Source organism: Melanotaenia boesemani, chromosome 24 (genome assembly GCF_017639745.1).
Source record: "Melanotaenia boesemani isolate fMelBoe1 chromosome 24, fMelBoe1.pri, whole genome shotgun sequence".
NCBI lineage: Eukaryota > Metazoa > Chordata > Actinopteri > Atheriniformes > Melanotaeniidae > Melanotaenia > Melanotaenia boesemani.
In genome coordinates, this window is record NC_055705.1 from 13141783 (window position 1) to 13213871 (window position 72089).

Genomic DNA, 72089 nt, shown 5'->3' on the forward strand with positions numbered 1-72089 from the left:
TTTATACTGTCAGATGCTAATATTCTGAGACATACTACACTGTGGTCTTTCTTCATTATCCACCACTGACCATTCCCATTGCTTGATCATTACCCGGTCATGCCCAGGGCAAGATTTGCCTTATCATATTTTGTTGTTTTTTTTTGGTAGTTGAAATCTCTGTTGTTGATTCATCATTGTTTGCCCATTAGTACTTTCACAAATTTGTCCATGTTTCGCTAGCAGTGCAAAAACTATAAGTTTTATTTAGTCCTTGAGCCATACTTTTGATGTACAGTGTTATGAAATTAGGACAAAATAGGATATAGGTGCCAAGGATTAATTGGAGTTGTGCAAAACGAGAAATAATGCATTTACCTTCATTTAAACTCTGATGCCTGAAAGTGTCAAGTTTGCAGTGGCATAGATTTATACTTACCTAAAATAAAGATAAAGATTAAGACATTATCCATTTACAATTCACAAAAAAAACAAAAAAAACAATTCACTTACGAAGGATTTTCAGTCCGTCTTGGCAGAAATTATTTATCTTGTGTTGAATAATTTGGAAGAAAGCAAAAAAAAAAAAGTTATTTATTCCTCTGTTAAATTATTTTAAAATTTTTTTTGCATTATTTGCTTTGACTAGTCTCCCTCAGAGCTCGTTAAATGCATTATTACCGAGCCGCAGCTTAACAGAATTACCAACTTGCTTATTGTGCTGTTATTACTGCTGGCGTTCTGGCAGTATTTTGGTTGTTTGTGTGAGCAGAGAAAGGAGAGACACATTGAGTGCTGGCACTTTATTTCATGCTGGTGATTGTTGTTGGCGTAGTGAGATGCCAGTTGGTGTTTGGCGCCAACTCACAGAGGGCACAATGTGTGTTTGTGTGTGTTGGAGAGGTAAGTGATGTTAGAGGAGGATAGATAAAATTATATCCGTGAGACGGGAAGCAAAGAGGAGGCAGGAGAGGTAAGAAGGGGGAGGAGAGAGTAATATCGGTGATGGAGAGGATGAGGAGAGGAGGGATAGAGGAGAAGGATGGTAGGGCAATGAGGGCAGGCAGGCCTTGTCTTTGTGTGTATGAGTGTGAACCTGTACCTATGTTTTTGTGTGTGTGTGTCTGTCCCTGTGTCTTTGTACTAGCTAATCTAGGCGTCAGCAGCTTTTTGAGGCTTTGTGCTGACAATAATCACACAGCGCTCCTCTTTTCAATTCATCAGCAACAACAACAAGGGATCACATGTCCCCTATACAGAATCCAGAGAGGGAGAGGGCCTGGATGGTGTTAAAGTGGCCATCATGTTGCCTGGTTACAGCTTGGGTTGATGGTGAGTTGGTGTGTGTGGACAGACACACCAGAGGAAAGTAGGCTCACATACCTAGAAATAACCCAACCTTCTTTTTTTCATCAAAGAATAATTTATTTCATGTTGCAGTGTGATGGGTAAACAATGAGTAAACCACTGGTCAAATCTGTAGCAAGCATGAATAATAATCATTATCAGAATAACATTAATAGGAATAATTATTTCTGTTATAAATAACAATATCAGAGTGATCCGAGTACTTATTACATCTATACAAGCTACAAATATCAGCATTTTGTTGTTTTGTCATCTTTTTTTTCTTTTTAACTGTTAAAACTTCACACATGACCTGGTTGGTGCAGCTGCCCCTCCAGCCAATCAGAGCACAGACAAATATTTAGAAAAAAAAAAACACATTTCTGAACAGTTCAGGTTTCATTTTAGGACCACTCCAAGGATGAAAAGGGCATCAAAATCTTGAGTGTGTGTATAAGGCCATTCAATACTTCTGGCTGAGCGTGTGCATTAAGAATAAAACACTGCTGTGAAGCAATCTAATCTCAAGTCTGTGCAGTCTTTATTCATGTATAAATAACAAACACACAATGTTTCCAAAATTACTCCAGCCTTATTCATGGCGTTCGCTGACAAACCAGTACTAGTTTAGTTTAATGTTCTCTGTGACTGTGAGGACAAAGCTTTGAGGAACAGCATGATCTTTTCATTGGCCTGGTCCCGTTCATTGCAACATCATGTAGTTTCTGACGCACAACAGCTACTTTGTGCAAACCATTGTTGTCATTGTTTGAATGGGCAAAAATTGCTGCAAAGTCTCCAAACACCTGGAATGCTTTTAACATTACAGTGATTATAGACTCGTACTATTACCATCATGCTAAACCTGAATGCAAGGTAATATTTTGTTATTGATTGCAGGCTAAATACAGAGCAAATGGTCCCCTGCTGTGTTATGAGTTTCATCTAAACCAATTGGTTCTTTAAAAAAAAAAATCTTTGCAACTTTGCTTATAAAACTATTAGAATATCCATGTTTTTTTACTCACATGTTTATAATTCCAGTCATCATGTGTTAATAAAAATGGGGGCTGATTTTGACAACATAAGAAGAGGCTGTTCCCAGATTTAAAGACTTGCTTTAGAAACAAAAATCCAGCAGTAGTTTAAAATGAGATGACTCTGTGATCTACTAATATATGACTGAAGTCAATAAATAATATTAAAACAAACATTTCACTGATGGACTTTTCAAAATTGAAAAATGAGACAGATATTTTCAGTTGATATGAGAGAAGTTAAAACAATGAATTAGCAAAGATTTGTCTCCGATGCTCTGGATGCACGAGCTTGGAGGGGCAGCCAGGGAGGGATGGGGCAGGAGGAGCCACATAGTCAAAACAAACACTCAATACAGTAAAAGGACAGTGAAGTAAAAAGTGAGGGAAAATGAATGGGATTCATCAACAAGTCTCTCTTTTGCCCAGCTTCTCTGGCTTCTGTTAAGGATGAGGGAATGCTACTGTGCTTTCCTATTTAAGCATATGTGTGTGTTTGTGCACATGTGTGAGTGTGTGTGTATTTGGGGGTTCACAGAAGAGAGGATGTAAGCTTATACAAAGGAGAAAAAAAATACAGAAACATCACTTCTTTTTTTTTTTTTTTCAAAAAACGTCCATGTAACTTAAAAACATCCACGATAAAAAGACTTTTTTTTATATATTATCTTCTGTTTTGTTAGTTCACTCCCGACTTCAAGTCAAAAGCTGAAGAATCCTCCTCATCACCGCTTTTTTTCCTCTTAAGAAAGATGAAAAAGTCTGGATTCTTTAGGAGAAAGAGACGACAGGGTTTTCAGCACGGAGGAACTTTTCAGTAAGTGCAAAGAGGTTTAATTTCTCAGTTTTGCTTTTCATTTATAAAAGTCTCAACATAATGAATGAACTTGAGCGTATCAGACTGAGTCTGAGCCCTTTGTTTCATTCAAGAGGAATATCTTTTCATTATAAAACATCTTGGGGGCAGTGTTGACTTTAAAAGATGAAAACCTCTCCAGCATCCTCCAAATAGAACCACTTCAAAACTCTGCATCATGTTATCAAGGTCAAACGCCTTCAAAAGCATTTCATCTCGATCTAGTCTATATCTGCACCTTTGGAGGCATTTTCTCACAGTCTTCTCATGGTCCTTGGAGGTTTATCATGTTTGCTTTGTTTCCTCACATGTCCTAGTCAGTCATGAAGGAGCTCTTGGAGACAGTTGGGGGATTTGAACACCTCAGGGACCTCGCTGTCCAGTTTGCAAATCACTTTGTAGATGGCCTTCTTCCAGGATGGGTCAGCATCCTTTCCAGCCACAATGGCATTGAAGAACTCTCGAAGAGTCACCTGGGCCACCTCAAGAAATCGTTCAGGAACCTGAAAGAGAAAAGGGGAAGATGTAAAAAGAGGAACTTTATTTATTCATTGCATGTTTTTAGATAAGTTAAAAAATACACCCCTTCTGTTTAAGAAAACATTTTTACATTAGAAAACCTTATTTACTGCAGCTCAAAACGCCAAACATTGCAGCCGTTTCTGACTGTAATATCTAATTGCAAAAGCACGGACTGTTATATCAGCGTTCACTGTGCTGGGGAGGCTTTCCAACAGTGATGCTGGGAACGATGTAAGAGGCTTTTCACCTGTCAGTATCTAACACACTAAAACTGTGTAAACAATTTTTTCATAGTCCTAATTGTAAGATGGCACAGCTGCACATGAATAGAATTGGGACTTGCCCAAACAAAGTGCACATAGGTCTGTGCTGTGGTGGCATGAGGGCTTTTCCTATCCCAAACTAAAGAAAAGTTTCTGTCCAAACAATGACTGCGCAAATTAAGACCCGTCTTTGGAAAATTACATCCAGATACTGAAACATGAAATGAAACTTTACTATATATATGTATAAATAACGTTTTTTTCTTTTTCATTTCTTGGTATTTTATGAATAAATGTCTTCCACAGAAAATAAGTGCAGCCTAAGGCAGCAACTGATGGTAAATGGGAATAAAAACGAGACAGTTTTTTTTTCTTAATCAGTAGGAGCTGGCTTGGATTTTCCTTCAGTTTGGTGGCTAAACGCAGTACTGTGTCAGAAAGGTCCCAACAGGACAGGAAAAGCAGAACAAAAGCATCATTTAAATGTAAAAACCCAGTAATGAGATCAAATGTTTTTGGAAAACTGTGTGACTGAAAGTGATTGGGAATTAGCTGTGGGTGTGTTTCAGGTGTCCTTAGACTACTATTCCTGTAACCAAGTTCTTCTTCAGAACTTCCCTATAGGTACTTCCCCTTTCTTAAGAGGCTCTGGCTGATTGTGTGTGTTTGGTGTGACAGTTTCCGATGCACGCACACACACACATACACATTTCACATTAAGACAGTCAGTGGCAGGTGAACAGCTGTCTGTGATCTGTCAGACTTTGCATGAATATGAGCAAGAAAGGAGGGATTGCAGAGATCACATTGCCCTTACTGAAACAGGCATAACTATAGAGGCATCACAAGGATTTGTGTGTTTATAAGTGTGTGTGGGTTTTAATGATGTATGTGTGTGTTTGACAGCAGTACAATGGCACACACATACATGCACACATTTTTTTTCTGCCCTTTCTCCCGGGGGCAAGATCATCCAAAGACACCAAACAACCTGACTATGATTCCCCCTCTTCCTCCCTGTCGTTTTTTTTTTTTTTTCTTTTTTCTTATTTGGCTCTTTTTCTTGCATGCAGATGTGCAGACACACACTGCTGACTCCTCCCGTCTAAATACATCCGCCTTTACACCCAAACAAACTCACACACATGTAGAGGACAGCGAGGGCCGTCTGGGTGTAACCCCTTCATGCGTGGCAGGACGTGGCAAGGTTAGCTGCCACCAGAACAAATGAATCGCTCCACGCACACATATACACATGCAGTCACACGCAGACTTGCACACACAACTTAAATGATTCCCTGGACTCTCATATACTCTGTCTATCCTTTCTCTCTTTTTAGCAGGCCTCTGGAGAGCACTGTTATTTCAATGAGGCCCTCTGTCATTGTCTTAGTGTCGACACTGTACAAACACACAACACACATGCTCTCTCGCAGACATAGGATTCAACTTTCCAGGTGTTGTCTACAAGTCTACACAGCTACCCTTCAAGAAGTTCTGTTACAGAAGGTTTTTACAGTCTTGGCATTTTCTGTGGCCGCTTGTCCACTTCTTCTCTTACCTATAAATAGGAGCAGACAGCTGCTGCTGCATTCAGACACTACATACATACAGTGGTGCTTAACAGTTATTTTATCCACAGTTTTTATTGTTACGCACCAAATCTGCTGCTTTTGGCATTCAGCAAAGTAATCAACATCTCTTTTCACAGCACTGACCTAAAACTTGCGATGGACTGCTGACCTGTCCAGGGTGTGCCCTGCCTCTGGCGTGTTAAATGCTGGGATAGGTTCCCGCTTACCCACGACCCGTGTTGGACAAAGAGGTCCAGATAATGAATGAATGACCTAAAATTTTTTGTTAGAAATCTCTGTGTGTATATCCACCTAGACAAGAACGGACTGCAGCTGTAACTATATAATAATCCTATCCACAGAATGTAATTAAATGTCTGTTGGTAAACAGCTGTTTAAACAGCCACGTTGGACCCATTGTAGCTCCTATGTGAATATTCAACAAAGCTCAGCTTAATACAAGGTTGTTTACTGTTAGACTGAACAATTGAAGTCTTAAATATAGTTCTTGTACTTATATTATTTATGAATTACTTGTAAACTCTCAAACCCGGTGATTAGGAAAGAATTGCTCTGATTTGACTTCCTTGGGGTGCTAATGAGAGCTGGTTTGTCATGGGGTTTGATAACTTCTGCAACTGCACTGATAGAAACTGCACTGAAAATCCTTGTGAGAGAGGAGGTGGGAGGTAGTTTTGCACACAACTGTATATGTGTACATACTTTTATAGTTTGTCCTGACCTATAAGGAGCACCACAGCCAGCATTAAAGTAGCTTAAATTAATTAAAGATCAAAATATTTTCAACCGCATATTTCTGAGGTTAAACAATCTCCTAGAAAATGTGCAATTTCTTCAATTACAATCAGACATTATAATAAAAATAAATAAATAAATTAAATAAATAAATACTGTAGTTTAGCATCTGTCACCTGCAGTTCTTGCACATGTTTGGCTAACCTGACACCTAAACCATTGCATCATCTGATTTGTTCTTGCCACATTTACCTTCTTTTATCAATATTTCTATAATGTTTTATCTTTAGGGGATGGGAGGAATGGTCACAGTAGTAATGAGGAGAGTTGTTACCTTTTAACAAAAATGGAGGAAAAAAAAAGATTTAATCGTTAGACCTCAGCCGGTGCCTAAGACATATTCCTGTAATCTTTAAAAGGCTGCAGCACACAGAGAAAGCCCCAAAGTCAAGATCCTGGTTAATGGTTGCTGTGAAACTGCCCACTGGGACAAATAAAAGTTGAAACCCGAGCTTGATCTTGAAGATGAATGTGCCTTTGAGACATCCTCTCCCTCCTGGCATAAACCCCTCATCTTTTTGTTGTTCAAATCTTAAAACAAGATAAAACCTTTCCTTTTTATAATTTCTAAAGCTCCTATTTAAGAATATGTTCTCACAGACTTTAATATTCTTTAGATGTTTGACCTATTCCCTGTGAGACCTGTGTCGCATTGTTAAATCTCGTTTAACACAGATATTCTTACACATATTCATTTAGTTTTCATCAGTCTCATATTTGTGATTCTGAATCTGCACAGAGCTGTGAAATAAAAGCTGGACAAAAAGAGACTGAAAGACCTTGACCTAGAATCGTCCTGGTTGGTGTCTTTGTGTCACTGCCTTGTTCAGTATGATGATTAGTGTGTTTTTAACATGTTTCAGGGTGACGCGTGTCATCACTGCAGCAATGAGACGACTCAAAGTGCTGAAGCAAGACCGCAAAGAGGACACCGCTGACTCGCACAGAGGTAGGGAAAACACAAGCCGAAAGGATGAAGTAAAGCGGAGAGGATATTGTGTGTCCGGTTGGGGTGTTATTTCAACTAGACAGACACACACTTACGTCCAGATGCCCAGATTTGTCTGGCCATTGTAAATCAGTCCAATAAAGAGATCTAAATTAGGCCATCATCAATACAGATGGGCCTGTTTTCTGGGCGAGTGTGATTAACTCCTGGCCAGGATCTCGATCTAGATGGATCTAGTTGCCAGGAGAGAGACAGAAAGAGGGAGGAATGGGAAAAGTGGGAAAGAAAAAGAAAGATAAAAGGTCGCAAAGACACTTTGTTTCCAGTAAACATAATTCGCATGATTGCTCGGTTTGGTGGGTAAATATTGGATGAAGGGAAGCTCAATTACTCCCTCTTCACACACACACACACATACGCATACAAAGGACAAGAGACTGTAAATCTCTAAATCGCTGCCCAACAAAGAGGCCTACTGGGATGCCCTCCCTCCTGTTTTTCCTCCTCCTGCTCTCATCCACTCAGTCCCTTCATCATCATGATCTCTTCTTAGAAATTTTGCCTTATGAGAAACTATAAGACTATTTTCCCTACGTCACAAAGTCATCCCACTCACTTAAAGATATTTAAAGTGCAAAGTTTTTAGTGTACTAATGGAAATTGTTTTCCGGAAATGTCACCTGCATTAAGGCCCTTTTAACCACTTTTGCTATAGCTGATACATTTACTGTTTGTCCTCAGTCATATTTCACTGTGACAAGCTCTTTTCATTTACTTCACTAACTGTATCACTTTTTCTTGCTTTTGTCATCTGCATCTCTGTCTTACTAAAATGAGCCTTTCTCTCTAAACACAAAGCAACATTAACATGTTGTACAATGATGATGGATTTTAATGCATTTACATGGTTTAGAATTTTAGTTTTTTATTTATTTTTTAATAATACTGTGCAAAAGTCTTGAACCACCCTTTTAATTCTTTATATGCCACCAGGAAACAAGAAATGTGTGCAGAAGTTGTACATTAATAATGAGCTTAAAAGTCAACATTTACTTTGAACTTCTATTGTTCAATACATCTTGAACACTCTTTGTCAAGGGGTCTTGTAATTTCTGTAAGTAGTCTTCAGGAATAGTTCTCCAGGCTTCTCAAAGGACTTTTCCTTCATCACTCCATAAAACCTGTTGCCCCTTATTTTCAGTCCAGTTCTTACGTTATTTGGCATACCTCAGCCTTTTTTACCCATTTCCCTCCCTTAAGTCTCATCAGAAATGGAATCTGTGGAAGAGAAGCTGCCAATAAGCTTTTCTTTGGTGAACAGCATGGATCAGCTGAAGGTCCAGATGCAACTATCAGGTCCTATGTCAGATATTTGCTGGATTTTTTTCTACTTTTCTTAAGCACATCGGTTTCAAATACTGTTCACTGTTAAAAGCAGTCAAATAGAGAAAAAAAAAGCCAGTGTCAAGGAAAAACTTAGAAAGAAGTTGGAAGAGCTTCCCTAGGACCACTTTTAAAGATTACAGGAAACCCTGGCTTCTTGGAAGCTACATGTAAAGAGGTTTACACACTAATTTACTTTAAACAACTGATTTTACTACTCAATCTTCTACATTTACATAATGCTTTGTTAGCATGAGTGCTGATGGTGGCAGCAGTCAAAAAGGAAACACCTGCATAGATGCAAACCTGAAACTGCAGAAACAGTGTCACACTTAGCAACAGTGACGTCTGGTTCACTAATTTAGTTTTTTTTTTTTTTTTTTCTTAACAAAACAGGCCACACGCACAAAAGGGCAGGGTTGCACTAAAAATAATTTTAGGATAAAGAAGAGCCCCTCAAAAGTAGGTTACTTCTTTATGAATATACTGTCCAGTTTTTACACATTCAAAGTAACAAAGAAGCCTCAAAGTACTTACTGTAATACTGACAGCATCTTAGTTAAGTGTCTTTCTTTATATACATTCATTTTTTTTTTTTTGGTTATCATGGAGATTTTTTTTTCTGAGACAGTTGCATACAAAAGAAACCCTCAACAAGCAGAGAAATGAGTCTGAATCCAAACACTTTGTTTACCGTCTTATTCAGTTCTTGTTCTCTGGAGAGAAATGAAGGTCTTTGCCTACAGATATTCCACTTTTAAGACCTTTCTCTTCACTGTACACTTATTTAATTCAAATCACTCAAGCGTTAGAGGCTTGATAATATCTAATACTGCCTTTCCCTTTAAATTCGAACTGTAATGGGATACTGATAATTATTGTCCACTATCCTCCTTGGTTTGCACCTAAACCTTACTATGTCAACCTCTTCTTTTCTGCGATTCTCCTTTCTTCTGAATTATAGTCACTCTTCTTTCTCTCTAAAGAGTTACTGTTTTTTTCTTTTAGAACTGTCACCTAGAGGCTGATGGACATCTCAACTTTGTGTCTTTCCATGCAAGTTTTTATCTGCATACCTGAAGCTTTTCCTTTGAATCTTCAATATGCTAACATTATGTTTAATTCTCAAACTGTACAAAACACTGAGATTGTTAGCAGTTCTCTCTGTTTTACATAAGTTCTGCTGATGCTCAAGCTGTTAACTCAGATTTGGCTTTGGGAGTTATTTTTAGTGTTTTAATGGATGTATGTTTCATTTTCCATTTGATCTTTGTTGCTCCTCTTAATTTCACATAAAATACAACAGAAACTTTTTTTTTTTCTATTTTTTCCACTCATTTGCTCTGTGACCTTGAGGGCTGCTCTGCTGCTGGTCAGTAGAGGGTTTCTCAGCCACTGAGACACAACACTAGACTGTTTCTTGTGCTGCTCCTTTTGTGGATCGTGCAAATGCTATATGTGAGTGAGTGAGGGAGTAAACACTCAAGCATCTGCTTCCTTTTTCCTTCTTTTCTCTATCACTCTCTGGCTTTCGCTGCTATCAGACCTGGTTTAGTCAAACAACCCTAGCAGGAAAATACACTCACACCACACACAATAACAACTTTTTAAAAATTTTTTTGTCATAGTGATGATGGTGTCTAAGCGTTTATACTATATTAAGTTCCCCAACTATCCCTAAATCCTCTAAATTTACCCTAAATGTGCTAAATATGCTCACATACCACAGTGCTAGCTTTTAGTTTCTTACTTTATTTCAATTTTATGAAGAAAAAAGAATAACACTTACTACTGATTGCTATTTTAGTGCCATTTATTTGTTTATGTTCTCTATTTTTTCCGCTGTAACCTGTTTCTGAAAACACTAAGAATGTACACCTCTCCTGCCAGCACAGTCTCATGAGAAAATATATACAGTTGTAGATACCAACAGTAAAGGTTATAAAATGTGAGCTAGGTACATCTCCCTATACTGTTGCTTAATGCAGGGCAGCATCAACATGACACACCATGACCCATGAGGACGAACTGTGTGTTTTTAACTCCTACTCCTAACATTCCTTGAAAGCGTTCTGTGGGATTGTACTAGTGGTTGCTTGCAGCTTTCCTCCCACCTTCCTCATAAGTAGTGAGATTTTGGGCTTTATTATCACTACATGAAGAGAAATATTGAAATACTTAATCTAGACATTGTGACTACTGGAGTTGTAAACTACTTCTTTAAACATAATAGTAAAAAAAAAAAAAAAAAAAAAAAATACACTTTTTAATCCTAAATGCTAAACGGAGAACAACTAAACTTCTTGGTTCTTTAAGGTTTTCAGGTCAAACTCATTTATGGGAAGTTTTAGGTTTATAAGCTGTTATAGAGACACTTGTATGTGTCTGATCAACTTTTCCATTCTGTAGGTGGACAAAAAAAGCAGTTCAGTTCTGTTTAAGTACTTGAAGTTAGTGTCCTAGATGACTAAAAGTCTGAACCATCAAATTTTAGCCTTTGTCAAACTGCAGCATGTAGATCTGATTGCTTGTGCACATGAAGGTGTGCTCTTTTCCCCTGTCAACACCTGCCATGCTTGCTCTCATGTTGCCGACAGTCCATAGCTGTCCTCAGCTTGTTTAATATTAGCAGGACAACCGTTTCGACTGTTAATCATTTGAACCACAAGCTACTTTACTGTATGTCATTCCTCTGGACAGCCAGGGAATTCAGTTCTGCACCATACGTACTGCACATAAATAACACAAACAATAACCTTCTGGTAGGCTGCTCTTTGACACAGTCACCCATATTTGCAGCAAGCAGATAGCAGCCATTCCAACATGAAGCAGGATATGCAGCACTGGAAAGATCAACCACTTTGACAGTTGTCTTTGGCAGCACAAATACAGTGTGATAAATAATCAGCTGTTTGAGGGAGATGAATGCTTTTCATGCCTGTCTTAATATTATCTATGAATTTAGTGTGAAATGAAAGGTAGAAGTGGAGACTGGAGGTTCCTCCAGGACATCAGCAATATGTTTCCTTTTCAGCTGCTCTTTTGTCAATCAGTCACTGATCTCACTGTCACCAGGACACTGACAATAAAGTTTCTCTTTGTTCACACTGCATGTGACTAAGAGGAAGGGTCTGCGTCCTGAGATTGCGCCTGTGTGTTTGTCTGTTCTCACTATGTCATCAGTGTGGGTATTTTCACTTTGTGTGTCTCCGTATCTCAGCCTGCTGTACTTTGTGCATCCCTGCTCACACACGTGCTGCGCTTCCTTGGATTTGTGTGTGCGCTCAGTGCTTCCTTCTGTATGTGCTTATGTGTGTCACCCATAGAGGACAATAGCCTGGGTCATCTGACTGAGAGGCTCCAGACCACTAGTATCACATGATAGAGGCTGAAGGCCACGTCTTTGTTACCAGGCCTATTGTTAAAGCTAAGGAGACAGCTGGGGCAGGGGAAGGGAATCATTGCATGCACAACACACTCACACTTACAGCAAGGCCATACACAGGCACACATGAACACACACATTCATACGCCGCCCCCTCGTGACTCCAATCAGGCTCGGTGACAAAGATGATGCCTTCGTCTTCTCAACTGGAATACTAAGACACACACACACACACACTGCAAGCAGATAGCTATAATTATAGTGACAGAAACTGGCAGGTGGCATTGTCTGAAGCATACCGCTCTCTGTCAACCAGAAGCAAGCGAGAAAAGACAGAGAAGAAAACTTGATTACTTAGTGCTCATTGTTAAGGTCACAGAGTGAAAGCAGCTTCAATAGTGTGTGTTCACATAGATTATAGGCTGGTGAGTGTATTTAACTTTGCTAAAAATAATAAATAAACTCACTAAATATGTCTGCACAAAAGGAATTGGTGTGTTTTTAGGCCATTCAGTGGTCAGACTAAGGATTTGAGACTTGGTCTTCTTCAAATGTTAGAAATGAAACTTTTTCAGGTCTTTTCTTTATCTTCACTCTGTGTATCAATAGTGGACAGCTAACAATATGTTGCATGCCAGTGTCAGGTGTCAGAGTCTTAAGCTATGTGCTGCCTATCCGCCCACCCCCACTGACTCAAAGATTTAGCAAAGTTTGCAACAAACTCTTTTATATCTGATACAATAGATGAAGTAGTCTGCTTTAACTGCCACTGAGGGCTTTTATACTAACTAAAAAGTCCTTGATGTTTACTGTAAGACATTTTATTATTACTTTCCTTTTAAAGGAGAGATTTTTGGTGTCACATGATGCTGTAAAATTATGTTTGGATGTTTTCTCAATATATTTCAGGAGGACAGATTTAATTCTAGGAAACACTTGGAGTATTAAAAACTCATGTTTTTAATTAGCAGTGGTTTTCTAGGGTTTCTGAAGGTCTTTAAAAGTTTTTCACTCATTTTCAGTCCAATCCTGGTACCTGACCATTTGTTTGTTAAAACGCTTAACATGGACCTTTGAGTCATTCAGTTAAAAGGTATACGTATAACTCAAGATTAATCAGTTTAGTACCTACACATAACTAAGAACTTTGCAAATACACTTTAAGGATCTTTAGGAACTTTTGGAACAGCCCACACACATACTTTTCTTTAGTTGCATTTAATACATATAAAATTGTTGCACCAACAAAATAAGCTGTTATCAGAAAGCTTGGCATATTTCTCCAAAGTGTGGAATGATTGCTGTATTTTCCTGCCTTCCTTTTGGTATAGAAAGAATGAGGGGTGGTTCATGGCTTTTGCACAATATTATAATTACTGTGACTTTAAAGATGCATAAATTGCCCAAGCTCATAATTCAGAATGAGCGAGATGATCGAGCTGGAGAAAGAGGGATGTAGAGGAAAAGAAAAGCAGGACAGCTGCAGTCTTTGAAGTTCACCTCCTTTCAAAAGGCTGATCCATTACTCCAAGTGAGCACACATGTGTGAGTATATGTGTGTGTGTGCCTTCTGGGTAGGTTATGACTAGAGGAGGCGAGGACAACAGAGAAACTGAGTAGTGATAACTAACAATAGAAGAAGAAGAAACAAACAATGTGAATGTACCAAAACAGACCGATCTTTTATACTTTGACACACACATGCATCTTAAAGGCACTTCTTCTTTTATTCTCTATGAGAAGAGAGAATCTGAAAGAAATCCCACTTTCAGAGATGATTCCTGGGAGTCGAGTTCAACCCCCGTTTGAGTGGGTTCGCATAAAGAGGAAGCGGAAAAGATGAGTCAATAGATGAATAAGGAGAGTGAAAGGATGACAAAGAATCTAAAATGGCGGAGAAAGACATGAGAAGTTCAGCCTTTCATGAAGAACACAGCTTATGAAACCAGATAGCCCTGAAATGTGAGTGTGTGACCACTCCATGCCCTCCAGGTGTGTAAATGTGTGTGTGTGTGTGTGTTTCTCAAAGTCAAAGGGCAGATTTTGGAAGCAGCCACACCTACCCTTCAAGAGAGGGGATCTCTGCACTTTCAAATGAACACAAATGAGTATCTGTGTGTATGTGTGTGTCAACATATATGTGTGTGAATGCGTGAGGCACAGCTGTGCCGTCATTTGGTGCTGACAGAGCCAGCGAGGATCCTTGAACTGGAAAGATGAGAACATCCTCTAGAAGGCTTTATAAAAATGTCTCATTGTCCCTCCTCACCCGTACACACACTCTCACACACATGCAACAAAATATGACAGCTTTGTCCCTCTCCCCACTTCAGGCCTCTATTCTTCCTCTTCACATTTACATTAATGTGTGTTTAAGGTGTGGAAGAATGTACATGTGCTTCGGCATACTCAAGCCTCTAAGTTGTAGGTAGACTTACAGCAAAAACCTCAATCAGTGTGACAAAAACACTCAGGCACGTCAATGCTGCTGGCATGTTTAAGCAACAACACATCAATCTGTTCATTGTATAAAAAAATAAATGAAAAAGAAAGAGGAAACGTTCCTCTCCCTCTTGGCAGAAGCTAGAGCCTGACACCTTTCCCTGGCTGTCCTGGCAAAGAAATTGTCTCTCAGTCCCTTTTTGTTTTCCCACTTTTTTTTGAAGATGAGACTATTCCCGATTTTCTTTCCCTTTCTCCAGCCTCCTCCCTTTCTTTTCCCTCCTCATTAATTAGTGGGCAGCGCTGCAATTAGCACAAAATAGTTTCAGAGATGACTGAGAGGAGGAGAGAGGAGACTGTAAGGAGGGAGAGATGGAGAGACAGAGGTAAACAAGAAAGAAGAGTTGAAAGAATGTGGCTGAAGAGGAAGGAGGAGGAGGTAATTAATGAGGCTGCTATAATTATTGGGGCCTGTTTACGCCAACTTTGGAAGACAACACACACACAAACTCCCGACGAATTATTCTCACCTTTCTACAGCGATAACTGATTAAATGCTGGCCATGTATGTTCACTAATGACAAGCTTTTCTTTCTCTCAACCGTCGGAAGCTGAGGAGACTTCATTGGTTTAACCAGGAATACAAAACCAGACAAACTCAGATTAAAATGTAAATATTTTAAATGTGTTTGGGTATAAATCTACAATTTATTCTTTAAAAAACATTGAAGCAAGATTGCTAGAAAAGTAAACCAGAGCCCCCATCTTCCCGACAAAAGACAAACAAGCCTGATGCATTTTGGAAACAAGTCCTGTGGAGTAGTGACATAAAAGTAAAACTTCTGTGGCTGGAATTGGCAAAAAATATGTTAGATAGTTCATGGAAAGAAGATCTCTCCAACTGGTAAGGATGGAAGTTGAACAGTTATGCTCTGGGCTTGTGTTGTGACCAGTGGCAATGAGCATGTGACTGGTAAAAGGACAAATGGGTTCAAAATTTCTAGAAGCAAACATCACACTGTCTTTGGAGGGAGGGATAAAAAAATTAAATGAAAAGAAGAAGGCGTCTTTAAGATGAAAACTATCCTAAAGAAATGTCAAACAACCCCAAAACAACCTTTGGATTCAAAAGAGAAGTGCCCATAAACAAAGAACGAGAGGCCTTTTGCAGATAGAATGAATATAAGTGTTTACAAGCTGTGATACTCATCAAAGTGCAAGGTTCCCAAACCTTTTCTCTGACCTTTTACAGTTTCAATCTGGCTGGTACAGAAGAAGAAAGTAATGAAGGTGTGCAATAGCAGAAGGACAGCTGAGGGTTGTAAAAGATGAAGCTAATAAGAGAAAAGAGAGAACAAAGGCAAATGGAAGAAAGCAGTGACAAAGAGTTAGTATCAATAGAGGACACATTCAGCAGGAAGAGGGGAAGCAAGGATAGGGAACAAGGAAAGAGCAAAATAAGGAGGAAGGAGAGGAGAGGTGTGATGGGGGACAAACCAAGGTGGAACTCTGATGATGCTAAATTTGGCAAAAGGAGAAGACTTAGATGTGTGTGTATGCTAGGAGACTTGCTGAATCGGCCGTGGTTCCAGTTTCATGCTTCTGAGTTTGTTGGAGGGGGAGAAAGATGGAGAGAGGATGGGAAGGAGAAGGAGAGAGGGTCCCTAGCCAGTAATGTTCCCTCAGGGCGGACAGATGAAAGGAAGGAGGGAGGTGAAGGGAGAGGAGGAGGCACGAGGAAAGGGGAACAAAGTCGAGAAGGAAAGGTGTATATACCTTTAATTTATCAAACACACACAACCTTTCAGATGTCCTTATCAGCATCTACTGATTACAATTATATGTTGTAGCAGTGCAAATTAGACCTTTAGCTCCGAGTATTTGTATCGATTTCTACCTTTCAGTCAGCCATTAGTTCACATTCATTACAGGTTTTCTTAAGACATTGAATGATTTCAGTTGAGGTTGCCTTCAACTTTGGAGAAATCAAGCCTGTATATAAAACATTTACTACAAACTGATGTTGAAAATGAGCAGCTATGAAGTCTCAGACATTAAAGGCTCATCAAAAGGTGCATTTTGACCAGCAACAACCAGAACTCATTCACTTCAGGGCCTGTTTCAAGGATCTAAAGCAATAATACAGCCCTGGTTCTTGGTGTATTTCCAATCAGGTCTAAAGTACATAGAAAATTCACCAAATGAAGCAAATGGAAGAATGACATGTATCCTGAGAGGAGTGTCAGGTCTGCTGCGGTTCAGAGTGGTCAAACCAGGAAGCGCACTTCAACTATATTTCCTCAATTTCATAACGTTACACATTTCTGTTGTGTTCTGTATTTGTGTTTTAGGACATAACTGCTGAGAAAAAGTCTTCATAAAGGATGAAAGCTGCAAAAATATCTGAATCCACATTTTCAGAGATAAGGTGGCGACCAGGACAGAATGGCAGAAATAAAATGCTAGGAATACTCAGCCAATCAGGAAAGTTCCCACCCTGAAGGTTACTTTTCATCTTTAAAGTAGTACTAGTAGTAATTTCCCCCCCCCCAAACCTTTTCATCCCTGGTCCCTTAGGTAGAAATCCAGAATATGACCTAAAATACCTCAGTACCTGGAAAAGGCTCTTGCTGTCCAAATGCAGCTGAATGCACAACCAAGTAACAGATGATAAAAGGTGAAAATTAATTACCCAACCTCAGAGAAATAAAGTTGAACAAAAGTGTGAGCATTCATGGTTTAAAGGCTATCGAGTGTACGAGACTTTCATGGCTCTTATTTTCCCAATTCTGTTTGCACCCCTAAAAATAACCCTCCTGATCACTGACCAAAGTAAACACACATCAATTATTTGCATGTGTGTGTGCCCGTTTCCTGTACATGCTTTTTACATACACACCTGTGAAAAGCTACCTGACTCTTAATATGCAAACTATGCAAAGCATTTGCTATTCATTCCTCCATGAAGGATACCAGGATCCTCAGTGTGGGTTTGTGTCTACGCGCGACTGTGTGGGTGTGTGGTGTCGGTAGATCTTACTCTTTATGCATTTAAGCATCTCTCTAAGCAAAAACGACAAGACTGCGTGTCAGCGAGAGGGTGTGTGCTAATGGCTATCTAAATGCTGCTGATGTTACGTTGTGTAGTTTAGGGGCCCTCAGGTCCCCTCAGACCAATACAGAGAGGGAAAGAGTGAAGGAGGAAATGTGACTTCTGCAAATCGCTTTGACAAGGACACCCATGCCTTCAGCAGCGTCCTCTTTCGCCTCATCGAACACACACACACACACACACACGTACTGCGACATCCACACCTCAGCAGAATCATGAGGTGATTGTTGCGCTGCGAACAGCTGACTTAATAGAGGACATTTATGTTAGTGTTGGGCACTGAAGCTAACTGACTAACCGTTAGGGGAATATAGGCATCCTAATTTAAATCTAAATATCTAGAATAATTAAGAAGTTAAAGCAAACTTATTAAAATGAAAATTGCGTACTGATTGATCCGTAGTCAAAGTAAAAGACAAACATGTAAGTCTTGAGTCAAACAAATCTATTGCTTTGAGAAGGTTTTGCAAACAGTCTTACACAGAGATAATTTACATCCCATACCCCAACCGTAAGCCCCCTCTCTGGCACAGCTTACCTCAAAGTCGTTGGCCTTGTTGTAGTGCATGTTGAGGGCTCTGAAAAGTTCTGCGTCTCTGCTCACTGTCAGCTCCTCAGTAGCGGTCACCCCTTCATTGATGGCTTGCCGTGCGAACTTCTCCATCTGAATGTAGTAGAACTCCCTGAAGTTGCTGAACCATTTTATCAGCTGGGAGGTGATGCACCGGTTGAACTGTAGAAGAACATCATAAATACATACACTTAAAACTGAGTTTTACTTAAGTAATGCATGTACCAATTAGGTTTTGCAGGCTGTGTTACGTGCAGCTGTTGACAACTTGATAGATTTGTGCTTGAAGACTTTCCCACAGAGGAAAAACTTCTCAATTCCCACTAAAAACATACAACTTCATACAGCTAATACATGTCTGTGACCTGGTATTGTTGACTGTGAGATTATTGAGGATATCTTAAAACCAGTGAGTGATGAGAGACGCTCAATGTTTCATCTTAAATTGATGGATATTACATAACTGGATTTTTTTTTTCAGGATTATTAAAAAACATCTCTTAGGAATAAATTTTAATGTCAGAGTAAGCCTGCTGAATGTTTGCTGCTGTATCATGTATCATGTCACAACCTGATGTTTGCTTTGGGGTTTATTTGCATGACAGCATGTCATCCGATTTGCCTTGAACTGGGCCTCTGTATGACTGTTTATGGCACAGCATCCATAAAGGAATTTGCTTTTTGTTTTGCAGCATGGATTTTACATGCAAATCATGTTCTTGTTTCCTTATGGGAGAACAAAAATCAACTCTGCTCTGCGACAAAATAATATGAAATATTGTTGCACACAGACATGTTTTATACATTTTAATGTAAAACAGAATAATGCTGAATGAAAGGCAAATACCCATTACCCAGCGGTAAAAGTAAATTGTGTTAATTGCTGTAGATTGATTTATAAGTGTTTATTTCTGGCAAAAAAATCTAAACATTTTCTTGTGCTTCTTGGTTTGCACATAATGCACGTGGGTTAATACATTTAGAGTACAATGAACCACAGAAATCAATCCCACAGTTTAACTAATGCACACATGGTAAAAAAAAATACAAACAAATCCATTTATCTACCTCATTACCCACTAAACACAGTCTCCACCTCGATGGTCTAATTGGAAAAGGGAAAAGGAAAAGAGGGGGGAGAAGAACCCTCTTAATCAAACAAGTGTCCAATCAAGGTGTCCTAAATATTTTAAAAGGCCTTATCTTTTTTCTAAATACTATATTTTAAAAATAAGAACTTCTTTTGAAATTTGAAGATTTCAACACTCAACTCCAGAAATGCTGTTATATTTTGTAATGTGCGAAAAACAAATGGAAGTTCTTGCTTGAAAGTGAGTATTTGGTATGATCTTAATTCCTTAACACAGCCTGAAACGTCTTAGTCAAGTTTTCTTTTATTTTTTTTAAGTAGTCTTCAGGAATAGTTCCCCAAGCTTTTCAAAGGAGACTTCAAAGCTCTGTGGATGTTGGCTGCCTTTTGTTCTGTTCTATCAAGATGATCCTACTCTGCTTTAATAATGTTGAGGTCTAGGTTCATCTCTCCATCAGACCTGTTCCCACTGATTTTTAGTCCAGCTCTTGAGCCATGTGTCATACCACAGCCCCCTAATGCCCCCATCCTTCCATGGAGACCATTTTAATGTGTCACTTCTACATTTGTCCCTTTGCCCTCCACATGTCCAGTTTCCTAACACCCTGCATACTTTTCTTTTCACCTGTGTCCAACATTTGACAATCAAAATTTAAAGTATTTAACCACCTTGTTTATGCTGTATAAACTATCAGATGTTGTGGAGTGTATTCTGTGTTTTGGGAACTTACACCAACGCAGACTGAGCTTAGTATTTAAAGGCATTTATTGCTGGAGGTTTTGAATAAATGATTTGAAGTACATCCAGTACACTATCTGTGTGTGAGACATCTAGATGGCCTTTTGGTTTTTCAGCTCTCTTTGAGAAGACACAAAACATTAAAAAAATAAACAGTCATTGCCGGCCCAGTGAAAGTGTATGCGTGTGTTTGTGTGTGTGCTCGGCGAAGGGGAAAAACGGCTTTGACACGGAGATTAAGCTCTGTATTGTTACAAGACATTGTCTCACAGGAATGAGGGATGAGGGAGAGAGATGGGGGAAGAAAGGCAGACTGGGCAATGCAGAGAGAGGTAGCAAGGGAAGAGGAATGCACGGAGGGAGAGATGAGTGGAGGGAAACAGATATTTTTTCAGGAGCAGTCAGAGGGGGTGACATAATGGAGCATAAGTGGGGGGTGGGAGGGTTGCATGCGAGTCTGCTGGGGTTGGTTTTACAAAGAGGAGAGGCAGGAGGGGAAAGTGTGCTGGAGGGGGGTTGACCCACAAAAGAGTTGCATGAAAGGGACATGATAACTCAGCATTTAACAAACACAAGAAAGATGTCAGCTGCACATCAATAAAACAAACAGCAACTGTTACTGACATGCAAACACCACATGTGCTAATTTCACATGCAGCAATTAGCAGAGTTTATATGTAGTAAGCTAGATTTCAATTAGGCCCGACCTGTACATGAGTTGTTGCGAAGTTGTTTTAATACGTAAAAGTGTTAATGAAAAGTATAACTCTCACATTTAAAATCAGTGTGCATCTGGCTGTTGTGTTCCTATTAATGCAATGTGGGACTGCTTCAGTGGGGCTGCGGATGAAACTCTTTCTGTTTCCATTTAAGACAGAAGTTAGCTAGATTTAAATTATTTTCTTGACCACAAAGAAAGACTTCAGTGGGATTTTTCCCAAACAGTGTGCAACTTTCACCAGGTGGTTAAACCACTACATAGCAAAGCTCAACTGCACTCCTAGCTTCTTTACTTTTTTCCCCTTAGATGGGACTTGGTGGGCAGAAATACACGAAAGAACAAAACCAAACTGAAAGGCTTCACAGTGCAATGTTGTTCTTGTAATCTGCGCCATTATTTATTGGGTCCAATCAGCTAATCCCACTCACATTGTGCAGGTATTATCTGCTAGAACGAGGTAGAGTACTCTGCAAAAAGTCTTAAATCACTCCTCTCTTTTTTTATATTTTGCTTCCAAGAAGCCATATTGTAATCTTTTAATGTGGTCTTGAGTAGTAGTTCTCCAGTATTTCTGAGCATTGGCTGTATTTTGTTTGCTAAGCCATTTAACCGACCAATTAATCATCAAAAAAGCACCAAAATCAAGGAAAGAACAAGTGTTGTTGACACATAATACACATCTTGCAATTTTTAAAGTTTAGTTTTGTTTCATCACTAGCAACCTGTTATAAAGACATAATCTGTTTCCTTTTGTTTACGTGCGTCTAGAAAATAGACATAAAAGCCAAACATAAAATCATATTTTGGCACCAACAAGGCAATTTATTAGTTAAAACCTTGATATATCAGCAGGGTGTTCAGGAGAAAACCAGACAAGTGGAGAACCAAACAAAGAAGTGGCACTCCAAAAGAAATAGTAATAATAATAAATAAATAAATAAAACTCAGCAGCAGATGAACAGCATCTGAAAATGATAACAAATAAGAAAAATATCCCAAAAAAGGACTGACAAGAGACCTGAGAGGTTTCATAAATGGTCGGTATGAAAGAGAAGCTGCCAAGAAGCCATTCCTAAGAAGGGGAAACAGTGGGAAAAGGCTGAGAACTGGACTAAAAATAAGGGGCAACAGGTCTTATGGAGTGAGGAATCCCCCCAGAGCCTGGACCTCAACATTATTGAAGCAGTGTGGGATCATCTTAACAGAGTACAGAACAAAACCATCCAACATCCAAAACAAAGCTTTGGAAAGTCCATGAGGAAGCCTGGAGAAATATTGCTGAAGACTATTTAAAGAATTTACTGAAAGGTAATAAGACAACAATACAAGTTCAATTTTATTATCTATTTTAAAACAACAAAATGAAAACAATTCAGGAGGGACATCTAATAGTCTCACAAAGCTCATCACAATCAGCACAAAACAAAAAGGAAATAAAAGGAAAAAATAACAAAAGACAAAAAGATAATGGAAATGGTAACAAGGCAAAATGCTGAGTTCAAGGAATGCCATTTTCTGTTTATAATGAAAAGGGGGAAAGAGTGTCAGAGGGTGTCAGGGTGGCCTGATTCCCCTCTCCTCTTGATGGTGGGTGTTGTCAGCACCCCTAGGCCACATCGGGACGACAAACACTCACATCCTTTAAGAATCTGCCCACTTCAACTAAAATCGTCACAGCTCTGCACATTTTTTAAAGGACGACTTGAAAGTGCAAAATCAACAGAAATCTAGGAATTGTGTTACAGTATCTGAAAGTGTTTCTGTGGATCCTGGAGGAATAGCTGCTGTAACTTTTACATAAAGCTTTAAGCTGGGCACACACAAAGATTAATGGGCTGTTTTTATCCCATTTTTTCCCTTTTATGACCCTGGACGGTAAAGGCCTGAGTTTTTTAAGATAATCCTATATGGTTATCTTGTGGTCGGAGGTGTTAAGAACAAATTTGTCCCCACAATCGGCTGTGAAATGGGTCGTAGCTAGCGCAAGTATTAAACTTGTTCAATATTTACAGCTTCACGGGTGTGGGGAAAGCCGATGACTCCAGCTAACTGACTGGGGAATAAGGAAGGATATAAAGTCCGGGTTCATACTGTCTCCAGGCTTTTTTCCAAAGTATTTTCTTTTTTTAAGTTAGTACTTTTTTGTTAACATCTCAAGACCACCATCATTCCCTCATCTTGTATGTCCTCTTCCACGCTGGATGCTGTGTTTTCCGGTTGTTGCCATGGTTCTTCTTTGTTTTTCTTGGATCACATTTGATCACGTGAGATTTCTGGCTCGTAGGACTAGATTCTAGATGGTCTGCGGGACAGAATCGTTATGTGTCTGGTGTTCTGTGCAGAGATTATCGGAGCATACAACTAACAGTACAATAAAAAATATTTAATGTCTGGTTTTTTAACTTTATGTGTGGGGTCTTAAACAGAAAAAAAATCTCTTCAGACTTAGAAAATCTGTATGTGTGTACCCAAATTTAGGTGATTTCTACTTAATTTGACTAACGCCACTAGTAATGTGCAGTATCTCCAGCTAATATGGGAACTTGTGTACTATTACAAGGAGAAACCTTATCCATCTTTAATGTTTTTGTACTTGATATCTTCCATTAATGTGATAGCTAACTTTAAGTCCATTTACATGAACGTCCGGCTTTAATCATGAAAGCTTATTGATCATCCAAAGCCCTAAGAGATTTTAACACTTAAACCTGGTGATGCCTTAACTCTAGATAAATCAATATCGACAAGCTGTAACGTGTTCATATCCTAACAACGCCAAATTGGCCTTGTAACTCATTGTGTAGCTAATTGACAAGACGAGTGTGCAGCGGGTTGGACACTAATTGATTCCTACTGAGAAGGCTGTGTAGAGATGCCATTTCAGCCTCTCAAGGCAGAAATCCCTTGCAGCTTCACGCTCAGTGTGTGCATGTGTATCAGTGAGCGAGAGCAAAAACCGTCAGCTGGCAGAAAACTTGCGAGCGAGAGTGTGTGTGAGTTAGAAGGAGCTCCCCGAGCCAGCGAGCATCTAATTAATCCTCCTCCAGTCTTAACGAGGTCTTAATTACTCTCACTGACTCTCTCAAGGCGAGACATCAGCAACCTCAGCGTCTCGTGCTAGCATGTATGATTGTCTGGTCAGAAGGCAAGAGGTTTCACCACGCAATTAAGACTCCTTGTGTACATGTGTTTGTGTGTGCTTGCTCATCTGTGCCTAAAACAGTTGTCAGCTCAACCCACTTCCCACACCGAGCAAGGAGGCCATTGTGTGTAAGAGGCTCATCTTTAAGAACCAGTTTCCCATAGACAAAGTCCATTCAAGTCCAATTAGGGGAAACCATTCAAGGGCCTAATTCCCTTACAGTGAATCTCCCTGATCCTGCTAACACATGCTACTTATTGTTCCCATGGAAGGAGGGGTGGGTGAGGGGGAGGGGGTAAGAGTAATAGAGAGGGTGAGAGAAAGAAAAAGAGAGAGACACTGACCCGGATTTTGGAAATATGGTAATGATGAGGGTAATGAATGCAGTGGGACAATGAAACAGGACACACATATAGACAGACAGCAACAGGGTGCTCTACATCTCTAGTCTTACACACACACAAACACACACACGCGTGCGCGTTAGAAAAGCCTTGAAAAGAACAGCTTCATTCATCACAAATAGGATTATACATGATTCATTTTTTTTATTAAGCACAGTAATATCTGCAGAGTTCCTCCCACTCATAAATATGCCAGATTAAATAGGATTATGACTCAATTAAAACTAAAATTTACTATAAACCGTTATTTGCATAAAACATGAATTACAATGAAGCTTTATTTTCTTAAAAGATGAAGCTGTGGATATTCTTAATGAAGTGCTCCTGCTAACTATCATCTGTAGTGTTGTCTAGAAAACACTGAGTCATCACACTGCCTGGCACATGCTTTTATGAGAATAAACGTACAAATTGGAGTTTGTTTTAAATCGATCCAGCATGCTGTGAAATTGCTGTTTATAATACAATTTACCTATATTCAAAAATGTGTGATCCATCACTATTTGAGTAATAATATATTGACCATTCCAATACATTTTACAAATTGAACAGTGAATCTTACACAGCGGTGTTTCGTGTTGCATAAACAGAGAGAAAAGTATAAATTATGGCTCGTCAAGCTGCTCAAAGATTGAAATCTTAAACCTTTAGAATGTTAAAGAACTGTCAAATAAATTAAGATAAGCTAAAGTAATCAAATCTTTTATCAAAATGTTTTTTTTAATTTTATAGTGTGACATTTTAACAGTACATTGCTTCAGCCATTTAACCTCAGACCATAAATTCCAGTAGAAAGATGCTTTCAGTCCAGTAAATCACACTGTTTGTGGTTCTGGCTGCAGTTACGGAACGAGGCTGCAACACCTTCCATCTGCTGAGCTAAGTAGCCAGCCAAAGCACTGCAAACATCTCCTAATCTAAATCCGTGTTTGTCGAGATTGAAGAGATTAATTGAATATCTGTTTGGGGATAAACCCACCGATTGGAGACTAGATTAATTTTTAAAGCTAATATCAATCTCCAAAACATAAACTCACAAACTGAGCCTGAGCATTTACTCATTAATTCTTATTTATTTGCCAAACTAACCCTCAAAGCCAGGAAATGATATTAATGACACAAATATTCACCATATTACTAAGATAATTTAAATTATGACTTGAGCTGATTATAAAATATCATCATTATCAGAACATAAGTTTTAAACTGTTTAGTGTTTCCTTCTGTCCATGTTTAAAGTTTACAAGATCCCTTACAAGTGAGTTTGAAGATGTACGTTACCGGTAGTGGTTTATTAAGTGAATATAGAGTATTTATAGCAATGTTAAAGCTCTGAAATTGGCTTTTGATAACTTTAATTTACACATTTTAAAGGAATAAAAGATGAATGAGTAATCTGTGCTAGCCTTTTTTTAAATGATTTATTTTTGAATATGCAGCATAATGCTGATTTTTTGAGATATCATCTGAAGGGGCTTTATGTGAGAGGACACATCAGAGCTGATCCTGATTATTCTAATGAATCAAACTAAATATTTCTAGTTGTAAGAACACATGGAACCAGATTTTGGTGTGTGAAAATGGCTTATTCTGTAATTAATTAGACGATAAATTGCCATCCTCTACGGTTTAGTGTATCTCTGATTTGTGACCTGATGTAACACATGTAGAATAGGGATGGAGAGATTCACCGATTTGAATCAGTGGTCTGAGACAGACAGTTTTAATTACCAATAAAAAAAGTATATATTTTTTATTAATTATTTAGAGTTTTTTAGAAATAAAACAAGCCTCAGTCTCTACCATATTAAACTGCATCTTCTTTTTAAGCTAGATTAATGGGTTTGCTTTATAAAAAAAAAACAAAGTATCAAATACATCCTTCACAGAGAGAGGACAAAGTAATTGTGTTGTTATTTAGAAACCAGATGTAGGCTTGTAAATTTGTTTTGTGTTAAATCATTTGAAAATGCAGTCAAAACATTAATGAATCGCATCACATTGTGCCGATACGATGCGATGAATCGTATCGCATCGTATCGACAAGAGGCTTCACTGTGTTGTTTTTTTTATTGTTTTTTTTTTATTTTAGTTAGTTTTCCAGAAAAACACCCATGTTTTAAAAGCCTTTTTCTAAGAAACCAAAGGTCATAATAGGTCAATCAGTGACGATGTAGGGAGCACCTGTGATTTTCCTTTAGAAAGAATTATAGTATTGTATAGTTTAGTATAAAAAAGTGGCACAATTCATCATTTTGTTGTTTAATTTTCACATTAGCTTTTTCTTTTAAATCACTTAATGGACACTTAGTTAATGACATATCAGACTCTCTCTCTCTCTCTCTGGCAGCAGGTAGGCTTAGCAACCTTGTGTTTGCCTAGCAACCTGGTGTCCCGGCGACCCTTGTTACCATGGCAGCCAATGAGGATGTGGCACTGCCACGAGGAAGTGGTCGCTACACATATAAGCCAAAGGGCAGCTGGTGTCTGCGCGTGTGTGTATGTGGCTGCTCATTTGAATATAGCGTCCTGAATCTGTCGAGGAGCCGTATGCTCCTTTGCAAAACCCGTAGCAGCCTGCAAACACAAAACAATCTGTCTTTGTTTTAAAGCTGTTATTCTGTTGTCATCCCTTTCATTTGTTTGCCCCCTCCTCCCTTGCATCGCTTCTGATTTTATCCAAACATACACTCACATTCACACAAACTGTCATCTTTTTTGTTTTAAACTTTTTCTTGACATTTAGTTCTTATTTTCCCTTTTTTTCTTTTTTAGATTATTCTTCTTCGTACTTTTCGTAAATTTTCTGTCTGTGTTTAAAGAAAATAAAGTTCATGTTACTGAGAGTGACAGTGAATGCATCAATGTATATGCATGTGTTCTGGGTGAAAGAAGTACAAAGGTTTAGGTCATGGAGAGTGTGTGTCTGTGTTGGGGGAGAAGGTCTTACCGCATGTGATGTGAGAGGGAAAGTGGGCGTTATCCACCGCCTCACACACTCACCCACCCCTTCCAACCCCAGGCCGATTAAGGCCAGAAACTCTAATTATGCTAAAAAGACGTGACAGACTGGAGCACCCATCTGTGCTGTAGGGTCTCATCACACACACACACACACACAACCTCTCACATATACAGAATAATAAAGTAATATCTTACAATGAAAAGCATAAAAGTTTCAGATAAGCACGACACTACCTGGCAGTGAATGTTGGCGATAATGATAAGCAATAAAAACCCAGCTGTAACCAAATGTTTCCCACAAAAGTGCATACCTGTTTGTTCATCTGCCCCATCTGCTGATGAAAATATACTGATGTGGTTTAGAGAACCGATACTAAAGATGCCTTTGCTTTATGTTCATGTTTGTCCTCACTATGACTGCAATACCTTTTAAATTGCTGGACCTCTCAAGACAGGGTATGAGTCACTTTTTCCTGCTCCTGTGTTCTTCTCCTGTGTACATGCTTGTCAGAGATTTTGTGTTTATGAGCAAGAATTATCAAAATGCAAACCTGACCTTTTCTATGTCTAGTTTTGAGTAACTTCCTGTACATTAAATCATTCTCAGCCAGATTTGCCTCTTAATGTGCTCTGGTGTCATTAAACCTCAAGCTGTATCTTTTATTATTTAAAAAATAAAAGGCTTTCAAAAAAGGATTAACTGGCAGGAGGATAAAAGTGAAAGGAGTCTTACCTTTACATCAGAGAAGTACATTTTGAGCATGTTAGAGGAAGGGTACCGCGTGTAGAAGAACATCAGCTTGGCTTTCTTCAGATGGTTTGGAGACAAGCCCTCCTGAATCTGAGTAATAACATGTAAGGAGCCAACAGGCTATTAAGTTAACAAAACCTTTAGAGTGACACAGGGAGGGGAAGCTCTCCAAGTCAGCCCACATTATCAGCCTCATTTTAACATTGAGAAAAATGCTCTTGCTTCACCACTTCAACAAACACAGTTATTACGTGCAGTATAATAGCAGTGCCTGTAGCTATCGTTTGACATATGAGTTCTACATTTAGATCTCATCGTTCAGAAATGTGGTGCTGACATCTCAGACGGATCAGTTTACAATCCGCATGCACCCTTTTGTTGGAAAGTGAAGTGAGTCGGCACTCGCTTCAGTTTAACCACAGCTTCTGGTGTTATGCACTGCACTAGTTGGTTAAATCAGACGTTTAGGTTTATCGCAAGCACGGAGCTGTCCTGTACGACTCCAGTGATGAAATGACCAGAGACCTTAATGCAGCTAGAGAAAATTGCCAGATGAATATTGGGAACCATGTCTTGTTGAGGGCGTGGCACTTTTTACCCAAAGCAAAAACAAATACAAGCACCTGCTGGCTTTTGATCAAATCCCACAATCCCTCCTGCTCCGTAGTGCCCGTCCCACTGTCTCAACAACGAAAATGATAATTGTGGAGGCCTCGAATGCAGGGGTGCCAAAAGTGTGTGTGTCCAGCAGTGTGTGTGTGTGTCAACAGCTGTGCCCCACCACGCTGCCATTTCCCCACCACATTAACAGCCCTATAATCTATCAGAGAAGATGAGGCAATCAATGAAGCCCCCTGCAAGGTCAATTAGCACACAGAGTAACACACACACACGCATACAAGTAAACCCCAGGGGCCGTGTACGGCTGGAAAGAGGGAAAGAGTAGCATCAGCAATTGGGTGTGAAGAAAAAGAAAGAAGGGGCAGCTTGAAGGCATTGGGTGGAGGAGAAATCTAAAATGTTTCTTTAGCTTTTCTTTTCCTCATAACAGCTTTTTCTTTACATTTGGATGAATTATTTGGACACAAATACAGTCAAAAGTGTTTTCAGTTTGCTCTTATCTTTAAATTTCAAATATATGAGTTTAAACAGTACCCACCTTTAACATTTTTCTAATTATTTTTACTGTTGTCCAAAATTTAAACGTGTTCACAGCACATAAAACTAATTAAACAAAATGTACAAAAAAAGAGTGTCATCCATCATTCATTTAGCAGTAGATACATCGAGTCACCAAACAATAACACGATCACTTAGTTAACATTAATACCAACCTGTCACTACCTGTGTTTGTGTGTGTGTGTGTGTGTATCAGATAAAACACTGTGTTCAGGTTTTGCAGCCTGTCTTGTTTTCTGTGAACAAACACATACAAAACCACACAAACATGACTCACAGTAAACACGTGTGAATTAATATCATTATGAATAAAAAGCAAATGATGCGTTTGTTTTCGTGTAAAAGTACCTCAAGTGAGTCAGTGAATAAACAATGCAACTGGTGACGTTCTGTTCTTAGTCTTCCATTGCTCTTCCTTCTCCTTCCCTTCTTCCTATTGGCTCATGTTCTTCCTAATGCATATCTGTCAAAGCGTCTGTGAGTGTGTGCTGCAGGGCTCACTGTATCAGCTGTAACTTGACCTTGTAACCAGGTGTGTATGTATGTGTGAGTCTGAAAGGGAGTGGTAGACTGAGAGGAAAAGACGGGGGTTGGAGGAATAAATTCATAAATGGAGGACATCTGCTCAGCTCAATACAAAGGATTAAAGATACACAGACCTGAGTGTATGTGTGAAAGAGAGCAAAATATTTCAGGTGAACAATGAGTGGAAAAACAACTTAAACTTAAAGGTTTCCTTGAAGCCTTACAGCCACTCAACAACATCTCAGCTAAGTGTATGTTTTAAACTAGAGATTTAAATAAAATAAATGTTTTAATTAATTTATATAGTATGATTAGGCTTTTTAGCTTCAGGTAGTATATGGAACTAATCCTTGAAAAAAGAAAGCAAAGCTACCAGCAATGGCTGTGTCTTTGTTCCAACATGCATCTTTCAACAAACCTGAATTCTTGCAAAACTACACTAAGTCCAGGAGGTTAAAAAATTGTCATTTTTGCATTAATGACTATCTTTATTTTGAGCAGTAAAATATGAAACAAAAAGTAAAATACAAACAAAATGCCTGCAACCTGCAACGCGTTGTGCCAAGCTGCACCATTATGTTCTGTACTCTGAAGTAGAAAGAAAAAAGGCTGTCAGGTTGCGAAAAGGCAATGAGATTTTTAGTTGAGAGTTTTAGAGCACAAGTCAACCATTTAAAATGACTTTTCTCTGACTCAGAGATGGTTTTTCCACTGAATTATAGAAAATGGATAAAAACAGCATATCCTCGCAATTAAACTTTTTCTGTCTTCCGCTCACTTTAATTATAATTTGTTCAGATTATCTAAAATATGACAATCAGGTGAAGTCATTATTTATAATAATAATAATGGAATATTTATCTTTTTTTTAACTACAAAAAAGAGATTGCCTGTTTTTTTTATGTGTGGTCACTATCTTTGAAATACTAATGTCTGGTTTTCAAAGATCTTTTTTTTCCCTATATCAAATAAATGGCGGAGCATTTTGGAATTAAACAGCTCAACAAGATCAAGAGATGTGTCAAATATTTCTTGTTTTTTAAATAAAGCAACATCTAAATTAGCTTTGAAGATGACACTGTGATCAAATACTCATTGCAGCTGCAAGGAGTCCCTGTTTGTCAGGTTCAAAGTCTTATTTTTCTTTTCACTTTGTTGTTCAAACGTGCATGTTTTGTGCACACTTGTTTGTGTTCATGTGTGAGTCAAAGTCTAGTGGCCGGGAGAAGCCCTCTCCATATGAAAGGCTAGGAACGAAAAGATAAACGGCTACCTGCAAACACCTGTCTACAAACACACACACTGTGGAAAGGAGCATGAGTTTTTGCATGCTAGCGAGAGTGTGTGTGTGCACCACGAAAGGAAGCAAAATACACACAGCTGCCAAGCAACTGAGAGCGAAGGCCAACAAATGAAAGTGAGTAGGAGTTTTCCAAAACACGAGGGGGGAGGAGAGACAGAAGAGTTAAAAATGATAAAGAGGAAACCGTGTACGTTTTAAATATTACCCTTCTCTTTATGTTTGCCTGCAGCGCTGATACACACACATTTAGAAAGCTGCCATCAATGAAGCCAAACATTTGCCTGCTCCTCTACCGTTTGCTTTGAAATATGATTAGCTTTGAGCTCCTGTGAACAAGGTCTCACCTCACACACACATGCACACAGACAAAGTGAAATATGATTTGCTTTGAGCGTTTATGTACAAAGTCTTTGTGATGAAAGAGAGCCTAACAGCACAAGAGTGTCTCAGACAGTGGGAGCAGTGTGTGTGTTGAAGAGGGAGCTCACGAGCCTTTCTCAGCACCTTTAAACGCCACAACCTGCTGCACCGACTTAAAAGAGCTTGAGAGAACAGCGTGCGACCTGTTTAATCTTCCCCCTCTTGCAAGACCCGGCGCACCCTTTTCATCTTCCCCACTTACAGAGGATACAAGAGCCTCAGAGCAGGAACCAATTAATGCAGATTAATTGATATTAAAGACTTTGTGTCACTTTGCCTCTTGCTGCTGCCTCACTGATGCCGCACTGTTTGACTGTATGAAAAATGTGACTTGTGGACCACAGTAAATAATATGCAGAATTATGGCATGAATACTTTGTTCCATCCTTTAATTAGCTAATCCACTGTAATGTATTACTCTTTATTATTGTTATTATTGAGGTGAATGTGAAATGTTTTATAGCTTACTAACGTAAACTTTTTACTGAACTTCGTGTAATTTTACTGCATTTCATTATCATTCTGTTTATTTTTGTCTTTCCACCTGTGAAAGTTTGCCATGTGGAACTGCTCTGTTCATATTTTGCACACTCCAAAGTTTGATTGTTCTGATTAGAAATATTACAAACGTCGCTTAGGCTGAGTATTGTTGGCTTTGATGCAATAATTGTTCAAAACCAGGTCAGAAATAGTATTTAGTTCAGACACAGTCAAATTCTTATGGTACTTTCTTCACCCAAGCTTAACCCAAGAGTCAAAACTTGATATTTATTTTTCTTCTTTTAGATCAAGAGTTAAAGGATTACTTTTTTATGTTTTGAGTGTTTGCAATTTTTAAAAAAGCACACATACTATTTCACACAGAAATATGGCAAACCTTACAGTGTTAAGGATACGGTGGTGCCTGAGTAGGGCGATATGTCGGCCATATCTTGCAGATCCCCACACTCAGACTTAATGAGGGATAGCGACAAACCCTCTGGCCCATGTTGGCTTGGAGAGCTCTGCCTGTGGTGATGGTGACCCATATGGCCTCCTCCAAGGGATGCCATTTTGGTTCGGATACTGACACTTTCCCGGGTTATGTCCATGGAATCTGGGGAGGACCGGTGGTGGTCCTTTGGCCCTGGAGGATAGCCGGCTCCCCCATGTGAACCCAGGGGGCTCTGAAAGGGATAACCCATGAGGGGAAGAGGGAATGGGTGGCGAAAAGATGGAGGGCTAAACCCAAGTGAAGCTGTGAGGGGAGATGGGTGAAGAGAGGGATGGTGAGGTGGTGGAGGTGGAGGAAGAGAAGGGTTGCCGTTCTCTCCGTTGCTTCCTCCGCTCTTGCGCACCACCAGCGGCAGTGCCTCTGTTTGATCGTTGGGTGTCGGCACACCGCTCAGTCTGCCACTTAAACCACCAAATGAATCCAGTGGGCTTGGGACAATTACGTCTGCAAAGCAGTGCAACCTCTGGTTGGAGGAGTGGTAGTTGGGGGTGGGACTAGCATCACCATTCAAACTAAGTGCCAAGGTGCCACCACCAAAGCGTGAATCTGGGGTAAGAGGGGGCAGGGGGCCGAAAGGTGGTGGACAGGAAGTGGATGAGTTGGATGAAGAGGAGGGTGCAGCTGGTGTACTGCTTTGGCAGCCATGATGGTGATTGGTGGTCTGCTTGGGCGAGGAGAATCCCTTGACAACGGTGTCGACGACCTGTGACACTGCACAGTTCAGTTCCTGCTTCAGAGTCTCAGCTAACTGCCTTCCTCCTCCTCCTGCTGTTCTCCTCTTCATCATTCTTTCTCCATTCCGCTCCTCTTCCTCCCTGCTGTCCACATCCTCTTCCATTTCTCCATCTATTAAGGCCTGCTCACGAAGGAGAGCTCTAGCCCGATCCAGGAACAGACCTGGGTCTAGCTCGGATAGGTCATCATGGCTGTGCCGCCCTCTGTCTCTGGGCCTCTCCTCCAGACCATCAGAGCGAATACTGTCCTCTGACAAGTTGCCATCCTCCTCTCTTTCCCCACTTCGGTCAGCTTCTCCACTCTCACCGTTTTCTTCCTCTTCCTCTGTTTCTGAGTCGTAGATCTGGTAGAACTTTTCTTGAAGTTGACGCAGTTGTTTCTGAACAAAGGAGAAAGACTGTTAACAAAATATACCATTAGGATGTGTTACATAAATTAGCTTCCTATATCATAGGAACATATTAAGGTGAACCGGGGTAGACAAAGTACATGATTGATTATTTTTAACTTTTGTGCTGTACAGACTTTTTTTGTCCTGTTGTACTGTTTTGTATCCCTGCCATTAAAACACCACAGTTGGATTTCTTTATCAGCTTCTTCTTGTCTCTGGATATTTAAACTATAGGACTGCACCCTTGAGAAATCAGTTTCATCAACTCTCATTTAAGCTGTAAAAATACAACGAAGAGGAAGATTTGGCTAATTTTTGTGGTGCATGTTGGCAACGAATGCCATCAAAAACTGCTCACTGCTACCAACCTGCATGTCTTCCAGCTGCAGTTTGAGCTGCCTTCTCTCTTCCTGTCTCTGCTCCTGCCTGGAACACACCAGTTGGGTGAAGCTGTGTTGCTGCTGTGGCAGACGCTGCTTTCTCTTATTCTCCCTGTAAACCTCCCCAACAGTGACCACACCGCCCCGTGAACCTGGAGAGCTCAGCAGGGAAGAAGGGCATTCGCTGCGGCTGCTGGTGTTGTGGCTGCTGTTGTCTCCTCTGTGGTCATTGCTGTTGCTGCTGTTTTCATTCTCACGGTTGCTTTCTTGGTTGCGGTCGCTGGCATTGGGCCGGACCAACGGAGAGTGACTCATGCCACGGATAATGTTTTCCACACGGGCTCGCTTGGCACGGAGATGCTCATCCGACAGTCGGTCCATGTCAAAAGAGGAGAGGGGGAGGGGCTGAGTAGGGGCATGGGAGTTGTGGTTTGAAGGTGGCACGGGCCGCCCGAAGGAGGAGGAGGAGGTCGGAGGGGCCAGAGGAGGCCCAGGAGAAAGGCAGTCAGATGGGCTGTCTCTGTCACGGGAAGAATTGCTACAAGCGTCCTCAGCATGGATCTCTGAGCCTCCACTCGACAAAGCTCCACTACCCTGTGATGAAACACAAAAGCACTGAATTTATAAAGTTAATTTATCGACTGAAGTAGTTAATAGATTCTTAAATAAAGACTGAATATTAGTGGCTTGTATGTTTTGGTAAATTAGTGAAATAGCTTCTCAGTGTTGACTGAAACAGTTGATCATTGGTACTGAAATCTGCTGGTGATTAACTGGCTACATTTTTACCACTAACTACCCGTGTGTGTGTGTTGGTGTGTACCTGAAAGCCTGAGTCAATCCCTCCATTTTTTCCCATATTATTCTTCAATAGCTGGGAGATGATTGTAGCGCCAGGGAAAGGCATTATGGCATCTTCGTAGGAGTTGGCCCTCTTCAGCAGCTTCCTCAGAACATTTGACTTCTCTCCATCACTGTTGGTTCCCCCATGGCTGTGGCTGACCAATGAGCAGTCTCCATCCTGATCGGGGCCGTGTGATTGGTTCATTCTGTCGAGCAGCGTCTCCCTGTTGCGGGTAAATATTGTGCTACCCACAGTCCTTTTCACCCCGATGTCAACACGCCGGCGCTTGGTCTGTCTGGTTAGGAGGGTGGTGCTGTCATGATCAGGCATCACGCAGGGCAGCTAAACAGGCATGATGCAGGGGTCCTCACAGACACACACAAGATACGCGGAGCTGTCTGTTCAACAAGAAAAAAGGAAACACATGCTGATATGTTTAGTTACTTTAATGACTGTTAAAATATAGTTGATCTATAGAAAGATATGTTTTAGATTAAAACATACAAACTAAAATCAAAGATTACTGGCTTTCAGTAACTATAATCCCCCACAGATTATGTGCATTCATGTTTTGAAGTAGTAGAAGTAGACGGTATCTGATGGATAAAACTCACCAAGTTAATCAAACCAATATGCAACTTACAAGTAAAAGGTAGTCACTTTTATTGATTGCACACAGAAAAATACAAAAAAAAAGACTAAATGCTGTTCTTCACCAAAAGCCAAGGGAACCACTGCAAGAAACAGCACACCCTTTAAAACAGTTCAAGGAGATACTCCCATAGAGAAGTAACACCTGCTTGTAATAACCAGAATTATTTCCCATTTCCTCTGAGCCTCCTGAGGGCTAACCTTGATTTCTGCATCTTGTGAGGAGCTGTGAAGAATCGTCAGGTTCTCTCTTATTGTCAGAAGCATTTCACTTCACTCTGAAGACAAAAAACTGTTTTCCCTGCTGTATTGTGCAAGTCCTCCCTTTTACTGCTTTGTTATATGAGAAATGAATTCTTATCTTACATTTGGGAAACAGTGGATTTTGATTTTGTTGAATGTTATTTATTTTGGATAGAAAGCATTTTCTTATAAACGCTGTTTCTTGCCAAGTTTTCAGTCACTGCATGTTGAAGCTTTCTTCTGCTGCCATCACTGTAGAAAGGCCAAATCTCATCTGAAATGCTTAAAAATACCCAAATGCATCACTGGTAAGCTACACAATCAAAGCTTGGTATCTTCAGGAAGTGACAAGTTTAATAGTTATTCTCATTTACTTTTCAGGTAGCCTCTATTTTTAAATTTTGAAGACCAAACAAAATAAAAGAAATGATAAAATTCTTCAGGAAGTGTGACTTAAAATATTCCCCTGGCTCTTTTCATTCAGGGAAATAGTGCAAGTTAAAGCCTGCTTGCATTCATCCCTGCACGCACATGCACACAGGCAACGTTTTCCATGTTACATGTTTGCATCTGCTTTTCATGGTCTTTACTAGAAAATGTATTCCCAAATTAAAGTTGCTTCCTGCAACAGTTTTGCAGTCCTATGACCAGAGTTGAGCTTCTTCAGTTGAGTTAAAAACTGAAAGCCATAAAATGTCACCCCCCACACACACACACACACACACACTGAATCCATCATGTGAATGAGATTCGTTTGCAGTACTCAATAACAGCCGAAAAAACAGACACTTCTTTTTTTTGTCGCACAACTGTTGGCAAATAAAATACGTACAAGAGTTACTATGAATATGATGCTGAATTTTACTGTCGTAAACAAGAGGCGTTCAGGAAAAAAATAAAAAATAAACAAAACTCTGTCCCTCATCACGGTGCTGGGCAGTGACCCAGATACACTCACTCAAACATACTATGCATGCATGCATACACACATTGCTCCCTGTTTGCATTATCTGTTCCTCAACATTATTCTGTGCAGAGGTCTGGCGCTCACACATGGAGAGTTTAGGTTTGTGTGGCCCAAAGAGCTTTTTGGTTATTTTTAAATAAGCCTCTTCTGTAAAAACTAATCAGTGCAGAAGCAGCATGTCTCATCAAGCCAAAGATCAAAATGCCTTTCCATTTTTTTAAAAAAATTACACTCAAAAACAGCAACAAAAAAATGAAAAAGATTTGTTTTATGTGAGAATTTAAAAGACACTGGACAAACTTTTGAGCCTCTTTTAAAGGTGAGTTTTAAAAGGAGATGTGATAGTGTGTGTGTGTGGTTTTTTTGGATCAAAACTGAAACTTTTGTTTTGAGTTTGGTAACGCAAGAATAACTTTTTCCTGCAATACAGAACTGAAATGGGAAGTACCTGATTAATAACTGTAGCTATTAGATTTAACATTTAAAATGAATGCCAGGATGGTGAGTCAAGACTGAATTAGCTTATCTTTGTTAAATGACAATAGAACAATTCAGTGAAACTTCAAGAGATATTTTGTCTTTTTGTTAGTTTGTTTAAAAAAACTGAAGATTTTGTCTATAACAGTTTTTTTTTTTTTACTTTGATTTCTTGGACAGGTGAAGCTTTGGAAGCTGAACATTGAAATGGATGATTGTCGCTGTGTGCGCACAGAGCGCAGAGCACCGCTGTCCACTCTTGTTACTTTCACGCACTGCTTTCTTGACGGCTGATTTCGAGAAATGTTTGACATTTTCAAATCAACAAACTATCCAGGCTTATGACAGGGCACCGACAGCCCTCTAGAAACGGGATAATCGACCTCACAGGCACACTAAACACACACCATTTATTCTGTGAAGTTTCACAGATTTCTTTAAGTAGAACCCAACCCTAACGAATGGAGAGAGACAAACAGTCTTGTAAACGCATTTTTCACCCGAGTACTCAATTTGCTTTAATTGCAAAGCTAAGGGTGTTTCTAAACGCCATCGCTTTATTGAATGAGTTGTAATCATTGGCTGATTTTAAAGCTGCCATAAAATCTGAAAGCAGAACAGGTGCGCGCATCAGTCCGAGTGAAACCAAACACTAAAGACTTCATTTAAAGCACGACAGAAAACAAAATGTGAAGTTTTGTCAGTGTCTTACAGTTTGGACAGACGACAAAAGTAGTTTAAGACAAGCGCAGGTGAAGTCAACAGGAGCAGGGCTTTTTGGAAAATGGTCCAAGACTAAACTAAACCATCTGGATCAGTGACGGGGATGGACAGAGTCCATAAACTGGAGACAGAGGAAGTTGACTTAAACCGAGGACATACGATGCACTCAGACAAATATGACCCCACGAGCAGCAGCAGAAGCCGTGGCATAAAAATCATTTGTACTTACTTCTCTCTCGAGCGTTTCCCCAAGTCAGTCTGTCGAAGAAAGGGCGAACACAAGAGACAGATCCGCACTCGTCTTTGAGATACTACGGCAAAGTGGAGACGTATGCAGAGCGTGCGTGCGCGCGGGCGTGAGTGGGTGGGTGGGGAGGGAGACACAGAGAGGGAAGCTATAGAGAAAGTGTGTATGAGAGAGAGAGAGAGCATTAGGAGAGGCAGGGAGAGGGGGAGAGAGTTTGCTCTTGTGCGCCGCTCTGCTCCCGGTATGGGAAATGTTTAGTATCGAGCGCACTCGTTCCGTCCTGCACTCTTGTTTCGTCGTGAATCCCTCTTTTCTCCCTCTGACCGACTGCAAGATACTCAGTATAAGAAACAAGAAGAGACGCACGTGAAGAATACGTGAAGACGCTGCGTCATCGGCCCTGGAGTGAGGTAACAGCTCCACCTAACCAATAAGGAAGAGGAACGGGAACAGTGGATTTTATTTAAGGAGCCAACTAAAAACGATGCTCTGCTAGAGCGGAGAAGCAGAGAGGAGAGAGGACCAGAGGAGAATACAGACGGTAAACTGGAGTCAGTTTAGCCGTTGAACTTTTTTCTTCTTCTTCTTTTAGTAACAGCTACAAAAGTCCGTGCAGATTGACTTGATTGTTTTACTGGAGCCGGACCTTTAGGCTTTTCATTGGCCCCTTAACTGATTGCATTTGTTTCACTAGAGAAGGAGAGTTGGCTTCACCAGAGTGTGTTCCAAAAATAAAACAAATAAGTACATTTACACCTTTGCCAACTCGGTGATGCTTATGTGATTTAAGCAATTGATTAAATTGATTGGTCAGTTTGTTCAATGCTGCGCAACTCTGTAACTACGTTTTGAATAAACACTGGCTTTAATTAATTTACTCGCTATCACTCATTCTTACTGATTTATTCGCATGTTACGCAGGTTTTAAGAATAAAAGGAGACAACCACGCGCCCCGACACGACGCTTATCTGTGAATGCACCTGGAAAACTTTCTTTAAGATTATAAATAAATAAAATAAATGAAGACGGGAGGGTAACGGGTCTCTTATTCAGAGACCGTAGGTAGGTCAGACAGCCCCTGAAATTCAGGAAACTAAACTTTGCTCAAGGACACTTCAGCAGAACGGAGTTTCTGGTCTGAGGGTTGTCTGATCTAGCAGATCACTGCTCGCCCGTCTGCAGACAGTGCTGGTAATAAAAACATAAATAAATGAGAAAACACCGGATTGAAATCTATGAACACAATCAGGCGCCCTGCTGATCAAGCAGCAATTTCACCAAAACTAAAAGTTCTCACTAACGTCTCTATAAAATGTTTCAATTCTGTACCTAATTAGACCCAATTTTAAAAAAAGATTAAAAGTTTGGGGCCCACTGCTGTGCCGAGGAAACGTCACGTTCCGACACTGTCGCAGCGAGTTGATGTTGTCCAGTTTTTTTTGTGGACGGGACGAAGATGAACTCATGAAAATCAGAAATAAATAACACATCATTTATTTTATTAAGCAATATTTTTCACATAGCAGGAGTCAAATTCTGTCTCGCTTAATTTGTTTAAAAGAGAATGAGGATTTTTAATTTTCTGGCCGCAAATAAAGAACTTCTCAGAGCAGATAAAACACATTTACAGAATTTTAACAATGATAATCTAAACTATTTTTGTTTTAAATAGCAGGTTTAATGAGAATCAAACTGCAGACATCACACAAATGACTTCACTTTTTATGCGGAGGTATGCCAGTGTGACTCGTGTGTGTGCGCGCGCCGTTAATATTAGTGTGTTATTTAATTTATTTAAAAAATCTCTTTGTTCATCTTGTGCCAAATATGCTAAGTCAGCACAGAAAAGCCATTCCTACATAGTTTATTTTCATTAATAGAATCGACATTTTACAGCAAACTGTTTTCTGCTTTCTCTTATCTCTTAAGCTCATCTGACATCACTTCCTGCACATGTAAGAACATTTTCAGTCATTTAAACAGCAGCGGTACTATGTGGTTTGATTTTATACAAAGTACAGATATTTCCACCCAGGAGACCGAGATGCGTTTGCTGGCCATGCATGGACAACCCGGCCCTTTTTTCTTTCTTTTTCTTTCCCTTTATTTTTTAAAATTATTATTATTATTTAAATGATCAGTCTAGTTTGATGGCACTCCACACGCTTTGACCTATTTGAGCGACGATTAAATTGTTTAAATTAACAGGAGAAAAAAAATGGACTAAATAAGGGCTGAAAATCTCAAGTGTATGCTTGATATTTGTGTAAAAAAATTGTGTTTTCTTATTAATCTGGTGGCAGCTGCTGCAAATACCTGCAGCTGTTGATTTAATGAAAATTAAAGCTTTAATGTTCAACTTTTTGAGGCCACTGTATTTACTTATCTTATGTGGCGATGACCTCTTTCACAGTGTTGTGTGTGTAAGTGTGTGTGTAAGTGAGTGAGTGCATGTGGGATAGTCACCATCACACAAAAACACTTGCACACAAAAGCAATGTTTAAATTGTGTAATCTGTGAAGGACAAAGTGTGTGTGTTTGAGTTAGAATCCATGATCCTGAACAAGTCCTACAATTTATTCAGTGCAACTCAGCACCAATGTAGTGTGACCTAACAACGCAGATCACCACAAGACACTTTTTAATCATCTGCCCGTTGCTCATTTTGTAGGATTTAACCAAAGAAACAAAAAGACAGTCCAAACAAGTTGTAGTCAAACTGCACAATATGCATAAGCAGGTAAAAAAAGGGACTCATGCTTGTCATTGCAATGAAATCTCACAACAACCCTCATTTCAAACAACAGACTTGAAACAAATGAGAGTAAATGAGGGTGTTTCAAGGAGCAACTTGGAGCACTTTGAAGCTGAATCACATGTTTGAGACAAGTCAGAAACATGAGAAAATCCTGACAAGACTGGCTGCCTAGGTTGGCCATTGATAAGTCATTTACTTCAGGGGCAGATATAACAGATTTCTTTGTGACACAAAACAGGAACCAGCATTATCTTGTAAGTCTTGAGCAGTTTATTCCAGTTCCACTTTTCTGTTTCAACCATAAACCGAAGAGGACACGCACATGGTCTATCAGAGCTAGTGCTTTTTGTCTTAACTCTTTGATCCATTTATGTACAGAAGGAAATACTGAACTTCTTGTGTCATGAAAACCCTGGGTCCAATTATGCTTTGGAAGGTCCCTAAATGAGTGAAATGATTCAAAAGTATCTGGCAGCCATGAGAAGAACAAGTTCTCAAAAAAAAGGAAAGGCTTTAATGCTTATTTTATCTCCCAATTCAGTAACAGAAACAAAGGAGATGAGATTATTCTGTGCCCCCAATATCTTCCAACAGCAACATTCAAGTGTCACTTGATTATTACAGACATGACTGGGATTCCTGAAGTAAATATGAGGGCAAGAGGATGAGTGTAAGCAACCTGGCAACACCGTTCATGGTTTTTGGTCTTTTTCTTTACTTTGTAAATAATCACCCCTGTATATATATTTATGTTATATCCTATAAAAACTGAAAGAGAAATCATAAGGCAAGGTGCTACCTGAACTTTTTGTGGAATATTGTTTAAATATTTGTAGTTAGACCCCATTTTCTGTAAAGTTCAGGAAGAAATGCTTTAGTAAAGGCTATAGAAACTTTTTCCATAGGGAGTATAGAGCAGCCATTACCAAAGCTGCATCTTGAGTTTTAGCTAATTTAGCTAAAACATCGTATTCTTTTTTCTTCCAAATAATGCTTCAGTCATCAAAAGTTCACATGGCTAAAAGGCTGGGGTCTCCTGTAAGGACTCTTTCACAGAGATATGGGTTTTGCAAAAGCAAGTAAAAACTCTGGCTCATCATCCTGCTGAAAAAATACTCAAAGAGGGAATAATGAAAATAGAAGGGGCTGAGAGAGGGAATAATGGTGGGGCCTGTGACTGATGGAGGTCTGGAGGTAAAGACACATGGATGCAGGTTTCTCATTCTGTCTTTTTCTCTGTCTGTCCCTTCTCCCTCTTTTTCTTTTTCCTTCTCTCTGCTCTGTCTCCATCAAGATGCCATTATTCAGGACATTAGCGAGGAAGAGCTAAAAGCCCTCACTGTTGAGGAGGGTTCCAGGGTCCTCTCTGAGAGCTCTGATGCACACACACACACACACACACACACACACACACACATACACTTTGACGACAGAAGTACCATATAGTATAGGTGAAGAGGTAAGATGAGGTAAAAGAAAAAAAGGGCTTGCAGACATTACCAGGTGCCGAGGCTCCTCTGCTCTCCTCTGTGACCAAAAACATGGACATTAGCTGACACAAAGAAAAATGAACACTCAATGAGGCAACACAGTGAGGTGTACTGAGCATGCTCCGTGTCCTCAAATGTTTATTTATGCTTGTGAACTTTGATACTCATGATCTGCTCTCTTGCTTCATTTATCCTGATACCCTCATAATGCATGGGCTGATATAGAAATATTGAGGACTGCTGCAACTTATTTGAACAAGTTAGAAAAGGCTGACATGCAGAGTTCTGCAACAACTGGTAACGCGTCATTTAAAGCACAACTGAAAATCTTCTGCTGGATTTTTCATTCTTCGACCAAGTAGTCAGTTCAATACAGTCACTTCAGACTGTGTTGCAGTTATTTTCATCCACAGAGCTCAATGCACCAAAGAATAAAGAGTTATAGTTGTTTTCCATTATATTCTTACATTTGCATTGTGTTTTTTTAGCATTGGCAAAAATGTTTAAGGTAAGAGGTAATGGTTAGTTGTCTTAAGAAACTGAGTTTGACCTGCATCCCACCCAACATTTAAAGTCCTGTGTAACTTCTTAGTAGTTACGTTAAAGTTTCCTACCTTTCGTTTCTTAATCTTGAGTACCTCTAGTTTAGCTTTGCACCCATGACAATTCCATATAGTTGTAATTATTTCAGTTTGAGGGAGAGATTCCTGGAGGGAAGAGGATTTGGCTAAAGTGTCCTCTGATTGGTTGACCTCCTGGCTTGCTTCGGGGCAGTATTATTTAAATGCTGTGGTTAGGAAACTACTTTTTTTTTTTTTTTAAACTTTGAAACTGTTACTCTGAAGCTGTCAGAAGTTGGATCAAGTAGTTGGGATATCATTACCAGCCATAAATGTACAAGGTGATTTTAAAAGTTGTTGTAGTGGTTTTAAATTTGATTGTATTAGTTGAAGTTCAGTGGTGATAAAAAATAGAGAGAAATGTTCTCAGTCATGATAAAAGATGTGGCAGAATAGGAGGTGGTCTTATTATTAGCGAATACATTATTATTGTAGGTGTTACTGACTTTTTCATTCCTCTTTTATACATTTTTTTATACCTTGTTTTTATTCTATTCTTTTCAGGAGATGATTAATCTTTCACGAGTTTGAACAATGACAGTAAAGATTTGAGTTCAAGTGAAAAAAACAAAACAAAGCATGGTGTTATTACTAAATTGCAGCTAGCATGACATGAGTAGTGTATCTGTTGTGGAAACCTTGACACAACTTCTTTTATTTTTTGCAATTAATTTCCACATTCGACTCTTTCCAAACTTTTCCTAATTATTTCAATTTCTGAGCACAGGGAAATGGAGGATTTTCATAATTTACTCTCCTCGTAACCCTTCTCTCTTCTTTTTCCTCCCACCACAATTACTTTAGTACAAAAACATTCAAATTATTCATCTGCTCCTTTTTTCAATTTACCATTCTTTCTTTCAGTTCCTGTAATTCATGTTTTTTTTCTTTTTAACAGACCTAAGCTCCACTTTGCTCATGTATTTATTCATGCTTTTCTGCCTCTGATGGGCAACATGGATGAAGTTGAATAGAGGCTGTGTGTATGTGTCCACTCCTATATGTGTTTATGCATGCAGCTTTGCTGTAGACCTTCTCCATTGTGCTGATTCTAAGAGAAGGTCTTAATCTAGCCATTGCCATTACCACTACTGAGACCTCCATATCCCCTTTTGCCCCAATGTTGTGCCCAGCCATGAAGGCCCTACAGTGGGCAGGCTGGCAAGCCAGATCAGGGTCTTGGGTCTTGTGCTTGGCCTGGATCCCTGGTTCTCAACCTCCAGTACCAATGCCCCCCAAAGCCCCACAACCAAGCCTCAATACTGGCCTGACTTGGCCCCAAAGCCGCCTTCCTGGCTCAAGGCCTGGGTGTATGGAGTGATGGAGAGAGGGAAGAAAGCCTGTAGCTGGATGTGCAGTGGAGTGAGGAGAGGTGGAGAGGCTAACAATGCTATCAGAGAGCTGGCGTCCATCTCTCAAAAGAACACACAGACACATACAGTCCTGTTTGTCTTTATTTATCACGGCTCTTCACACACTGATCACAACAAAGGGCAAAAGCAGAATAAGAGAGGGCCAGAGGAGAGAGGAGAAAACAGAGAAAAGTGGCAGAAAACAAAGAGAAACACAGATGAAGGGATCCTTGAAAAGATTGATTAGGCAAAACAAATGGTAACGGCAAAGACAAAACTGGGATGCAGCAGAGTTAAATTAAGAAGAGTGAAGATGAAGAAGTAACGTGTAGAAGGAATAGATTAGTAGAATTGGCAGGATACAATATGAATAAAAGAGGGGGAAAAGGCAGCAGTGTTTCTCAGCAGTCTGTTGGCCGAAGCCTCTGTAACATTGTCAGGCCTCCTGGATCCCCATGGAAACAAAAATCAACATGTTTGCTAGAAATGCTTTCATTAACACCCTGTAGCTGAGCCAAAAAAGCGCAATGAGGGAAGAGGACATGCTGAATTAAAAAAAAAAAAGAGAGAAAAGACCAACACAAATAATGCAAACAAACAAAGGATAAAAGACTAAATAAAAAACACCAAATACAAACTTGGTAAAAGGAGTTTTCCTCTTTTTTTTTCCCTCCATTTCCCCATCTACTCACTGACCCGTGTCATTTTGTACACAAAGTGACAGGCAGACTTTGAGGCAACACATTTGAGTGGCCATCACTTTGGGGATCAAACTATACCCAGTTTAATAATGTTGCCATGTTTGCACGGGGTATTATAATGATAGCCTTTGGCACATTAGAATAAGCTTTGGACAGGGACAGTAGCTTAAACAAACAGTTTGACTTTGTTGACATTTTTATTTAATGAAACTCACACAAGATAGAAATTAATTAAACTTTGAGTATTTTGATTTTTTTTTTTAACCTTATGTGCATTTACCCCTTTTTTGCAAAAAAAATTAAATAAAGTATAATGTTAATAGTATGAAGAAAATGGCTTAATTATGGTTTTCTTGTATTTGATGTACAAATATAATTGAATGTGTTAAAGTGGTAACATTCAATCCAAGTTGAATTTAATCAAGCAAAAAGAAAGTACAGCATCTGTGCACGTGTCTTCCCTACCGTAAGCTAAACTAACACACACACGTACACACTGAGCTTTGGCATCACAACAATCAATTAAATTTCGTCTTCTTCTTTCCTTTAATTAAAATTGAATTACAGAGGTTTGCCTCCCATCCCTTTAACTGAGCACATAAGGGAATGCCTGAGGGTGAATGAAGTTATTTTGGGTAAGTCATGGCAAGTAATAGGGTCTGTTAGGTTATTAAGCACAGTAACACACACACACACACACACCAAGAGACATGCATGCACATATAAAATGCACATATAAACTGAAGTAACATGGTAATTAAATGATAACGCTCAGTCAAGCTGAAGTAAATATGCTGTGACTCTAAAAATCATAACTGCAAAGATTGTCACTACAATATGTTTTTGTGTTTGAACCATTAATACTTCTTGTAGGTTTCTAAAGTTAGTATTTCAAACAATGCCTCATATTTAATATTTTATTTTGGTCATATCCCAAAGAATTCAATGTAATTTGTGCAATAATATTATAACATCACATTGCTCAGAATTAAAAGCAGCACTGACTGTACCTAACTGAAGTTGCTTTATTACCTCAGATTAGGCTGAGGTTATATTTTCGGTGTCTATCTGTCCATCAGCAACATAACTCAAAAAGTAATTGATGGATTTGGATTAAATTTTTAGGAAATCTCCAAAATGGAATAAAGGAACAAGTACAGTATACAGCATACAGCCTGATTAAACAGTGCATTGGGTGGTCTTCAGATCAAGACTAACGACCCCATGTCAGCCGTCTTTTCAGGTCACTCACTTATTAAACATATTTAAATGCTCCATGTCCTTTATCAGTACCATCTAGACACTGAGGGCAGCTGATATAATGTGAAGTGACAAGGCATTCCTGTTTCTTCTTATGCATGAAGACCAAAGGTTCTGGAAGGAAGTAAAAGTAGAATGATGCAATACTACACGGCACGATATGACACGACATGACACATCAGATAAGGCAAGACAAGACTTGACACAACATCACATGGCACGACTATAGATGGATTTGGGAATAAAAAGAATATTGATTGAACAACATATGCATGTCACACATGCTTGTACCGGTGAGAGGGTTTAACACCTGATCTTTTCCTGCATTTTTGTTCAAATGTCATTCTCTTCTCTGTGCCTATGCAGTGCAGCATGGCTGCTTCCTCCTATGACATGACACCAATACAATACAACACAAAATGATATGACACAGCGCAACACTATATGATACAATATGACACAGCACGATACGACACAGCACGACACAATACAATATGACACAGCACGATACGACACAGCACGACATGATATAATACAATATGACACAGCACGATACGACACAGCACGACACAATACAATATGACACAGCACGATACGACACAGCACGACATGATATAATACAATATGACACAGCACGATACGACACAGCACGACATGATATAATACAATATGACACAGCACGATACGACACAGCACGACATGATATAATACAATATGACACAGCATGACACAATACAATACAATATGACACAACACAATACGACAGCACGACACGATACAATACAATATGACACAGCACGATACAACACAGCATGATGCGATACAGTACAATATGACACAACACGACACAACACAGCACGATACAATACAATGTGACACGAGATATCATGCTTTATTGTACCCCTGGAAAGGTTATTTTAAGCACAGGTGGTGTGACATCCACTGTCTTCTCAAAGATAACCAATAGACATTACAAAGATAAATATAAATGCCATAAAAAATTAAATAGATACCTAAAACAGCAAAAGAACAATTGAAAAAAAAAAAGAAAAAAAAAAAAGATTCCATGTGTTATAAGAAGCAGCATCAGTATTTAATACCCACAAAACAAGCTATTTTACTAGACATGCCGCAAGAGACTCATCCAGTCTTGAGATATTATTTAAAATTTAGACTGGGGTTGAAACAAACGTACTTTGTAAAAAGTTTATATTATGGAGGGAGGTATGGAGTAATACTAAGAACTCATTAACCGGAATAAAGGTTGAGTGATGGGTCTGACAAAACTTTCTGTTCCTGTCTGAGTTCAGGCTGCCCAAGTATAGATTGAACGGGGAAGTTTTCATTCCTTCCAAGAACCAGATAAAAAGTACAGTCTGTAAGTAAACCTGGCTGATCTCTTAACCGTGAATTGAGTGGTTCCAAACTGCCCAAAGGTCCAGCACCAGCTCCTTGGTAACCCCCAGGCCTCATGTGAGAGCATATAAATATATATATTTTAGGTAATTTTATGCCTCTTCATCAAATTGAAAATAGAATAAACTTCTTCTGCAACTATGAACTGAAGATGCCTCTGTTACTGCTCTAGATCACTAATCCCTCATTTGCAATATTAATGGCTTGAGTTACCTTTCACCCCTGGAATGTATACTACACTATTGCTTTTAACTAGATTTTATGTTGTTACTCTGTGTCAGCAGATACTCTGAATGTAGGTATTAAAGACTGAAAAAGACTAATGGGATCTAATTAATCCATCAGAAGGTTTGTTGGAATTCTCACCAGCTTCAGCAGGAGATGGAGACAGACTGAATGAACAGGGTGGATTACTAGAGAAGGAAAAATGGAGGGACAGGAGATATTTCTGGGGAATATTCACATTTCATATAAGAACAGAGGGAGAAAAACATGTTTGAAGGAGTATTTGATTTGAAGGTGGACACGCAGGATGTACTAGATGTGTATAGATGGAAATGCAAATCAAAAGTGAAAAGAAGTCAGGAATGAGGATGGATGGAGTTTTGTGAAAATAAAGAATGACAGAGCAGGGACAATGAGTTTTAAATAAATACTGGAAAAGAGACAGAAGAAAACATGTAAGAGAGAAAAAGGCTAGTAAAGTGACCAAAAACTAAAAACGAGCTAGGAACAAGAAGAAAGACTGGACAAATGAAAGGCAGGGGCCTGCGCCAAGCTGTGATTCCCAGTGAGAGTTAGCTCTTCATCCCCCGGTGAACCCGGCCCTCCAGTAGAACAAAGTCAACTCACACTGCACTCGTTTTTCAGCCGTTTTTCATCTCTTCTTTTTGTCTACATGCAAGGGAGCTTCCTGGCTACCTGTTTTTCTCTTTTTTCTCTGACACAGTGTGATAAACCTCACAACCTACACCTTTACACACCTGAACAGATAATACACACACCTTGTCTTTGACACACTAACAAATATATACTTATTTGTCAGTATTCCCAGTGTGATACTTATATCTTTTCTTTTGTAGTAGCTACTCTGGTTAATGTTTAGACTTAAACTGTACAATAACACCCCAAACTGCCCCCCCCTCATCTGCACCTCGGTCCACCTCTCTCCCTGGTGCAGGTTGAGAGGTGGTGTGCTGACTCCGCCACCTGCTGTCTGATAGCATATAAACAAACTAAACACTTATTTCCTCCTGAGCCGTACCCCATAATCACAGCACCAGTAAAACCTCACACTCCATTTACCTTCAGTGCAGGTGACTGCCTGGGCACTATGTGTGTGTGTGTGTGTGCTTATATGGGAAATAAAGAACTTTTGAGACTATGAAGGAAGTGAAATTGTTGAAAGAGGAAAAGCAATGGAAAGATTAACAGAAATGGTAAGAAAGAAACTGAACAGCACTTCTTTTAAGCTACTTTTTATTATTTTAAATGTTGTTGAAGGGTTGTACAAGAATTCTTGAAGACCTCTCTCTCTCACTCTAAACCAGTTAATGGAAACAATCCTTATTAATATTTTCTATGAAAACACATTTCAGATGTTTAGCTTAAAGTTCAGCCTCCTAACACACCTTAATTGCTGTTGAATAGTCATGCAAGTTGCTTTGGGGTTTATGATAAACTCTGAGAGTATACATATTCATTTTTGTCTAGAAATGAAATGATTTACTATTGTAACTGTATTTTCTCTCTGCTGCCTCTTTAACTGAAAGAGCTCAAATAAATGCAGCCATGTTCTAAAAAGCCATGTAGCGGAATGACTTGAATCCAGATACTGTAGTGAAAATGAGCACATTCACATATGGAAGATGTTGCTGTATTACAGAGTTATCACAGAGATGGATTGACCTGCCGCTCACCTCTCCATCTTGTTTGTGTACTGGTTTATTTGTTGGAAAAAGCAACAACAACAACAACCAGCCTCTGTAATTATTCCTCAGTGCTGCTTCGCTCACTGTAATTATACACCCGTACGTGTGTGTGTGTGTTTCATCTATGTATGCATGTGATAGTAGATGTTGAATACATGTGTTTATGTGTGCGTGTGGGTCTGGGAATGTCAACAACAATTACACACCTACACTGACCAGAAAGAGAAAGAAAATTAGGCAGATGAAGAGAAAGAGGGATGAAGGGGCAACAAGCTGGGGTCTTTGTTGCTTAAATGGCAGTGATTCACCATCAGGTTGCTCATTTAGTTTAAGTGAGCAGCTCCTTTGCCGGTGTGTTTCTGTGTTTTGGTGTAACTGTGTTTACACGAAATGAGGGAGTGAGTGTGTGAAATAAAGATGAGACGATGTAACACACAGGAAGAGAGAGAACGGAAAGGTGCAACACAGGGTATGTGTGCCTGGCTCTTTTTCCTTTTGCATCCTATTGGTAGCGTCAAAACCTGACAGTACACTCAAACTTTGTGGACTTCTGTGTGTGTGTGTGTGTGTGTGTGCCTTTGTTTGTTTGCATGCATGAATATATTTTTGCATTTGTGAAAAAGCTCCCTTCATGCAAAAATGTTTGAGTTTTTGGTTTGTCTAATTTCCAATCTGTCATAACTACTCTCTATGGGAATGTTTCAACTGCACCTCTGGCCTTTTTCAGGAAACGTTTTTCTGTAATTTTGCTTTACCTTGTTGGTTGCAGCGTAATCACACGTCTGTGAAAACACCTCATTTAACAACAGACTCAGTAAGGGATTCAAAATGATTATCATTTTAAGCATCTGATGGTAATGACTACCAGTCTTTAGATTTAATGTTTTTTTATGAATGTTGCAGCAGAGTAAGCCCCTCCAACATGACGCAGAAGTGATATGAAAACACTTAGACTTCATAATAAGTGACAATCATGTTTTTTTTTGCTTTACCAAAAGTTCTTGTTTAGCAATCAAACCTCTGAAAAATATTTTCTTGTCATTCCTCTTTCTTCAGGTAAGTTCTGTTGAGGTGTTCCCCTGCCCCTTCCAGCTGAGTCTGATCAATTATTAATGTCTAAACACAGTCTCTAAGGATCTGTCATCAATTATTAATGCCTGACAATCTCTTTCTTTCTCTCCAATGATCTCCTTCTGCGTTGCCCCTCATACTTCCCATCATCCCTCCTCAGATCTATCCATCCCAGTTTCCATCTGATCAACCGTCTGGAGAAAAGCTAATAACAGGTGTGTCTTCCTCCCTCCTCATGTCAGCTCCTCCTCCTCCTTCTCTCCTGCTATCTTCAATCTGTCTCTGATTTCTTCTGGGTCATCAGGCCTTTTTACAAGGTGTTAAGTGTGTTTGTGTGTGTGGGAGTTTGTGTAAGAGCATGTGTGGACCACCTGGGTAAGGTGGCAACCTGCTAAATATGTGCTTGAAGACGTGTCTTACTTCTTCAGACAATTAACTTGCATATGAACACACTTCACTAATTCACCTGTAATGTGTGTTTACTCACATGTGGCCGCTGGGCTGGTTTTAGTGTGCATCATTCAACACATTTTTAAGGGTTTTGTTCATAACTTAAGTATTAAAGATCATAGTACCATATAAACAGAAATGTAATCTCTGAGCATTATTACGTATGAGTTTGCAACAAGTCTTGGTTGATTCATGGCTCAGAAGAAAAAGAGAAAAAAAAAAAAAACACACTAGCACTAACTAAACCTTCTTAGTGAGGCGCACAAGAGAATTAAACAAGGGGTTATTTGACCAGTTTTTTCTTTGTTTTTATTTATCTAACTTTATTTATATTTACCCTTGACCCTTCTGATATGGCAACAAGTCCTCCAGTTCAAAAGTTGGTGTGTTCACATAATTTAATATATGGTACTGCCTCCTAAAGGTGTCTCAAAGGAAATGCATGTCATTGATGTGGAGACATTATAATTGATGCCATTGAAAAGTGTTTCCTTAAAAGGGTAGTTCACCCAAAAATGTGTTTTTTGAGCCGTTAACTACACAGTATTACTTAATTGTTATGAAAACCACATATACTGTTGTTGTGGGTAAAAAATGGCTCATAATGCCATCTACAGGGTAATACCAGGCTTAGTTTTGAAATTTTTAAAAGCCCCACAGTCCCCTCCCTCCAGATGCAGATAGATGGGTCCTCGCCTTGCAGACATAGAAAACCAGGCCCACCAACACATATGAAGGGATGTGAACTTATATGGTGTAGATTTGCTAGTTTCAGTCTTCTATTCTTTCACTGTTTCTGATCAAATGTTCCTGCAGTGGGACAGATTTGTGCTTTTGAGGGGTGTAAAAGTAACACCAGACTTTATTCGTTACCTGCTGATCCTTATCTGCCGACAGACAGCAGCTCACATATAGCAGCAGCAACTTCCAGCAGCACTTCCTGCAGCTGCCACAACCTGCCACGAGTCTCCACAGCTTTCCAGAGCTGCTGGAGCTGCTGACAGGTCAGCGTAACAGCGCTAACGGCTCAGAATGATACGGTTCAGGACCACATTGTTCATGTGTAGCTGAGGAGATTCTGGAGGGGAAAAGTCTTCCACCTCAAAGACACCTGTGGCGTAGCTGCTTTGTGAATCTCGCGTTGCATCTTTCCAGTGAGCTGAGCTGCTGTCTGTCAATCATTTCTGGCTGCATATCCCGACCCGCCCCCTCTCTGCTCCCTGATCACCCCACACCTCCCACCCCAACCCTTGCAGTTTCAGGCATTTTTCAAATTCGGCAGTGGGTGGAGTTACGCAAAAAGAAGGTAGTGTAGTTACACTTTAAAGCAACTCTATAAATGTTTCTGACCTCAAAATTGTGTGCTTCTGACTTGTTTTGATGGCACACTGACATTTATTATGCAATGAAGCCAATGAATTCCTGGATAAAACATTGTTGCCCTCCAAGGTCCCTAGGCTGAGAAATTGCTTTTTTTTTTTTTTTTTTTTTTTTTTAAATCTACGAATTAATCTAAAAACACTTTATTGAAGTACTTTGACCCTACCTGATTACACAATTTTGGTTACAACTATAATAGATTTTTACAATGTGACTGTCACCCTCATTGATTGCGTCTTGTTGGTTGCCTTGGTTACGTGTAAAAACCACATGAGAAATAAATTGGATTTTGCTGAAATCTTGGTTAGTATAGGAATGGGAACTTAATTGTTAGTTAGAAAACACTTGTGGTCACAATTAATATATATCTTTTTACAAACAGCCACCTTCATTTACACCACTTTTACACTTTATCTGCAATTTCTCCCATGGCCACTAGAGGTTGCATACTTTAAATTTAAATTTAAACCATTTTGGCATGCATAAACACATTTCAGACGAGGATTTATTGAGGAGGAAGAGAGTCTTGATGAAGAGTGCTGCAGCTTTGTCCTTGTGGCAGAGAAAAATCTAAATATACAGACGTGGTTAATGATCGGTTAATGACAGAAAAACTCAAAATTGTCACAGAAATAACTTGAATCTGACAAAGTAATAATAAATTCTATGAAATTTAACCAATGAAAGTCAGACATTGCTTTTTAGCCATGCTTCAACACAATTATTTTAAAAAAGTAAATTCATGAAACAGGCCTAGACAAAAATGATGGTACCCTTAACTTAATATTTTGTTGCACAACCTTTTGAGGCAATCACTGCAATCAAAGGATTCCTGTAACTGTCAATGAGACTTCTGCACCTCTCAGCAGGTATTTTGGTCCACTCCTCACAAGCAAACTCCTCCAGTTGTCTCAGGTTTGAAGGGTGCCTTTTCCAGACAGCATGTTTCAGCTCCTTCCAAAACTGCTCAATAGGATTTAGGTCAGGGCTCATTGAAGCCACTTTAGAATAGTCCAGTGTTTTCCTCTTAGCCATTCTTGGGTGTTTTTAGCTGTGTGTTCTGGATCATTGTCCTGTTGCAAGACCCATGACCTGCGACTGAGACCAAGCTTTCTGACACTGGCCAGCACATTTCTCTCTAGAATTCCTGGATAGTCTTGAGATTTCATTGTACCTGCACAGATTCAAGACACCCTGTGCAGCCCCAGAACATAACAGAGCCTCCTCCATTTTTCACATTAGGGACAGTGTTCTTTTCTTGATATGCTTAATTTTTCCGTCTGTAAACATAGAGCTGATGTGCCTTGTCAAAAAGTTCCATTTTTGTCTCATCTGTCCATAGGACATTCTCCCAGAAGCTTTGTGGCTTGTCAACATGTAGTTTGGCTTTTTTATGGTTTGTTTTCAACAATGTTGTCCTCCTTGGTCGTCTCCCATTAAGTCCACTTTGGCTCAAACAACGACAGATGGTGCGATCTGACACTGATGTTCCTTGAGCTTGAAGTTCACCTTTTTCGGGGCTCTTTTGTTACCATTTGTATTATCCGTCTCTTTGATTAGTCATCAGTTTTCCTCCTGCGGCCACCTCCAGGGAGGTTGGCTACAGTCCCATGGATCTTAAATTTCTGAATAATATGTGCAACTGTAGTCACAGGAACATCAAACTGCTTGGAGATGGTCTTATAGCCTTTAACTTTAACATGCTTGTCTATAATTTTCTTTCTAATCTCCTGAGACAACTCTTTCCTTTGCTTCCTCTGGTCCATGGTGAGTGTGGTACACACCATGTCACCAAACAGCACAGTGACTACCTGTAGCCTATATATAGGCCCACTGACTGATTACAAGTTGTAGACACCTGTGATGCTAATTAGTGGACACACTTTGGATTAACATGTCCCTTTGGTCACTTCATTTTCAGTCTTTTTTTTAGGGGTACCATCATTTTTGTCCAGGCCTGTTTCATACAGTAAGTTTATTTTTTTTAAATAATTCTGTTGAAGCATGGTTGAAAAGCAATGTCTGACTTTCATTGATAAAATTTCATAGAATCTGTATTTATTATTACTTTTGTGAGATTCAAGTTATTTCTGTTAACAGAGTTTTTCTTTCATTAACCGAAGGGTACCAACAATTTTGTCCATGTCTGTACATATTCTGTATAATAAGGTTTTAAAGCCCAAAAATAGGACATGGCGATCCACTTGGCAAGAAAAAACTCAAAGGGCTTGGAAAGTATTTAAAAAATACTAACGTTAGCAACATCAAATATCTCATGTTTGGTCTGTTGTACATTGCTACGTTTCATATCGTCAGCATTCTGCAGCTGTGTGTTTCACCTTGAACACATAAGTACTAGATGTTAAAGTTTGATGTAGACAAAAAGCTTGTAGGAAAGTTTAAAATGTCCAACTTTAATAACTTTTAAATAACGAATAAAGAAGGAGTAAGTTAGCCTTGTACACTGAATCACTCTTGACATCCCCTGAGAAAAGATTGAACAGGAAACATTTTTAGCTGTGAAGGAACTACAGAGTTTCCCCAATTGAAGATGTTTGCTGCAAATAAATTCACACAGACATGATGAAGCACAAAACCAGGAAAGTAAAGTAAGAGGACAACCTAAGTACAAAGTGGTGGGACTCCATGTGTGTGTGCATGTAGCAGGAACAGACGGTGTTGTGGCCTTTTGCTGGCACATGAGTGTACTCAGGTGCAAGGATGTGCATATGTGTGTGCGGTGACAGTTATTTTTTCCTCAGGTGCATCAAGGAAGGGAGTCTTGGGTGTTGTTTTTTTGGCAGAGATTCTAGGATTGTTTTTCTGAAAGTCTGTAATTACTGTTCCAGCAAGTCTTTGCCAGACATAAAAGAATCAGACAATCACCTTCTAGCACACACTCTGACATACATACACATATATTTTAGGATTACAGACTTTTCACTGTCAGTTAAACATAACACAAAGCTCCTGAAGATGGTCATCATCCAGTTTTCAGCCTTGTTTCTACATACAACATCTTTTTCACCTGGGGTAGTTTTGAGTCCATAAACATAGTATTTTGAATTAATCTCTATTTATTACATGTGACATGTGGATAATCTCCTCATTCTTGAAAGATTCTTATCACAAAACACTTTTCTTTTACTTTAATTAGTTGTCAGTCTGCTTTGATATCCTTGTGAACTTTATAAATACCACATATTCAACACACAGCATTTCCGCTTAATTAAAATGATTAAAAAACTACCATCTAATCCATCAACACATTGTTTATAGCTCACACTCTACAAATGTTTGTGTGCTCCACAAATCAAGAAGATAACTGTGTAATGATTGCATAGCAAGCATGTCCTTAAGATACACAAACACACACACACCCCCTCACATATATCCATACTGACAAACAAGCGTCCTTAAGACAGGCAAAGCTTATCAATAGCAGTTAATTAAATTCTTGTGTATATTAATGAAAGACTTGCTGTTTATATTGTGTGTGTGTTCTCTGCTTGTTTGCTTTCTTTAATGAAAAGATTTCACCTTGCAGCAGCATTGGTTGTAGGAAATGTTTGTTTGTATAGGTAAAATTTGTATTTTCAGTATGTTCTGTTTTATAGCTACAGAAAAAATACAAATTTGACAACAGAAAGATAATTTTACGTTGAGGTAATTAAAAATAACAGAAAGGATTACTGATGGCAAGAAAACTGCACAAATGAAAGCTTTTTAAAAGTTGACCTGAATAACAAAACCTGTATGTGGATGTGTTTACATGAACATGCGTCAGTGTAATTGAGCTTTGTCCCAGCACTCTTGCTTTGGTTTTGAATTTCTTTCATTCTTATATATCTTACTAATTTTATTTCCACTTTGAAAAAATTTAATAAAAACTCTACATGGACAAGAATGTGAAGAATGTAAATCCCCACAAGCTAGCCGGTGTGTATGCTGACATCTTCAACATGTCCTTATCCCAGGCTGTTGTCCCCTGTATCTTCAAAACGTCCACTATCATACCAGTCCCCAAAAGACCTGACACACCAAACTTAAACGACTTCAGGCCAGTGGCACTAACACCAGTTGCCATGAAGTGCTTAGAAAAGCTCGTCCTTACCCACATCAACAACATAGTCCCGGACACTATCGACCCCTTCCAGTTTGCTTATCGCCCTAACCGATCAGTGAACGACGAGGTGGCAATAGCCCTTCACTACATCCTGCAGCACCTGGAGAGCAGCAGGACGTATGCCAGGATGCTCTTCCTGGACTACAGTTCTGCATTTAACACCATCCGCACAGGCAGGCTGACTGAGAAGCTGGCAGACCTTGGAGTCCCTACTCCCACCTGCAATTGGATTCTGGACTTTCTGACTGAAAGACCACAGGTGGTGAAGATGGGAGGGCGGGTGTCTGCTAAGCTCACAGTCAGCACGGGATCTCCGCAGGGCTGCTGCCTCAGCCCCAAACTCTTCACCCTGTATACACATGACTGTGTCTCATCCCAGGACAGTACCATCGTCATCAAATATGCTGATGACATCACTGTCCTGGGCCTCATCAAGGCGGGAGACGAGTCAGGATACAGGGCCCTGGTCAACAACATCGCTGTCTATGGAGAGGAGAATGACCTCATCCTCAACACAGACAAGACGAAAGAAATATGTCTGGACTTCAGGAAGAACCCTCCCCTTCTACAGCCTCTTTTCATCAGAGGGACTAAGGTGGAGAGGGCAGACAGCTACAGATTCCTAGGACTGCAGGTAACATCTGACCTGAACTGGACTCGTAACACCACAGCCACAGTGAAAAAAGCCCAGAAAAGACTTTATTTCATTAGACTGCTCAGGAAAGCTGGTCTGAACCATCGCCCTCTCACCCAGGCCTACAGAGGACTGATAGAGAGCATCCTCACCGCAGGCATCACTGTCTGGTATGGAAATACCACACAGGCAGAGAGGAAGGCTCTGCAAAGAGTCATAAAGACTGCGGAGAGGATTATAGGCACAAAACTTCCTTCCATGGACTGTATGTACGAGCAGCGCTGTCAGAAAAGAGCAGAGGGAATCATCAGAGACTCACTCCATTCCGCTCACCCTCTGCTCAGACACAAACACTGCGCGTACAACCTCAGACACAGCAGAGCGGACAGTATCAAAACTCACAGGACTCGCTTGTTCAACAGCTTCTTCCCAGCCACAGTCAGACTGATGTCAAAACAAAACTACTGAACTTATGCAAAATGCACCATCTCACTTTAATTACATGTGCATGTGCAATATCTGATCTGCACTATCATCACCTGTGAAACAGGATGATGTTTTTTTTATCCCCTCATGTATCATGTGCAGTTCTTCTGATCAGTGTTCAGTTGCTTGAGAATTTCATGTGCAATATTCTACCTCTCATGTGCAATATTCTCCCTCTCCCCCTACCCACTCCTCTATCTCACAATACCTTCTGCTCTTGTACAGCGCTGTATAGTGTATAATAGTATGGCTACATACTATATTTTTATATATATATTTTTTGTATTTATACATTTTTTGCTATAGTTTATTTTCTAATGTGTACAGTGTTCTTTTATTCTTATTCTTGATTCATCTTTTCTCTCCTACTACTTAAAACTGTGACTCTGAAAGAGCCCTGCACAAGAATTCCAATGTACCTTGACTTTTTGGTTTTATGTACAAATGGCAAATAAAGAACTTTGAACTTTGAATTATGCATTTAGGAATCTTGCCAAGTACTTCATAAATGACTTGACCTGCAGTGACACCTAATTCCTATTTAGTAATTTACATCTGGTCAGAAACCCCTGGACTGATTGCTGCAACACTATTGTTGGAACAGCAGAGCAGAAGAGACATAGAGACTGACCAGAGTCATCAGAACTGCAAAGAGGATCATTGGTGTCCTGCTGTCTTCACAGCTGGACATCTACAACCAGAGATGCACATGCAGGGGACGCTGCATTATCAGACTCCAGTAATCCCTCTTATAATCTTTTCTCTCTGATGCAGTGAGGAAGGAGATACTGGAGCGTTTATGTGAGGATCTAGCAGCTTCTTCCAAGCTGCGATCAGATTACTAAATGAACAAAAAGTCACGGCTTTTATCCCAAGTGTTCATATCATTTCAGTACTTATCACCTGTTTACTTTAAGTGACCAAATGTCTTGTTTTAACATAAATGCTCCTTTTAGTCTATTTAAAAATTTTTTTTTAAACTTTTTCAAATGCATAAACAGCATGTTGTTTTTACAGAATTTAACTACTGTTATGTAATTAAAAAACAAAACATGACATAAAATGTCAAAAACAATCCCAAATCTTGATCATTTACTGAATGAAGCCAAGAAATTTTCAAAACTGTCCTCTTTTAATTAATTAAATTAATGCATTTATTCATCTCAGCAGATTAAAGCCTTTCCCCACTGTGTAGCTGTTGGTATTTCAGTGGTGCTCTGTGGGCTAAAACTTACCTGTCCAGTATATATCTATTGGAATGAGCAAATGCATGTGTACCATGTAGGGATGGTATTACAGTGTATCCTGCAGACTGCACTTCTAATATGACTCCAAGATTATCAAGTTAATTTTTTTTTTTCTTTCTACTTTTAGGGGCTTCCACAAATATTTCAGTTCATACCTTTTAATTAGTTGCATGAATCCATACAAAATTAGGACATGACAATAAAATTGAATATTTTCATGGACTAATGTGGTTTGTTATCTGAATTTCTTTAAATTTCACAAACTGAACTTAAGAGTAGGAGCCACGTCTCCCTGGCGGGGCTGCAGGGGTTGCTAGCGGGACCTAAAAAAATAAAATAATACAATAATTAAGCAGCAATTTTGGCAGTCGACCCGTTCTATATCCTCTTAAGGGTCTGGGAGGGGGCATGGGGACATGTGGGGACTCAACCAATCCACATGTGCTTTGTGGACTTGAAGAAAGCAGTCAACCATGTCCCCCGGGGAGTCCTGTAGGGGGTGGTCTGGGAGTATGGAGTGCCGAACCCCCTTTGTACGAGCTGTCCGGTCACCGTACGACCGGTGCTAGAGCTTGGTCCACATTGCCAGCAGTAAATCGGATTTGTTTCCATTCAAGGTTGGACTCCAAGACTGTCCTTTGTCTCCGATTCTGTTCATAAATTTTATGGACAAAATTTCTAGGCACAGCTAAGGTGTTGAGGGGATCTGGTTTGGTGGCCTCAGGATTGGATCTCTGCTCTTTGCGGATGATGTGGTTCTGTTGGCTTCATCGGGCCGTGATCTTCAGCTCTCACTGGAGCGATTCGCAGCCGAGTTTGAAGCAGCTGGGATGAGAATGGGATTGGTGCGATGTCTGCAGTGATGCAGACTCTGCTTCAGTCTGTCGTGGTCAAGAAGGCAAAGCTCTCGATATACTGGTCAGTCTATGTTCCTACAGTCACCTATGGTCATGAGCTGTGGGTAGTGACCAAAAGAATGAGATCGTGAATACAAGCGGCTGAAATGAGTTTTCTCCGCAGGGTGGCCGGGCTCTCTTTTAGAGATAGGGTGAGAAGCTCAGCAATCCGGGAGGGGCTCAGGTCTTCCCCGGGGCCTCTTCCTGGGAAAAATGGATGGATGGAAGGAAATGGATATATGGTTGGAAGTTTGGCATGATAACATCATAATCAGGGCAGACCTGGTGGTTATCAGGCTGCTCTGCTCCTCGGGCTAGCGTGTAGGAAGCTGCGCAAACTGGACAGGATTTTTGACAACAAATAGACCAAAAAAGCAGAACAACAGCCCTGTCATGGAGGAGTCTGCTGCAAAAAAACCTAAGTACTAACTAAAATACTAAAATATGATGCAGCATACACTTGATATGGCTTTACAGCAGAGGTGTCCAAGTCCAAGGTTTTCAGACATGTTGACATAGAAGTATATCGCAAAAGTGTAAAAACTTTTTTTTTTTTTTTACATTTACACATCACCAGAGGTTTGATTTCTTTTGTTCTGTTCTGATCTGTCAACAGTTTGTTGAAAAGTTTATTATTCAGTGGGAATGTACAGTGCTGAAAAAATGTTTAACAATTTTCTTATGCTAAAAATATAAATAATGATTGAATAGTGATAAAAACATGAAAATACATTCTAAAAGATGATGTTTCTTTACATATTTTGTAGCATTGTCTGTGGGTTTGAGGATCCCCGGCAAGAAGGTAATGATGTTTGGGGGGCCTTGGCATGGAAAAGTTTTGGGAACCCCTGGTTTAAAGAATCAAAACCAAATTTCACTCACATATAATTTGATACATATACTTTAAATGTTTAATCTGAATTTAACTGCATGTTTTTTAATGCTACTTGCAAAATAAGAAAAGTGATGAATTTTTATTATTATTATTATTATTAGTGTAAAAAATTTTTTTAAATATATTAACAGTTTCCTGGTCTTTTTAAATGTTTTTTAGTCATATAAAGGGCAGAAATATCATGATGAGGATGAAAATGTGTCAATATTTCCTCTCAGTCCACTTGTTATTTCCTCTCTCGCCTCATCCTGCTCCTCCCGTTGTATTTCTTCATCTGCGACTCAACACCATCTGTTCATCTTGCACTGAGAAGGAACTCACTATCCTTTCTGGCTCTTTTATGTTCTCTCTTTTTAACTCATCCTCCGATACTGTGACCTGGACTCGTGCCCTTGGCTCTAAGCTGTTAGAAAGTGAGAGCTTCGCTTTAAACCAGCAACCTCATTGGCCTCAGAACGGCTTTGACATAATCGAGGAAAATTGGCCAGTTTTTTATTTTATTTTATTTTTATAAAGCCATAATATGAGGAAACGCCTCCAAATAATACATTTTTACATTTAACTTATGTTATTATCTCTTTTTACTGTTCTTCCATGTAACCACCCTCCTTCTTATCCTTTCAACCCCCCTCTAATATCTCCTGCCTTCCCCTCCATTTCCCTTCCACCCTGCTCCATCTCTGGGGCATATGTCAAGAGGAAGCAAGCATCTGCTCCTTGAGAGGGGTTTTGTGTCCTGCACTCTGCTGGTCTGTGCCAGAAGTCCATCAGTTGCACAGTGGCAGTATGGCGATGTAGTGCCTGGCAAGAAAGTGGGACATGGACCTAGAGAGAAGCTCTGCTTGATTTGATTTGGGAGTCTGTATCTTGGTGAGAGCCTCGGTAGATTTCCATGTAGCACAGCTACTGTGTACAACGGGTGCACCAAGGTAGTGAAAGGAATTTAAATGAAAGGCTAAATGTGAAAAGCAAGGAATTAAGGCCCATCAGGAACAAAAGATGCAATTGTGAATGTTACAAGCCAGCAGATGAAGGTAAACTCTTAACTCTTAAAACTCCACTGGTGCCCCTATAGGTGCTATGGCTGATATTGTCAACAATTCATCAGGAACTATAATGTGTAACTCTGTGGGGTAAATTGTGATTGATAGCTTACACTTTAGGTGATCTACGGACGTTTTCCAGGCATGTATATCCCATCCAGGAGGTCTACAATCATGCCCCAAAATGTAGTGTTTATTCAGTGACTCTGTATGTTAAATCCATAATGAATGTTAACATAATTATTAATCACATTCTCATAATAAAACAGGTTGTTATCACTACCATGTTGTTAAAAGACCTTTATTTTGACCCAGAAATTAAATGAAAAATTCATCCCAGAGGGAAATTTCAAGTAGCATGTTTTTCTTTTTTTTTATAAATAAATACATTTTAAAAAAAGAAAGGTAATTGAAAGATAAAAGAGATGTTGCTTTGTTCGGGAAGATGATGACTGCTGGCATTAATGATCTCCGGTACCTTTCTGTCTTGTAGTGGAGTTGAAGAAGTCTCTTACTGGATGCTTTGTTGTTTATTTACTGTGTTGTGTCGAGGATGTGAGGAATCTTCCATTATGTTCAGCAGCTTGTGCAACATTCTTTTCTGGAAAGTCAACTCCAGCAGCTCCAAATTTATCCCCAGTACAGAACCAGCCTTATTGATCATTGTGTTTTAAGTCTCTTGCAGTCTCTGAAAGAGGCAGCAGATGTGGCAAAGCTGATTGCACTTTTCACAACAAACCTATAGAAGATATGCAACATCTTGGTGCAGATAGTGAATGATCTCAGCTTCCTTAAGTCTGCTCTGTCCTTTTGTGTAGATGCCTCTGTTTTGCATTTCCAGTCTAGTCTGTTGTCTAGCTCAACTCAGGGGTACATGCATTCCTCCACCACCTCTTCTCCAACGATGTAAACAGTGTTTTGTTTACTCCTCTTCCTCCTGAAGTCAACAGTCATCTCTTTTGTTTGTGTTTAAGATGAGGTGATTGTTTCTGCACCATCTCACAAACTGACTGACCAGTTCTCTGTACTCAGCTTTTTGTTCATCACTGATACACCCCACAACTGCAGAGTCAGAGTATTTCTGTAGATGACAGGACTCAGAGTTGTATTGGAAGTCTGAGGTGTACATTGTGAAGAGAAATGGTGAGAATACAGTCCCTTGTGGTCCTCCAGTGCTGCTGACCATCTCAGACACACACCCTTTCAGTCTTACCAACTGTGGTCTGTTTTTTAGGTGGTTGTAGAGGTATCCACCTGGAGCTTCTACCATAACAGAGCAGGCTGAATTGTATTAAAAGCATTTGAAAATAACATGATCCGCAAAGTGCTGCCTGATTGGTCCAGATGAAAATGGAGTCTCTGCAGCAGGTAGATGATGGCATCTTCAACCCCAAGCCCATCATGATAAGCAAACTGGTTGCTGCTGAACAATGGGCTTGTAGGTGGAGGTGAGAAAAACCAGATTAAGGTCTGATCTCCCTAAAGGAAGCAGGGCAAATGAGCTGCATGAAATAAGTCCAACATCTGAAAAAATGTTGGAATGTTGGTAATGTTGCAGAGAAGGAGACAACACCGGAGTCTCCAGAGATGGCAATGATGCGTTAGGACGCCATATTTGTAACCTAGCAACAGCGAATGAAGCCACTTCCTGTCAGGCTTTCCACCAATTAGATAGTTGAAATGGACAGTAACGTCTAATCAGGAGCAGCCAAAGATCAACAAGTGACCAGAAAGTGTTATGACTGTTTGAAAAGAATAAAAATAATGGTCTTCTGTGGCTGGAATAAATCCAAGAAGACATTTTGATGCAAAAACAAGTGAGTTGGAGTTGTTTTTATAAGGATAGTAGGTAAATAGTAGCATAAATAACTTTAAATAGAAAAAAACATCCAGAGGAAAATGTGTAAATATTGTTAACCTCATAGCATAATTGCCTAAGTCATATTTTAAGGTTTTCAGTAATGATGATGCATGATGAATCAGCAGTGTTTTGACAGCAGAACTAGAATTTCTGTTTTGTGTTTATTTCAGCATCAGTATTTTTGTCCTGAAAGCCAAGACTTGAGAGAAGGATATGCAGATGACACAAGACTTAGTCACTGTTGATGTGTGTTATTTCTACAAAATACGATGAGCAATAAATTTATTTATTTTTATTTTTTTTGTGGGTGATGCCCTTTATGTATTGATACATTCATTTTACATTATCCTATTTATCGTAATCCTATGATTCTGTCCTTAAAACAATAATGTCTATATGTTGATTGAGTTGACGTTCTGCATGGCTTTTTACCAAAACAAACCAAAAAAAAAAAAACCATCAGACCAAAAATGGCAGGAATGGCTAAGAGTTTTAAAGGTTAAATATGGAGACCAAGTGAAGGATTGTGTTAAACCGCCAAGTGTGAAGCAGGTGAAATCTTGAGAAAAAGCTGATTCTTTAAGATAGATGTTTGACTCAAGTGGAGGAGGCATTTATTCAGCCAGATGTAACTATTCTTCCATTACAAGCATCATCACCATGAACAGTAAAAATAATAATAAACTTCTGTTTTATTGTTCTCATATTATTAATTGCTGGCTTTTAGATCACTCCATAGGGTTGAGCAATAGCAGCATGAGCTAAATCAGTAGGAAGTGAGAGTGATAAAGTGTGTTACTATCAGAGCAGGGAGTTTTTGGGAAGCAGTAGCCTTCGAGTTAATTTCAAGCTAAGGCTTGTTTTTCTCTGAGTAAAATGCTTTTACGCATGTGTGTAAAATGCTCAAGGATACAGAAGACTTTGGTTTTTTTTTGTTTTTTTTAAGGTGTCAGAAAGTTAACAAATCTCCGGACATTCTTTTTCCAGGATATCAGCCTCTGGTTATTATGTTGATCATCCATTTAAATTAGCAGAAATGTCTTGGCATTTATTTATTTATTTATTTGTTTATATTTTAGATAAAAGCTTACAAATGAAACATAAATCTTGTCATTTAATGCATTATACCAGATTACATCTCCTTGCAAAAAGGAGGAAATCACTCCATTAGAAGAACATCCATCCAGTTTTTTTTTTGTTTGTTTTTTAAATTAAAGAAAAATACAGATACAAGGCAAAACCATTGGTGTTTTTTTTTTCTTTTAATTTTTAAAGAAATCTTGTGAAGCCACCAGAGCTGTTAGCAGTAAACTCAGCTATAAAGCATGTACATTCAAAATCTTTGTCATGCATACATTTGCAGCTCTGTATTTTTACACCAAATGAGAAAATCATTTATTAAAAAACACAAATAGATAACACTGATGTTTGATAAATATCTGTAGAGTGTTTAATGTTTCTAGACAGTTTTTCCCTAAGTTGAACACATCTTTTTTTTTTATCCACAGCTTTGATATTTAAACAGTATAATTAACGTTTTTTATTTATTTGAGTAAAGATGTGTGATCTCCTTTTTCTTTACTTTTTTCTTTCCAATGTGAGTGCATTGTATACTATACATTTGATAAATTTTCATCATATCACAGATCACTTTACATTGAACAAATGCAACATGTGATTACATGTCTGTATAAAGATGAACACATATAAAGAAGGCACTTCAGTCTCTCAAACTTATTCTGAGAAATAAATGTATCTTGATTGTAAATTGCATTTTAAAAATCCTTGTTCCTCAAATTTGTGCCATTGTTTTGCTTTTATAACATTTTATCCACTTTTATTGAACATAAACACTGATGAATTTATACGCTTTTAAAAAGTAGGAATAAAAAATGCCTATTCAAATACAGCCACACAAGCACGAACACAAAATGCACTTTAAGGCCTCTTTGCTCCCCAATTTAGTGCAAGAATAAACAACAGCGAGGGAAAAGAAAAGAGTAAATGTGTCATTAATAAAAAGAAAGACGAGCTAATTGTGTTGCATGCTCTGTAAAAATCAAAAATCCATTAGTGAGACGGAAAAGGACGCTGAATATGGCTTTTTATAAAACAGATGATGTCTCACAAAAGAAGAAAACTAAGACCGCTTTTACCTTTAATTTGGTCCTATATCCTTGATTTAAGATGGTCTTCTTGTGCGCCTCATTTTGTGTGTGTGTTTAGGTGTATGTGTGTTATTGTTGTACTCTGCTTAATGCATGCCAATGAGTCAGGCAACTTTATCTAATCTCCATAAATGGCCATACAGTTCAGAAAGGTCACCCACACACACATACATGCACACACACACACAAGAGAGAGAGCATAAGGAGACGATAATTGAGAGAAATTAGAAGAAATGATGGAAGGGACTGGTCAAAGTAAAGAGAAATGAGAGAGACTGAATGGACTCTAAGGTGAAACAATTAGTTCTGTCATTTAGTATGTGCTCTGCTTTTCAAGCTCAGAAAGGTCATTGTGCTCTTACAAAGGAGATGTCATTTTCCTACGCAGTCTAATAAGGGACAACATTTCTTGAAAATCTTTTCTCAGAAAGCAATGTAGAGGGAGTTCATACCAGGGTTTGAAGTTCCATGTGTGCTAACAACATGAACTATGGCTCTTTTGTCCCAGGAAGCCATAAGAGGGTTGCAAGATATTCTGAAACTGATGGAGCTTAATGAGATTCAGTCATTTCTGATTTTACCATCTACATACTTTCTCTAATATGTTTTCAAAATGTTATTTTATCTGATATTAAGGTTGGTCTGCTCATTTCCACAAATTGTTGATGAACAGAAATATAACCCCTATTCTAAAAATTTTGGGATCCTTTGTACAATTTAAAAAAACAGAATTCAAAGATATAAACCTATATTTTATTCCCAATAACACATAAACACAAGGGTATAGGTTTGATTTGTAAAAAGGTGGTTTACAGATTCTCCTGGAATTATTTTGCTGCACTTATTTGCTTTTTTTTTTTTTTTTTTTACTTACCCAACAAAACAAATATGTCTTTGTAGCAAGCATTACTAACTCTTACATCATCACTTAGGAACACGTGGCAGCCATGATATGTATGTAGATGCGTCGTTAACAGTTTACAGTATAAAGAATATCCCAGCCTTCCGGCCAGATATGGATCAGACTTACTGTCAGATGTTTTTTTTCCAGCAACTTCCATTTGCTTGTGGATGTAGTGGGCTGGAGGCAGTGTGTAGAAATCTGTACTTCTTTGCAAACTCCCTGAATTCTCCATTGCTGTTCTGGGGACCACTGTCAATGACGGAATGCCATGTCTGGTAAACACACACTTTAGGTGATTGATGACAGATTGTGCAGATGTGCTGGACAGTTGTGCAATCTCAGGGTAGTTGAAATAATAATCTATCACCAAATAATGGTCCTTGCCCTATCAGGTGAAACCATGCGGCAACCTCCACCTGTAAAATGTGAAGCCTATGCAGAAGTGCAAAAAATTGAAGTTCACCCCTCATCTGCTAGAGGCTGGCTTCAAAACAGAGTCAATCCCCATAGACTCCCATGTTAAAATACCAACTTAACAGCAGAAACAAACATGTTTAAAGCCTAATACAAAAAACATTTTAGGATTAATAGGTCAAGTTTATCTTCATGACAACTGAGGGGGGGGTGGATTTTTTTCTAACTCATCGGTTGGATGTTATTTAACCTTGAAATTCGGCATAATTAGTGACATGTCCTTTTGATTGACAGATATGCAATATCCACGGCAAGAAGGGAGCGTGCAGCACAGCCGTGGTTTTTAGCCGGCTAACAGCGCGCCTTAGCTTTAGCCCGCATACCTCCGTTAGCTGGTTAGCTACCGTTAGCTCCGGGTTAGCGCGGTTAGCTATTAGCGACAAGCAGCTCGGAGTTTGATGGTTGTCAATCATCCACCCCACATTCACAGTCCCCCTCTCATCTCCACTTTTTTGCCCACTTTTTTGTTTTTTTAAGGGAATAACGACATGCATGATGCTGCCAAGATGGCGATGGTGGGAACCGCCCAATGAGCTTCAATTCAGCTCTTCAGAAACCTACGGGTGACATCATGGAGGCTCCTTCCATCTTTTATATACAGTCTATGGGTGAAACAGATCAGTTCCTGCCTTTTGCCATGGCTCTGAAGGCATGTCTGTAATCAGCATTGCCTCGTCAGTTGTTTGTATCAGAGTGTGACACATGCCACATTTTCCTATCATCTTTTCAACGTGTGGTAATACTTGGACAGCAGACTGCTTCTCTGGCTCTTCTTTTACATTCTCCTATTACAAGGTGTCCCTCATGAATCCTGTGATGCATGTCCTGGTAAGGGATGTTCCGATACCATTTTTTCTGTCCGATACCGATACCTGGGGTTTAGGTATCTGTCGATACTGAGTACCAATCTGATACCTGTTATTTTATTAAGAGGTCTATGTAATTTATAATTTAAATACATTATATTTATTGTAGATTTTGATGTATGATATTGTTGCTGTCATTCAATGGCCTAGCATAGGTTAAAGTAAAATACATTAAATGTATATATGAGATTAATCGCAGCATACAAATGAATTAATCATGATTAATCACCGTTCATGACTATGCCTAAAATATGCCCATTTTTATTGTACTGCATCAACAGAAAGACCCAATGCTTACAAATATTAAATGTTAACTAACCTTTACTTGGGGTTTTTAATTTCACTTTTTAACATTACATTATCACTTTAGTTCTAATAACAAATTCAATATTTCATAAAGTCTAGACCTTAACAAAAAGGTCTCATTGGTGCCCCCCTTTTCCTGGCCAGTGCCCCTACCTGGCCCCCCATCAAAACTTTGCTAGACTCGCCCCTGCATAGCTGAAGTATAAATCCTTTCCACCACGTGTCACCTACTACTGACAGGTAGGTAGGCAAGGTTCCTTCTTTGATTAATATCACAGAACCTTTTTATAATTTTGTTCACCACTTTCATGACCCCTAAATAAAGTGTTCCCTTGTAGGAAATCTCCTCAGACAGCTGTGATAGGTGAGATGTGAAATTTAACAGACTGTAGATTATATTTTATTCCTCTTTTTACTGTGTGTATATGTGCATGTCTTTATGAGTGGGAACGTGCAGGGACTATTGGGACTGTCTTTCTTTATTGTTTCTAGCTCTAGTGTTTTTGATTTTGCTGTCTTTTTACTTTGATTTTTGATCTCTGCACAAAACCTGGCAAGGGTGGTCTCAGGGGTGGGCCATGCGTATGCTCTAACTTTTGATTGTACGTGTGGTGATGGCATTACCCTTTGTCTCTCTGAGGCCATCTGGCTTTGGCACTTTTGGGAAAATTTATTAAATTACATGCTTACACATGTATAATAGAAAACCCTGTGTAATGCTTATATTTTTTTTAATTAAACTCCAGCTAAATGCAACAACTCAAAGGGGGGAAAGCATTCAATTATTTAATTAAGATCATAAATTAATTTTATTCCCTTTATATATCTTTATGCATATTTTTATGTACAGTAGATCAGATGTTTTAACACCAAAGCCACACACCCGGAAACAGCATTTTACTAAATACGAACAGTTTTCCAGTAGAAACCTGTAGCTTTCTGAGATGTGAAGCCAACTTTAATGTTTCTCTATTTATTCTTTAGCTCTTCTTGCTTGCACATCTGAAAGCTGAGAACAAGAAGACTAATTTGTGGGTTTATTTGATTTTAAATCTCAAATCAATATCATATAAACAATAGATGCACCACCTCTGATGTAAAAATAGGTGTGACCAACTAATTATTAATCTTATATGAATCATTCAATAAAGAAGATGAAGATGGAGATGAAGAAATTATATTATAGGGTTATAATATAATTATAATATTTTAGTATGTTGTAGTAGTTTATCTTTATTTTACGAAATCACTATCAACCATATTGTTCCAGAGGGTGATCGCTGTTATTTTATCTTTCTGTCTTGCATCTGCTTGAAGAAGCCTCTGACTGAACACACCGTGTTGTTTCCACAGTGCTTTCTGCAGAGAATGTGAGGAATTGTCCATTATGTTGAGCAATCAGTACCTCCAGAACAGTCCCTAGCACAGAGCCAGCCTTCCTGATTTTTAAAAGTTAATAACAAACTTGTTAACAGTTCAATGTTATGTCAGCAGATCTTTTCCTTTACCATGACGTCCAAGTTATAAAACACTTCCTCTTAGCTTTCTGCTACCTTTGCTGTCTCAATCGGCTCCTTTAGACTTAAAGGATATTTTCTTGCAACCATGTCTCTGTGAAACACATAATACTACATTTTCTGTATCCCAGAAGAAGAAGAAACAGAAGAAGCAGCTTACTCAAGTACTCAAGCTAAACTAAAGTACCTGACTATAATCTTTACTTCTTGCCCCTTGCTAATTTAGCATAGAGTTGAAATTCACAGATCGGAATAATTTTTGGGCATTAAAATTCTTTTGTTAATGCCCATTACCGACATTACCAAACATTACCGACACAAGCATGTTGAGCAGGTACCAGCTCCGGTCCTGGAGGGCTGCTGTCCTGCAGGTTTTCAATATATCCCTAAAGAAGGGGTGTCCAAAGAAGGGGTTTGGAAACTGCATATACTTGACAACAGATTATGTCTGCCATGTAATGCTTTTAATGTCTTATGTAAAGCACTTTGAATTATTTTTGTGTGTGAAAGTAGCAATGGCATCTCTTTATTTTCAAAAATTCTGTATATACTGTAGAAATGTACTGGAAGCCACAGATTAGTCCTTAAATTCTTTTATATTTAGGCTGTTGTGATTTACACTAAAAAGAAAATATACTCTAGCTAAGTTAGTTATATTAAATAAGGTCAAGTTCTTGTTTTGTTCCATAGTTGTGATGATCTGATGTGAACCGCTATGATATGATATAAACTGAAACCTAAAATGCTTGCTGTCCAGTACAATATATTTGTATATTTTATTTCTCGTATGAAAACAACCAAACACAAAGTTAGTTTTGGCCTGTAGCTCATATAGGAGTAAAGCTTAGGTAGATGGAGACAGAGTGCAGATGATAAAAGGTGAACACGATAAAGGGAAGGAGAGACAACATGGCTGGAGGTTTATTTTGGTGTGAAGCGTGCTGCCAATTGGGGTGAATAATAGATGTGAGGGAGCAGAGGATAAAAAGGGGAGAGGAGGTAGGGTTGGATAGATGGATGGCAGGCAGGGATGAAATGCCCCCCCTGTCTTGTTACCATTCAGCTCTCTATTTATCTAATTTTCCTTGTGATTAAGGATGAACAAAAAGGGCTTAATTAACTGATGTCAAGTTGTCAGGAACTTTTTCTGTTCATGTTTTACAGTGTTAAGCTACTGCTAAACCATTTTGACAATGTTCTCTAGGATAACTTTTCTCAGCTTTCAGAGGTTTGTAATTCTTCATCCCCATTACATAACACGTTTTTTGCTTTTGCATATTTGAATCCATCTTGAAGCATTTAAAGACTGATGCAAACTCATTTTGATGTCATTTTGCACACAGCAGCCACAGTGAAAGAGGATCAGCATCAGGCTGCTCAAGAGGACTAGGTTGAACCCCCGCCCTTTCATCCAGGCCTAAAAGAGAGCATGCTCACGACAGGCACAACCATCAGGTTAACACCACGCAAGCAAAAAGGAGAGCTCTCTAAAAAGTTACAAAGACTGCAGAGTGGATTTTTGGGTCTGCACTTCTTTCTGTGGACACCTTATGTACACAATGCTGCAGGAAAAGAGCAGAGAATACAATAGGAGGGGCTCATTTCTTGCTCGGACAACATCCACAGCTGATTCAGGGTTAAAGGATTTGAGTGTAGAGTTATTTTATAATTTGTATTTTTTCAGTTTTCTGTGTATTATGTCTAGTATTTATATTTCTGCCATTTTCTACTGATTTTTGCCTTGTTTTTATTTGCCTCTGTATTTTTTAAAGAAGCCATACTTGTTCAGTGTTTTAATTATACTGCCATGAACTTAAACATTTAACATCTAAACCGAGATGTGTATAGTTTGAGATTTAGTCTTTAAGTTTTTGCATTTTACTTCAAGCTAAACCTGCCAAGGCATCTCCTCCTGGGAAGATTGACAGCCATCTTCCCTTGTAACATTTCGCATTTCCTGTTGTACTGAAATATAAAATGTTTGGAGTATATTAACATGTTGCAATGATTCACAGTCAGAGAAATTGTTGATTATAAATCTGCAAGTTGCCAGCTTACTGACAAAAATAAGCAAAGTAAACTCAAAATAAGGTTACATTTAAGTTGGTG

General features: G+C 39.2%; 1 protein-coding gene across 2 annotated transcripts; it reads right to left on the reverse strand.

The window, feature by feature from the left end:
- Positions 1–2971: 2971 nt before the first annotated feature.
- On the reverse strand, positions 2972–42454 carry prox1a (prospero homeobox 1a). Of its 2 annotated transcripts, none has more exons than XM_041978624.1 (7): positions 42387–42454; positions 34798–35216; positions 33963–34568; positions 32371–33582; positions 28030–28137; positions 18204–18398; positions 2972–3722 (listed from the first exon to the last, which is right to left on the reverse strand). In XM_041978624.1, the coding sequence occupies exons 2-7, from the start codon at positions 35146–35148 to the stop codon at positions 3537–3539; spliced, it is 2658 nt and encodes an 885-aa protein (XP_041834558.1). In that variant the 5' UTR covers positions 35149–35216; positions 42387–42454; the 3' UTR covers positions 2972–3536. The 2 variants fall into 2 exon arrangements, with proteins under 2 accessions (XP_041834558.1, XP_041834557.1); XM_041978623.1 differs by lacking the exon at positions 42387–42454 and adding an exon at positions 38109–38247.
- Between the last annotated feature and the right edge of the window lie 29635 nt (positions 42455–72089).

Coding starts and splice junctions, on each gene's coding strand:
- prox1a (XM_041978624.1), bottom strand. CDS start 35,148: ATGCCTGATCATGACAGCACCACCCTCCTAACCAGACAGACCAAGCGC. Junction 18,399..28,029: donor TGTACTTCTCTGATGTAAAG/GTAAGACTCCTT, acceptor GTTCTTCTACAG/TTCAACCGGTGCATCACCTC. Junction 3,723..18,203: donor ACAAGGCCAACGACTTTGAG/GTAAGCTGTGCC, acceptor TTTCTCTTTCAG/GTTCCTGAACGATTTCTTGA.